At 39.1% G+C, this 61,139-nt stretch overlaps 2 protein-coding genes across 4 annotated transcripts in view; one reads left to right on the top strand and one right to left on the bottom strand.

Annotated features, from left to right (window-relative positions):
- Positions 1 to 4,116: 4,116 nt before the first annotated feature.
- On the bottom strand, positions 4,117 to 48,400 carry LOC115214291 (spartin-like). 3 transcript variants are annotated; one of them, XM_029783444.2, is made up of 7 exons: positions 48,317 to 48,400; positions 19,357 to 20,101; positions 14,119 to 14,319; positions 12,247 to 12,438; positions 10,725 to 10,883; positions 9,014 to 9,104; positions 4,117 to 4,431 (listed from the first exon to the last, which is right to left on the bottom strand). In XM_029783444.2, the coding sequence occupies exons 2-7, from the start codon at positions 20,090 to 20,092 to the stop codon at positions 4,200 to 4,202; spliced, it is 1,611 nt and encodes a 536-aa protein (XP_029639304.1). In that variant the 5' UTR covers positions 20,093 to 20,101; positions 48,317 to 48,400; the 3' UTR covers positions 4,117 to 4,199. The 3 variants fall into 3 exon arrangements, with proteins under 3 accessions (XP_029639304.1, XP_029639303.1, XP_036360576.1); XM_029783443.2 differs by lacking the exon at positions 48,317 to 48,400 and adding an exon at positions 44,575 to 44,839; XM_036504683.1 differs by lacking the exon at positions 48,317 to 48,400 and adding an exon at positions 44,301 to 44,563.
- Positions 48,401 to 58,820: 10,420 nt separating this feature from the next.
- LOC115214375 (putative zinc finger protein 56) overlaps positions 58,821 to 61,139 on the top strand; it is a 4,512-nt gene continuing 2,193 nt past the window's right edge. The window contains exon 1 of the mRNA XM_029783571.2: positions 58,821 to 59,082. The gene's annotated coding sequence lies outside the window, so the exon portion shown is untranslated. The remainder of the gene's footprint in view (positions 59,083 to 61,139) is intronic.

The raw sequence follows: 61,139 nt of genomic DNA, 5'->3' as shown, positions 1-61,139 counted from the left end.
TTCACAATCATTGAGATCTCAGGCTTGATCCCACTGTCCAGCAAGTCCTGTTGGTGACAGTGAAGTAGAGCTCATCAGATGGACTGTATCAGTAATTCAAAGGTCCGGCCTAGTCACATTTTCTCACACTGATTCTGCGTGAGGATTATGTTAAGAGTACAACTGTCTGTGGAATACTCAGTCACTTAACAGTGTAATTCAATGAACAGGTAGTTATGTTGATTGAACAACTAAAATACTAATCATAAAAACCATGAAATCTATCATGTATGCATGCACACACACACACACACACACACACACATTTATATGTATGGAAATATATAATCACATATTTCCTTTTATTCACTGTCATTTTACCAAAAAGTGTCACAGTATACCAGTGGTTATCACTAGTTTTTAAACTGTCAACAAGTTGAGATAAATTCTGCCTTTCTTTTTTTCCCTATGTATTGGAACACCAGGCTCTCACATATTTTGCAACATGAAGATGAGCTGAACTTAGTACTGAAAATTAACAAAAGGCTCATAGCTTTTATAATGGTCTTGCTTATTTTCTGACAGCCATAAACTACACCTCACAATGCCATCTATTTACAATAAAGTAGAACAGTCCTATTTATTGTTGAATGTCTTTACCAAGGACACAAAACAACAGAATTGAAGTGATAGAATACAAACATTCAACAATTCTTTTGAATAGTAGGTTGGCACTCTATCAAACATTTTCCACTACAAACTGACTCTAGGAAATTTTAAAAGCAACATGAGACTAATTCCTTATGTGAAAATCATCACATCAGGTTAGGTCACATCACAAGATCAAGTTATCAGGTCAAACAATCAGTTCTGATCATTGGATCAAATCGTCAATATTATTTCACTCACCTTTCAATTATAGATTATATATAAAAGTCACAGTTTAGGATGACACTGATAACACCACTAGCAATAATGATAGTAATAATATTAATGAAAAAGTAACCAGCCCACTCTTTCCATTTCCAACCCACAAAAATTATTTTCAACAAATGCAAATAAATTTGATTTTCAGGAAATTTCAAAATTCATTTGTAACAAAAATCAATAATATTAATATATAACAAACTACAATTGAAACAGTATGTGTGTACACGCACACACACACACATATACATACATATATACAAATATATACACATACACACCTATTTGTGTATTACCAAAACTTCTCAAATCATCTGGTCACTTAAAGTTTCATAATATCCAGTCTTAAAAACTGAACATCAATCATCAGACTTCTGGATGACATTAATTAATTTGATATAGAGCACTAGGAGGAACACCACTTCTGCATAGAGCATGCAAAGCACTCTGTGAAAAATCTAGTTTCTCAAATTATAGTGGGTGTGTGCGTGAGTGTGTGTATCGCAAATTATACTGTGCCTGTGTATCTGCATGTGTGTGTGTGTGTGTGTGTGTGTGTGTAGTCATCTGGGAAAATATATTGAACTCCAGAAGAGGATAATAATAAACTACTTCCATAATGTATCAGGAAAGCCATGTGGACGTGGATATTCCACGGAGGCACCAGAAGTCAGATTCAACTACACAGGACCGTAGTACACACACACACATATAAATGCATCCATATCATGTGGTATATAGAATAACAAATAACAGCTCCCTGACAAACAAGATCAAGCTAGATCAGACAAAATAAAGAATGGTTGATATGGTTTCATAAGAGTTTCTTGACTGTAAAATGGGTCCTTTTCCTCCACTCCTTAATCAAAAAAAGCTCCTTAATAAGAAATCTAGAAATAATAAAAGTAGTGTAATGAAATAGAAGTTCTTTTCCTTTCTAACTGAGAATTCTTGTAATACTCAAATGTTGATTAGTCAATTCCTTCAAAAATATATTCTACAGGAAAAGATCTTACCAACTGATGATTTTTTTAAGGTTATATTCCTAACCATTTTCCAAAAATTGGGGCTATTTTCACACTAAATATACCCAAATAGTTATTTATTTATATTTTTTTTACTTCTTTTGAATTTCTACAGTTTTTTCTTTGGTTATGAATTTTGCAATTTTTTTTGTTTTAGATCTTAGTTTGACATTTCAAATTGATAAAAGTGAAAAGTCTTCAGAGAAAAATAAATAAATAAATGCAAGTAAAATAATAATAAACACCAAGCAAAGAAATGAAAAAGATTAAATCATAAAGATTTTAGTGGGTTTTTTTTCTGTTGTTTCTTTTTAAACATTGAAAAATTTGAAATATTTGCATATCATTGATTAACTTATTTTAAGAAACTATAGCAAAGAAATCAAACTCACATTCTTTTCAGGCACCTTCCCTGACTGGTGAGATTGAGGTGGCTGATAACTAGACTGATTATTTTATGCAAGGAGAGATAGTGGTGGGTAGGGAAGAAAAACCAATGGAAGAGTTTGAATGTTGACAATAGCAGAATGAACTCCAGTAAAGGCACCCAGGGTCCACCAAGAGGTGGTTTTTAAACCAAGCAGCATTTTCAAATAATATCAACCCAATACATATACATACATACATATGAAATTAGCCAGGGAAGTTGAGCAGAGCCTAGACCTTTGAAAGTTCTTCTGGTGTGGTCAATAACCAGCCACTTTATCTGCATGATTAACATAGGGTTTTATCTAAATGCTTGGTAGGGAATAAACTCTGCTAAAAGTACCCAAGGGCTAAATGGTGATAGTGATAGTGTTAAAATAGGTGGCGTGTTGGTCCTACCATAAATTTGTTTGGTAAAGAAGGTACAGAATGATGATTCCTAGTGCTAACCACTTAAATGTAATACTGTAGTGAAACTAACGATATACAAGGGGGTGCTGAAAAGTTCCTAGCTTTGGGTAAAAGAAAATACAGGAGGATTAGTTAATTATGATTTTATTCAACATATTCCTTTCTCAGATTCAATGGTCCTTCAGATTTTCTAAGCTCTGTGAAAGAACTCGGAAGGTTGGGCCAGCAATCAAGCCTTTTGTGATACCCTTAAAGCCAGGAACTTTGCAGCACCCCCTTGTATATTAGTTAGGCAGAATGCAACAGGATACAACCAGCCAACAAACTGGCTTACACATCTTCTTTTAAGGTGCAATCCCATAGTCTAAATTCCAACAAAGAGAATTGCTTCCAAGACTGAGGCTGGCTAATTCTTTATTGTGGAAATTTAAAGAATAAAATAGAGATAGGTACTTTATACATACCCAGATATACATTCATAAATACATACATGCACATACACACCCAAATATACACATAGAAAACACCTTTTTTTTGTTGTTCTCTAGTTAGTTTCCACCATCACAACGAGTGCAATGTTGGAGCATAAATATACATATACAGTCAAATCATCCAACCCATGCTAGCATGGAAAGTGGACGTTAAACGATGATGATGATGATCATCATCATGGTTTAACATCCGTTTTCCATGCTAGCAAGGGTACACATATATACACATATATACACACACACACATACATACATACATATACATACATGCATACATGCATACATACATACATACATACATACATACATACATACATACATACATACATACATACATATGCATGTCCAATATATAAACAGGTGTGTGATTATAATGACAACATGATCCTTTAAAAACACCAGAAGAACCATTGAAACCAGTTGATGTTTTAGCCCTGGGTAAGCCCCGATCAAGCATAATTATGATTCTAGGCATTCTAACCATGATGTCATCTTGATGTGTTTAGGACTACATTATCTAATGTGTCCTTTTCTTTTATTATATTTTTAAAGACAATAGGGTCTAATTTGTGGGAGATTTGGCTGCTATTTTCAACAAGTCAAACAGCTATATAGAAGCTCCAGTAATTGGTACAATTTAAGAACCAAAAGCATACAGAAATCTCAGTAATTGAATGTGTGTGTATGTATGTGTCCATGTGTTTGCATTAAAGGGTGGCTGCTTTGTATATGGAAGCACATTTGTGTGTTAGTGTCAGTCAATAGACGAGGCCTGTAAAATAAATAGAAAGATAGATAAACAGAAAGAAAAAAGGAATCAAATAGAGGGAGAGTGTTAGTGTGTCCGGGTGTGCTTAGTTATATACAGTTCTCACTCTCTCTCTCTCTTTCAAAACTTATTAAAACAATTGAATATTCTAAACAAGCGCTACTGAAGTGGTTACTTTTTGGTTATCTCATGGGATGGTGACTTAGCATCACTATCAGTGTCTGACCCTGGATTGCTCATAGATTTTTCACTGTGTTCTATGATGACAGCTTTACCAGCATCCTTCACCACTCTTTTGGCAAGGGCTTTCGCACCAAAGTTAGTTACATTATTAGTTGTCATAGCAACGTTGCCAACTGAATATAACGTGTCCTCTGTTGTTTTTGCCATATCAGTTCCATACCTGGTCAAAGAATAAAGAGAAACATAAAATTAAGGAGCAATTAGTTTTGATAAAACTCTTAATATTTAACAAAGCAATCAGGTGACATTTTTATTCTGTAATTTTTTGAGAACAATAGTGTCATTGGTTAGGACAAGAGCTTTTGAGCAACTCAGGTGGAACAAATATCACAAAGTAATTTCATTCAAATGCATTGTTTTTGTTTTTGGAGGTAGAGGATCCACAACAACAATTTATATACTTCTTAACTACACTGTCATACCTGCGAGTTAATAACTTTATAACAAACATATTCTGAGACTTTTTTTTTCAAATTTCCCAAAGCAAATGATCTTAAAATTGTAAAGTTTGAAAAACTTAAGCATGTAAAAGTATACACCAAAATAATAGTTACCGTAAATCCTCAAGTATAGTTCGCCCTTGAGTATAATACGCAGGGGATTTTTAGGGGGCTGTACCTCTGAAAAACCTAAACCTTGTGTATAATACGCACCCCATCTCTAACTTGAGTCAAGGAGGTCTATATAACGTCCTTGGTTTGTAAAAAAGTATATGGTAACATCCTTTATTATTATTGTACATATAACATAATGCAAATATGTAGCTTTTTTGTGCATTTTGTTTGCAGAAAATAAAGAAATAACAGTAATAATGTTTAATAAATGTTGCTTACTGCAAGTTATGGATTATTCTTTTATGACTTCATTGCAGGCTTAGCTTAAGGTATTTTCGCGCCTGACATCACAAAATGTGTCTGAATAATCATTGCCGGACAGCAAATAGAGACTCAGACATTGCTTAGAAAATATTTTCCATTTTTAACCTCGTATATAGTTCGCACTAGGGATTTTGACCTTTAAATTTTAGGAAAAAAATGCGGATTATACTCGAGGATTTACGGTATACCAAAAGTGCATTGTCATCATCCTCATCATTTTACACCTGCATTCCATGGGACAGTTGTAATAGTGTGAGGATTGGTGAGCCATGACTTGCACAACATATTATTTAATATGGTTTCTGCATCTGAATGCCTTATCTACCACCAACTACTTTACAAAGTGTTTCAGGGGCAGTTTATCAAGAAATCAATACAAGAGAATTCATCATGCACTTGGCAAAACAGGACTAAATGGTCCTCTCAACCCTATATATGGGCTCTGCTTGTTCACCAATTATATTACAAAGCATATTAGGTACATTTTATTATAGCAGCAGCATTAGTGAAGTTGCTGGGTAGCCTGGAAAACAAAAGGGATCCTCCCCACTGTATGTGGTGCATTCAGTACAATTTCATGATCAATTCAGCAGGTAGAGTAGAGGGTGAGTGCAGAAGGTGAATCAAAGTGGGAGGGGAGGAATTTGAAGGGAGGAGACAGAGTGATCATGTGACAGACAGGGTGAGTGAGAAACAGGATATACAGTGTTAGAAGTGATGAGAAGGAATAGTAACGGCAGGGTGATGGTAATAGCAGGGTGTAATGATTGGCAATAACTACAGTGGGTGCTTCGAGAGCAAATGAAGGACAGTCATAGACAAAGTAAGAATAAATGATTAAAAGAATATGATAGATGTCCATAATAAGTGAGCTGGAGGAGAGTAAATGGTGAAAAGCAATAGAGAAGAGAATGAGAGATATCAATAAAGAGATGCCTTAAGGCAAATCATAGCATACAGTACATGTATGTTGGTAGGAGAAAGAGAGTGAGATGAATCAGTTTCCATCAGATCTCATGCAATCTGCATAATTCAGGCCAATAGAGAGGAAAGAAGGTGGAGGCTAGCTGATGAGAGAGCAGATGATGTTAGTAAAAGTATGATCTGAGAAGGAGTACTGAAAAGCAGTAGATAAGGGTAGGGGAAAGGGTGTAATGGGTACCAAAAGATCTGCTTCAACCCTTAGTTATCCGAGCACTGGGATTCAGGAAGAGGAGGAGTAACAAGATACAGATGGTAGTAGAAGGAAGGGATTGAATATGGACAAATTTAATGCTTTCTTGCATTTCACAAGTCATACAGAACAGTGAATGGGGGTGGGTAGAGAGATGAGAGAGTACTGAATAAGCAAGAGAAGCAGCAGATGAAGAATTAGCAAATACAAATGGACAAAGATCCACTACAATCATCTGTAGTGAGAGACAGGTTGTGGTAGAGGGAGGAGATTGAGTATAGACAGATGAAATATTTTCCTTCATTTCACAGGTCAGGTGGAATGGTATAATGTATGTCCCAAATCACTGTGCTGGCATGCACAGCACCAATAACATGAGTAACAACTATCTCTTTTGAGCCCAGCTGACCTTGCCAACCTCCTCATGGCTACCACCCAAATCTACATACATTCAGATAGTGCAGTGGAGAGAGTACAATACACCCAAATTGTAATGCTATTTCATATACACATAACCACTACATGTTAATATAAGCAACACATCTTCAGTTAAGAGATGTGATAACTCTAGAACTACCAATCATACCTGGTCATTTGACCAACTAGCTACATATCATAAGTATGCACAATTGAACTTATATCAGCAATATCAGTAACTTTCAGGCACTTAACACTAACTCTATACAGTTTTATATCACTGACGTAACCCTATTAAACTATTAGCAAAAGCCACAGCTAAATTTCCCCTTCTTTAATTAATTAGGATCATCACTGAGAACTCCAACAGCAATCAGACAATCAGGTAATAGATAATATACCAATGCATGTAATTTTTAGATAGAAAAATAGCACACAATCCCTCCCTTTGTTTTACAGGAACAACTTTCAAACTGAAGGACTCTCTACACAACATGTGCCATGCTTCCTTATTTCTAATAATCTTATCAAGATGTGCAATACTCTTCATATCTACAAAATCATGTAAAATTGACTTGATTTTTCTATTTATATTCAGGAGATATTGTTGCCAAGCTGCTGTCCAGGCCCAATTACGATATATAAAAATGTACTGCTTTCACTGTTTTCATTGTGATCTAACAAAGTAGCCTCACTCCAAATGAATGGAAGACTGTATGATGTCTGAGTACAAAATGTGTTATTTTGCAGGATAGCAAGACATGGACATTGAATGCAGAGAAAGAGGAAAGGCTGGAAAGAAACAGACAAGCATGCACCTCTGGATGTGCAACGTTAATGTGTATGGATGACTGAGTACAAATAAGCTGAAAGAAAAGCAGAGCATAAAGAGAATCAGTAATAGAATGCAAAAGAAGAGTGTGCTGTTTTGGACATGTGACATGTATGAAGGGAGACTTTTGGGTAAAGAAATGCCAAAGAAACCAAGTGGAAGGAATCTGCAGAAGAGGAAAATTGAGGAAGACATGGAAGAAGTGATGAAACTTATTCCTGAGATGCCTAACCTCAAGAAGGACATGACAAAGGACTATAATAAGCAGAAAGAGGGGAGAAATCCCATTCAACTCAGAGAAGTATGGAAAAACAAATGAATGATGATGGTGGTAGTGGTGATGCAGTGTGTGTGTGTGTTTGGGTTTATGTATACTGGTGAAAACCAGTAAGTTGAGCTGCATCCCTTCAAGTCAGATTTGTAATTTTGCAGCTCAATACATAGAAATTATTAATATAGGCACAGGAGTGGCTGTGTGGTAAGTAGCTTGCTTACCAGCCACATGGTTCCAGGTTCAGTCCCACTGTGTGACACCTTGGGCAAGTGTCTTCTACTATAGCCTCGGGCTGACCAAAGCCTTGTGAGTGGATTTGGTAGATGGAAATTGAAAGAAGCCTGTCGTGTATATGTATATATGTGTGTGTTTGCGTGTCTGTGTTTGTCCCCCTAACATCGCTTGACAACCGATGTGGGTGTGTTTACGCCCCCGTAACTTGGTGGTTCGGCAAAAGAGAGACCGATAGAATAAGTACTAGGCTTACAAAAAGAATAAGTCCTGGGGTCGATTTGCTCGACTAAAGGCGGTGCTCCAGCAAGGCCACAGTCAAATGACTGAAACAAGTAAAAGAATAAAAGAAAAAAAAAGAATATGTAGCAGATGGGAAATAAATACTGGGGTCAATAGAACCATTGAAGGTAATAACCCCATCATGGCCACAGTCCAATGACTGAAGCTAGCAAAAATGAATACTGATAGGCACAGACATTGGTGTGTAGTTAAGAGGTTTGTTTTGTAACCACACGATATTGGATTCAATCCAACTGCACAGAACCTTGGGCAAGTGTCTTCTACCATAGTAGGTTGACCAATGCCTTGCGAGTGAACTTGTTAGACGGAAACTGTGTGGAAGCCCATTGTATATGAGTGTATGTGTGTGTATCTGTAAACACATCCCCATTCTCCATTGCTTAACAACCAGTATTGGTTTGTCTAGGTTCTCATAACTTAGCAGTTCAGTAAAAGATTGACAGAAATATACTGGAGTCAGTATATTTCACTAAACCCTTGAAGATGGTGCCCCAGACATTATAAGATTACACCATTATAAAAATAATATTTACCCTCTTGCCTAAAAGTGACAGGTATTGTGATATTTATACATTGTCAAATAATAAGAATACAAAATTGTGACATATATTGTAAAATCAGTATTGAACTTACTTGTGATTTACAATGTGGACAGTCTCATTAGCAAGGCCTCTGGCAAGGAATTTAGCTGCAGCCTCTAAGCCTACGTAGACAGTGCTAAAACCTGAAATAATGAAGAGAAGGGAGTCAAGAACAGTAAACTGGTTGAGAGAAAGAAAGATGGAGAAAAGAAGAACAAAGGTACAGAGAAAGAGACAGAGAAACTCTTGGAAGTTGTACCATTCACATTTTTCAGATCAAAATAAAGATAGGTTGACTTATACACGAAGGTGACTTTAGAGGACCGAAAATTTCATGTGAAATGCAGTAGGATTTGGAAAGATAGTGATGATATTTGAATGTTTACACTATATATTATGTTAATGTGTATGCTAGAAAAATGCAATGAAAAGAAAATTCTAGTGAAGAGTGAAATTCCAGAACAAATAAAAGGATTATCATTGATTGTGATGACCATATTATGTGATGAACTGTTGCAAACCTGACAATGTAGCAGCAAATAATGACACCCAGAGCCCAGGTTCAACAACAAAACTCTGAACTCCTGAGTCATGAAGTGGTTTGTCATCACTATATATATATATGCCTATAAGAGTACTTGACAAGCATACTATGGCTGAATGGGTTAAGAAGTTCACTTTGTAAACACAAAGTCTCAGGTTCAATCCCACTGCTTAACACTTGAGCAAATGCTATTTTCTACAGCCTCAAGTTGACCTGGGTAGTGAGAAATCATATAGAAACCTGCCAAATGAACTGTACCTGTAATTAAAATGGTACATGCTGATTGCACCTGAGAATTACATAAAAGGTATGCATTTATAAAATACTCAACCAATTATATGCTAATTGAAAAGGCCAAGAAGTTCAGTTAGGCAAACAACTGAAACCTCAAAAGTGACCAAGATCCCTTATAGAAGAACTAGTGAAAATTTCAATGATTATAGATTGCTTGCAGTGCTGAGTTAAAGTATAGAAAATTTAAATTATTAGGATGTATTTTTGCTAAAATAATTGATTAATGACTCAACTGAGTAACTGATTAACAACTCAAATGAGACAGAAAAGAATAGAACTTGTTTCCAATTAAGAAAAACGAAGATAAACCTTGATAAAAACTAAGGTTTCAACTCATACCATGTAATCAGTAATCTAATTTATTTATTAATCAAATATACATTTTGTTTCATATTAAATATTAAAAACAAAATTTGTTGAAGACACAGGCATGGCTGTTTGGTAAGAAGCTTGCTTCCCAACTACATAGATCCAGGTTCAGTCCCACTGTGTGGCACCTTGTGCAAGTGTCTCCTACTATAGCTCTGAGTGGACCAAAGTCTTGTGAGTGGATTTGATAGATGGAAACTGAAAGAAGCCTGTCATGTATATATATATATATATATATATATATATATATACACATACATACACACATCTGTGTGTGTGTGTGTTTTTATGTCTGTGCCCTCCCCCACTCCACCACTTGACGACCAGTGCTGGTATGTTTACATTCCCGTAACTTAGCAGATCAGCAAAAAGAGACCGATAGAATGAGTACCAAGCTTAAAAAGAAAAATAAGTCCTGAGGTTGATTTGTTCAGTTAAAACCCTTCAAGGTGGTGTCCCAGCATGGCCACAGTCAAATGACTGAAACAAGTAAAAGATAAAACCATAAATGTGTTACGTTTATGAAAGAGAAACATGTCAAAATTTGAACACATACCTTTTATACCACTTGAAGCAATTTCAATAGCAGCATCAAAATTAGAAGCTGCCTCTGAGCTGTTTTTAATAGATTTCGGTAAAATCTTTTTCCCTTGTTCTTTCAAGTGTGGTGCAAGAATACGACCAAAAGCCATTGTGGCATCACCAAGTTTGCTCACTAAATGAAATATTTAACAACATTTTAATTAACTGAGAAAATAATCAGCTGAATTACATCATTGGGGTATAGTTGGGCAGGTGTGAATCTAAGGTTAAGGTATTTGAAAAACTGAGGAAGCTGTTAACCCTTTTGCTACCATATTTCTATTGAAATGCATGAGTTATCTTCTCCCCCTCTCCCCACCAGCACCACTCTGTATCCAATCCAGTGAGGTAGGGGCTGGACAAGTTCATAACTTGATAAACTTCCTTTTGATAAACTTTCATTTGAAGTTTCAAGAAAGCGAAAGAAAAATTCAGCAATAGCTCTAAGTACTACAATTTTGCTATAAGATACATTAACAAAAGTAGAAAAGGAAAAAGAAGAAAAATAAGGATAGCTATTGTGGAAATGTCATGATCAGAGAAAAATCCTAAATAAAATTTTAAACCTGCTATTTTCCCTGCTAAATGCTAGATTCAAAGATTTTCTGCTAAATGCTGAAAAAAAAAAAATGCTAGATCTAGCATAAAATATGCTAAATTGGCAACCCTTATACTGTGACAAGATTAAGGGATTTTGGAAAATGTTAAAAACTTCTATGTTGGAAACAAAGATCATTTTTTTCATAAACCAATAAATTGCTTCTATTTAGTGCCCAGATCAACCCTAATAAAACTAACTAACTAAAAAATATGCCGACTACATTTTTCAGTATATCTCTATTTTTAAGTCAACTAAATGTAATTTTTGGAGATTTAGCTGCTATTTCTAATAGGTCAAACAACTACACAGAGACTCCTTCATTAACTTGTCTATAATGTTGTTTGACCAGTTGAAGACAACAGCAAAATCTCCCTCATCAAGCAACTTTGTTGGTTAAATTGGAGACCAAACTGCTTATATAGCAACAATAAATACAGGATTACTAAGTTTACAATAGAGTGGTTGTATACTGTCAACTTAACATGACAGTCCCATATGGGAATTACACCACCGCTGTTTAGTCCTAGGAAGCATCGACCGCTTCCTTAAGTTGACAGTATACAACCACTCTATCGCTCCACCACCACTCATGTCTCTTTGAGACATTTAGAAATTTATATTTCTGATAAGTTTACAATGATTTCCACTTAAACAAGAGCAACCAGCATACCAGATGTTTTCGTTATTCACAACAGAACAGGCAAAAGTATGTCATATCTGGAGTGACCTCTCCCCAAAATATGATCCCATACTTCAATATAACAGTTCTGTTTAACTTACACAATAAACATAAAAACTTGTTATGGTAAAATGTGAAGTATGAAATATAGGGTAAACAAGAGTAGGATGAGAAAATTGAAAAAGGAGGAAGACCAAAAAACAAACAATTACTTACAGGCATAGCCACTCACTCTCACAGCAGAATGCGTTGCATATCTTAAATATTCAGCACTTTTTTGAGCAGTTGGATCAACAGCTTTGCGCTGAGCTGGACTTATGTGAGAAATAATTTGTTCAGACCCTTTCTTAAGAAGCGCTGTACCATGTTCTGCTCCTTTACCAAGACCCCAGGCAATGAGTTCAGCAACTGAAATAATACAGTAAAGAAAACACTGTTGATGATAACTGTTGTGATGAGAGTCACGACACCCTCTAGCGAGAAATAGACTGGACCAAGCAATTATAAATAATAGCAGTCGGAGTAAAATTTGTGTTAGCTCGAGTTGAGTTCACAGTGAAGTTGGAAGGTGTCAGTTGGTTAGTTTGTTTGAAATACTGATTGTTGGTTTGTGACGAGATTGTTGGATCATTATGTTGTTATTATGGCTGCATCATTACCTTGTTTACTATTGCTACACTGGTACAGTGTCTCTAAACTATCCGTCACAATATCGTAGCAGTACCACGACATCTGTAGACGGAGGACACAACATCTGGCGATTAGAGTTTCAAAGCTCACGTAGCTTATTTAACAATTTGTTTGTGATACAACTTGTTAAATCATGGAAAACCCATTAGCTTCTATAATACAGTTGCAAAAGCAACAAGAACAGCAACAGAAGTTGCAGAAGCAACTACAACAACAACAATTATTGGAGCTATGTGTAAAAAAGTCCAAAAATGTGCTATCAGTGTATACTTAATGCATTAATTCATTCTAATGACAACAGTATTGTTCATGATAGCATACCTTTCATGCACATCAAAGGAACCATATCCAAGATACTGTTACAGTTTTAGTGATTTCAGCTATTAGTTTTAATTACCACTTTAATGAGGGTTATACTTTACTTTCAAAAATGTTGCCCTTTTCAAGCCTAACCAGGCTCATGGGCCCGGTTTCCTGGTTTCTGTAGCGTATGTGTTCCCCCCAGCTGGATGGGATGCCAGTCCATTGCAGCATTACTCAAGAAATGGGAAGAGAGAGTAAGAGAAAGTTGTGGTGAAAGAGTACAACAGGGGTCACCCCCACCCCTGCTGGAGCCTCGTGGAGCTTTTAGGTGTTTTCACTCAATAAACACACACAACGCCCGGTCTGGGAATTGAAACTGCAATCCTCCAACTGCGAGTCTGCTGCCCTAACCACTGGGCCATTGAGCCTCCACAAATTTTTTAAAATTTTTGTTGAGGCATGTGGCTTAGTGGTTAGGGTGTCAGCATTATGATCGTAAGATTGTGGTTTTGATTCCTGGACTGGGCGATGCATTGTGTTCTTAAGCAAAACACTTCGTTTCACGTTGCTCCAAAATGAGTAACACTGCGATGGACTGGCATCCCATCCAGCTGGGGAACACGTACACCATGGAAACCGGGAAACCAGGCCCATTTTACTTTCAAGCCCTTCAGTAAAAATTTTTGTCATTAATTTCAAAGATTCTTTATAAATTCCTTGATCAATTTCAACATCAAGAGCTATGTAATCAGCATACAGCAGCTTTCACAAATACTTCTACCAGCACAGCCTTATAATGTCTCATAAGAACTAAGATAATCAAACAAGAACTGGGAATGAAATCCTGATGGACCTTCACTAATAATACTAACAATCCCTGAGTCTACGTTTAGCCATTTACTATTTACAGTTCAGACAGCTCACATGAAACATTTAGTTAAACTTTTAATAAGGTTCTATCAACGATCACAGTGAGAGGTTAAGAGTGAGTTACAAAGGAAGTTTCTAATAATTGCCTAACAAATATAACATGTATGGTAAGAACACTGCAGTGAAAAGAAGAGAAAAGACAACAAATAAATAAACATCCCAAACCTTTTTCTATACCCTTGGCGACTTTAGTACTGGTCTTTTCTTCCTCTTCCTGACTAATACTCTTTTCCCCAAGGTCCAAAACTCGAGGTCTTTCAGCACGGGGCTGTCGTTCAAGGTGTGTGAGGGTTGAAAGTAAGTCTTCAAATTCCTTTTTTTCCTCCGGAGACAATGATTTTGGTAATATAAGACCAACTGAACAGCCTAGAAAACAGAGAGGGAGGTCAAAAGCAGAGTACAAAGCCAAATATATTCTGTGATAATACTGCAATAATCTTATTCCAAGGCAACACAGCAGTGGTGATATAATGCACCACATGACATGCCACAATCTTGTCTTCTACATCACCAGCTACCAAAAAAGTCCACTGAAGATCACCAAATCTAAATTCATGGATATGAAATTGAAACCATGTTACAGAAGTAACACCTGGCATTAAACACACACACACACAGAAACACACATATGCATATATAAATTAGTTTCAAGTTTTGGCACAAGGCCAGCAAGTTCAAGGGAGGGAGTAAGTCAATTACATTGACCCCAGTACTCAACTGGTACTTGTTTTATTGATCCCAAAAGGATGAAAGTCACAGTCAACCCTGGTAGATTTCGAACTCAAAACATAAAGACTAACAAAATGCCTCTAAGCATTTTGCTTGGTGCAGTAGCAATTCTGCCAGCTTGCAACTTTATATGCACATATATATATTATAAACAATATGATTAGATGCTGTTTATTTTCTTGAAAATCATGAATATGCTCAATACACACTCACAGCAGCGTCGTCGTCGTCGTCGTTTAGCGTTCGCTTTCCATGCTAGCATGGGTTGGACGGTTCAACTGGGGTCTGGGAAGCCAGAAGGCTGCACCAGGCCCAGTCTGATCTGGCAATGTTTCGATGGCTGGATGCCCTTCCTAACGCCAACCACTCCGTGAGTGTAGTGGGTGCTTTTACGTGCCATATATGGGGGGGGGGAATTCCAACCACGTTTCAGGTTTGCTACCTCAACAGCTCCTTTATAGGATCCAGTGGCTAAAGACATCATCAGGAGGAACCATATCCGGTTTTAGCCCCTTCTCCTCTACTGCTTTTGATGTTGCGGGCTCCCCTTTCAGAGGTGTCTTCAGCTCTGGTGTTGAGGGCATTTCTTCTTTCTCCTTTTTTTCTTTTGTTCTTTGGTTTCTTCAATGCAGCGTCAACAAATGTCAGAAGGCAAATGACCATCCTGCCAAATTCCCTTGTAGATACTTGCCAGTAGGCTCCAGCAGCCAGCACCAGCTAGCAGTCACGTGACACTGTTTAAGCTTCAACTGACCGATGGAGGGGAAGGACACGTAGTTTTGACCTGTGCCCTCTCTAAACCTGCCTTCCAACAGTATTGTGCTAGTTTCAGCATATATATATATATATGTATATATATGGCTTGTACTAGCATTGTGTATATTACTTAACATTAAGGTTTTTATGATAAATTGCTTAATGGGTATGAGACTTTATTTGGATGTTTATTAAATAAATAAATTAATTAATTGATAATTTGATTTAATGTATATAGTTTAAATTGTAGTATTAAGTTTTCACTTAATGTATATTTTGTATCTTATATATATATATATATATATATATATATTTGTTTTTAATTGTATCTTATTTTTAAACAAGTATATATTTGTTAAGATATTTCGTGTTTTACAAGATTATTTACATATATTTGTTAATTTATCTAATTAATTATTTTATTATTGTTGTTATCTTTAACCTGAAGAGTGGCTATATTTATATTGAAGTGATTTTACTACTACTACTATTATTTTTACTATTAGCATTTCTTAAATATAGCCATGAAACACGTATCATTATTCTACCAAATATATACGTTTTATTTATTTTGCACATTACTTAATCATCATTATATGTTTTATCTTATATTTAATCTTTCTATAATATGTAATCTTTCTAAATGGTATAATTCAATTTTTCATTATTGAATTGATAAAAGGTGGGATTTTTTTCTAATTCATATATATATATGGAAAGAAGAGTTGTATTCCGACACAGGAAAAAATATAAGAGAATGTTTGGGGTCTTGAAAATGTACCTCAATTTGAAAAACGTGTAGTTGTTTGTAAATAGATTTATTCACATACATACCAAACTTGTTTCAACAATTTTTTGTCTATCAATGGTATAAATATATATAAAACAAGAGGATTTTAACAGGATTTAAAATTATTAAGTAGGAATTAGATAGATATGTTTAAACAATCAAATGATCAAATGTTCACATAGAATTTAATGAGTTTCACAGGGATAGGTAATATTAAAGTAAATGTTCAGCGAAGGATATAACAAAAGTACATTATTGAAAGTTCAGTCATATTGAGTTTTTATGGATACATGGACAAGAGGGAGAAAAAAAAGGGAAGAGAGTAAGAAAAGTTTTTTTACAATTTCTGTTGTCGTGCATGTAATTCTTTATTTCTTCTTTTCCTTCACATACTGGCCCCTTCGCTTATTAGATGTGAATAGATTTGTTAGACAGAAACTGAAAGAAATTAGCAGTGTGTGTATACATGTGTGTGTGTATGCCTGCGTACATGTATGTATGTGAGTTCCTATTTCCCACATCCACAGGTATATACACACACTGACTGTAAACAATGGCTTTGCTAACAGTACCATTTGTTTGCATCCACCACAAAAGCATATCTTCTTGACATGCCTTGGCATGTTGTGCAATCTTCGTAAACTAAAAGTTTAACCATCTCTTGTCATTTGTTTCCAGTTCTCTATATAAATATGCAAAGGTCATCTGTTGTTTGACAGACTTGAACATTATTACCCCACTTGGAAACAAGTTGGTGACAAGAAGGGTATCTGGCTATAGACACTTCTGCACCCCCTGACATACCCTTGTCTGACCCAGGCATGGAAAAGTAGAGGTAAAATGATGATGATATATAAAGGTATGCATGCACACACACCTACACATAAAATATTCATTCTCTCACACATACATACACACAATATATAGGCAATCATACACATATACACTCTCTCACATATATAAACACATACAATACACACATCCACATCATATTCACTCCATCATGCATACACACACACATACACATACACACAGGCATTTTTACACAATACATTGACACATATTCAATCTCACACATACATAAAATGCAGCCACACACACACATCTTATTTTCCCATGTAACAACCAAAACATTGGAGGTAGATCTAAAAACAGATTATAAGATCAATGGCCAATGTTTACTCTGCTAATAATAACTTAATCAAGAAATATAAATATGGAAAAACAGCTGATCTCATCACTTAACATAACAGAGAAAAATATTAAGACACCATTAGCATGTTTGCCTAATAAAAATGAGATGTGTAGTTCAATATGTTGGTAGATTTTTATTTATATTTAACACTGCATATATGCATGTATGAAAGGACTACTATAGTTCAAGGCCAACTAAAGCCTTGTGAAGGATTTGGTAGGGAGAAACTGAAAGAAGCCCAACATACATGTGCATGTGTGTGCATGTGTTTCCTTGTCTTGACATTATGTGATGGCTGTGAATGAGCAGCACTGTCATACAAATGAAGTTTGTTTATTTTCAGTCTTCCATGAAAAACAATTTCAGGCCGTGGGGAAATATTACCTTAACCTAACTTGGAAATGAGTGAGTGCTCACAACAGGAAGGGCATCCAGCCTTAGAAAATCTGCTTCAATGAACTCTGTCTGATCCATGCAAGCATAGAAAATCATCATCATCATTTAATGTCTGTTTTCCATGCTAGCATGGGTTGGATGGTTTCACTGGAGCTGGTAAGGCCAGGGGCTGCACCAGGCCCCATTATCTGTTCTGGCAGGGATCCTATGGTTGAGTCATGCAAATGTAGAAAAACAGAGGTTATGTTGATGATAGTGGTGTTGGTGGCAGTAACAATAAAAGGGTATAGCAAGCAATGATGGTGATGATGGTAGAGGTAATGATAAAGACAATGAAGAATGTGGGGTTGTATGTGATAGAGATGGTAACAAATGATAATGATGAGGATGTGAGGACATGGTGTGTGGTGGTCATGTCAGTGAAAATAAAGGATGAAGAAAAGTCGATAGTGCTGGAGAAGTTGATAAAGATAATGGGAAATGATGATAATAATGTGGAATCTGTACTGCCCACCACAACAGAACTGAGATCCTAAAACCAACGTACCACATAAAAAGCATTGGTGTGGGTGCTGGTGCCATGTAAAAAGCACTGGTGCTGGTGCCGCATAAAAAGCACTAGTGATGGTGTCATGTAAAATGCACCTAGTACACACTGTGGAGTGGTTGGCATTAGGAAGGGCATCCAGCCATAGAAGCCAAGCCAAAACAGACCATGGAACCTAGTGTAGCCCCAGGCCTTGCCAGTTCCTGCTATGCTGTCCAACCCTTGCCAGCATAGAAAACAGACATTAAATGTTGATGATGATGTAGGTAGGCTGATGCTCTTTGTAATGTTTTTGGTCTTGGTTAGTAGAATAGCCAGAGTGTTGTTAGAGAGAGCAGAGAGTAATATCATTAACAGAACTACTACAACAGCAGAAATGATATTTTGACAGGAAACTAGAAACTGAAAGGTTAAAAATGGATAATAGTGATGAGATTAATGTTAATATTGAGGACAGTAACATGGCTGTGTGTGGCTACAGGTTTGCTTTACAGCATTGTTTTGACTTTTTCCTACTGCATGGTACTGTGGACAGGTGTCTTCTACTATGACTTTGGGCTGATCAATGCCTTGTAAGTGGAACTGACAGGTGGAAACTGTAGGAAGCCCTTTGTGTGTGCGTATGTGTGTGTGTGTGTGCATTGTGGTGTCTTCGGTTACAATTGCTGTGAAAAAATGTTTGGTCATTGAGCTGTTTATTGTTTAAAGGATTAGGTGGGAAATAGACAGTTAAGAACATCCAGTTTCATCTGATCCATGGAAAAGTGGATATTAAAATGATGATGAATAAATGCTATTTGTGACAACCACCATTATCATTATTTAATGTCCACGTTCCATGCTAGCATACATTGGACAATAGTAACAGCAATACTAATGATGTTAGAAATGAACAAGATATCAAAGAATGGTGGTAGGAATAAGTTTGCTGAGCAAAATGATGAGTGAAAAGAAAAATGAATTAAAATAAAAATAACTACTGATACTCACCATCTCTTGGTGCAAGCATGTCTGGGAATATATACGCTCCATATGAAGCATGTAAGACCGGGGAAATTCCAGGTAAGAGTGGGTAGAGCCATTCTCCGACCTGTAAGAAAGCGGGTGGTGTGGTATTGGCAGTTTCACTGGTGTCTTCTTCATCCATGCGAAATATGTTGAGGGCAGTAGGATAGGAAGGAGCTGTGACATAACCTTCCGGAGTTATATAGAGCAGCTGTACTCCTTCTGCTATGAAAAATATCCGCGTGGCATTCTGTGAGACACGGCGGTTGGCACAGTGAGTGTTTCTAGAAGCAGTTGCTCCATCTTGAGCACCAACAAAAGATCCGGACATGACCTCTTCATAGGAAGGTGGACTCATTACATTTGAATTACTGTCGGTTGTAGTATTATTCACAACGTTCAGCATATCAAGGCGTGATTCAACTTGCATCTTTGTCTTGGTCAATTTGTGAAGCATGTCTCGGTAAGATGTTTGTTCATCCGTTGATAGGTATTGATCGTCAAGTTCAACGTCGAGACTGAACTTGATGTGCTCAAGGCACATTGTGTACATATTAATAGCATCATTAGCTTTTCCAATCTCATCAAATACAATTCCTTCATTGGCAAGTTGCAGTGATGTTTTAAAGAGCTTCTGAAACCTCTTATATAGTAGTTTAGCTGGCGGGGTAGGTCTTGGTGGGGGTACTCGGGAAGACTGGCTAGATTCTCCACTTGCCATAATGAGTTTCTATAAAAGAAAAATGAATAAATAAAGTTATATATTTTTAATAATCAAATACACCATAAAGTCAACTATTTGATTCAACAATCAGACAAGGAAACCAATTTCATCTTGAATCTCTAACACAAAATTAGCGTGTGTGTATGTGTGTGTATTATTATCCTTTTTACTATCCACTTCTCCATGCTTTCATGGATCAGACAGAATTTGTTGAGGCAGATTTTTTACAGAGAGATGCCCCTCCTATCACCATATATATATATATATTCGAGCATGATCGTTTACTCCGTCGCCTTACTGGCACTTGTGCTGGTGGCACATGAAAAAAAATTCAAGCAAGGTCGTTGCCAGTGCCGCTGGACTGGCTCCTGTGCAGGTGGCACATAAGAAGCACCATTTGAGCATGGCCGTTGCCAGTACCACCTGACTGGCCCTTGTGCCGGTGGCACGTAAAAGCACCCACTACACTCTCAGAGTGGTTGGCATTAGGAAGGGCATCCAGCTGTAGAAACTCTGCCAGATTATGATTGGAGCCTAGCACAGCCATCTGGTTTGCCAGACCTCAGTCAAATCGTCCAACCCATGCCAGCATGGAAAGTGGACGTTAAACGATGATGATGATGATGATATATCATCATCATCATCATCATCAGTGTTTAACATCCGCTTATACACACACACATGCAAGATCAAGTGTGTATGTATTCAATTATTCATTTAACACCATGTCCATGTTAGCATGAATTACACACAGATGTATTTGACTCTACAGATTTATGTTGTTCCTACCACCAACCCTTACCTCTGTCTTCAAGTGAGAGATTTATTATTTTACAAATCTTTTAATGCACAGCATGACCAGTCATACTGTCACACAAGGAATGCAAATATAATTTACTGCTTCCAGCAACCAGAGCTAAAGGTTGTCAACATTCAAACATGTTCATACAAACACATGCACGGATACACACGTGTGTGTGTGTGTGTGTGTGTATGTGTGTGAGTGTGTACATTATACAGCAGGCTTCCTACTGTTCCTATCTCTTAGATTCATTCACAAGGCACTGGCTGATCTTACCCAAGATGCTGCACAATGGGACTGAACTTGAAACCATGTGATTGTGAAGCAAACTTATTATTCATACAGCCATATCTCTCTCTCTCTCTCTCTCTCTCTCTCTCTCAGATGCACTTTCAGAAACAAATCTAAATGTCCTCTAGGACAGGAGTGCGATATATCTTCCACATTGTTTATGAAGCACAGGTTTCAGCAAACTCTCGGAGCATCAGAAGAAAAATTTTAATCTAGATATAACAACCATCTTTTGAACTTTAAGTACCATGATAAGAGGTATTCAACCCTTTCAGCTTTAGTCTGGAAACTTAAAAGGACCAATTTCATATCAAATGGAGAATCCTTGCTAAATTCAGACCCTGTATTAGCAGGTCTAGAAAATATTAAAAAAAACAAAAAAAACGTATCTGTTAAAATGCTGAAAAACTGTATTTGTCAAAACACTTGAGAGCCTTCAACAAATACAGAAATTCGAGGAATGTCATTTTATTCTTTATGACCACATTTCAAAAAATATATCCAATCAGAATTTAAAAGTACACTGGATACTGAGTAAACCATTAACATCTGGTTTATATCTGCTTGACATCAAATTTTTGTAATGTAGGTTATCTCTCTTGTGTTTTTGTTTTTTTCTTTTGATTTCTCTTGTTTAAATATTATCTACTCAAATGATCAACTGACAAACGGGTTGCTTTCAGTTTGATAAATGGTAGAATATATTATAATTTCAACCAGAAAACCCTATTTGCAAGATTTGTGGCTGTTAATTTAAGGTAGATAGACTGATTGATTGATTGATTGATTGATTGATTGATTGATTGTTTGTATGTATGTATGTATGTATGTATGTATGTTTGTTTGTGTGTATGTATGTATGTTTGTTTGTTTGTTTGTTTGTATGTATGTATGTATGTATGTATGTATGTATGTATGTATGTATGTTTGTGTGTGTGTGTGTTGTGTGTGTGTGTGTTTGTATGTATGTATGTATGTATGTATGTATGTATGTATGTATGTATGTATGTATGTATGTTATGTATGTATGTATGTATGTTTGTTTGTTTGTATGCATGTATGTATGTATGTATGTATTTTGTGTCTTTGACATCTGATCTCTGCCTCTTGAAGTCTGTTATTTTCCATCTGGTCCATTCCCTTCACAATGAGATGCTGCCACTCTAGGTGGCCTTTGGTGATTGTCTGCCAGATATTTGGGTCACTAGAGCAGCAGAAGAGAGTGGCCTTGAGGTGGAAATGGAAACGACCAGCTTCTTTCAGTTTCAGCCAACCAAATCTACTTGCAAGGCTTTGGTTGGCCTAGGACTATGGTATAAGAGGCTTTCAGAAATGCCATGCAGTGAGATTGAACCCAGAACCAAGTGGTTAGGAAGGAAACTTCTTATCACACAGCCACACCTACACTTATCATACATATTACAATTGTGATGCACTTCATATTCTATTATTTATTATCCCTCTCTCATCCTTTATTTGAGTGACATTATTTTATAACTCAGTCTGAATAACTGAATAACTGTGTGGTTTCATATAATTACAGAGAAACACAATGCATTTTTACAATGAAATGCTTGACATAAGCTTTTATCACACTACAATAACTGTGTGTGTGTGTGTGTGTGTGTGTGTGTGTGAGAGAGAGAGAGAGGGGGGGAGGGAGAGAGAGAGAGAGAATTTTCAATAAAACCAGGCATTATGAATAAGTCTGTTGCTGCCATTGTAGAAATCAATGTCTGCAATACTTTAAAGCTAAACAAAAGAATCCAAGGAAACCAGAGACAGTCCATATCGGCAAATAATAAATACAAGAATTTCAAAAAAAGAAATGAATAATTCTACCATAAGGAAGAAAGTTAAGTCTAAAGTTTCAGGTGGAGACATTCATCAGAAAGGACTCATATGTTTACTTGCAGTGGAAGTAGTGTAGTGAGAAAAAAATGAATAGTAAGAATAAAGGAGGCTGTGGGAGAGACAGCAGATGTTAAATGATGGTGATGATGAAAGGCCCACCTACCACAACAGAATTGAGATCCTAAAACCAAAGTGTCACATGCGGCATTGGTGTGAGCGCTTGTGACACATGAAATACACTGGTACTAGTGCCACTTAAAAGGCACTGGTGATGGTTAGGAAGGGTATCCAGCTGTAGAAATCTAGCCAAAACCAATTATGGAAACTGGTGCAGCCTTGACCTTGATAGTTCCTGTTGTTCCATGCAACCCAAACCAGTATGGAAAATAGATGTTAAATGATGATGATGATGATGATGGTGTGTGTGTGTACTCTTTTTACTTGTTTCAGTCATTTGACTGTGGCCATGCTGGAGCACCGCCTTTAGTCGAGCAAATCGACCCCAGGACTTATTCTTTATAAGCCTAGTACTTATTTTATCAGTCTCTTTTGCCGAACTGCTAAGTTACGGGGGCATAAACACACCAGCATCGGTTGTCAAGTGATGTTAGGGGGTCAAACACAGACACACAAACATATATATATACACACACACACACATATACAACAGGATTCTTTCAGTTTCCGTCTACCAAATCCACTCACAAGTCTTTGGTCGGTCCGAGGGTATTGCAGGAGACACTTGCCCAAGGTGCCACGCAGTGGGACTGAACCCGGAACCATGTGGTTGGTAAGCAAGCTACTTACCACACAGCCACTCCTGTGCCTATGTGTGTATATGTATCTTTTACCTTTTACTTGTTTCAGTCATTTAACTGTGGCCATACTGGGGCATTGCCTGAAGGATTTTTAGTCAAACAAATCAACCCCTGGACTTATTTTTTAAAGCCTAGTACTTATTATATCAGTCTCTTTTGCCAAACACTAAGTTACAGAGATGTAAACATACCAACAGCAGTTGTCAAGTGGTGGTGAGGGACAAATATAGGCATACAGATATATATACACATGCACACACACACACAGAGGCTTCTTTCGGTTTCTGCCTACCAAATCAACTCACAAGCCTTTGGTCAGCTTGAGGCTATAGTAGAAAACTCTTGTCCAAGGTTCCATGCAGTGGGACTGAATCCGGAACCATGTGGTTGGGAAGCAGATTTCTTACCACATAGACATGCTTATATATATATATATATATATATATATATATATAAAATAGACACAGACTTGGCTGTGTGGTAAGAAATTTGCAGCCCAGCCACATGGTTCCAGGTTCACTCAATCCCACTGCTTGGCACCTTGGCCAAGTCTCTTCTAATATAGCCTTAGGCCAACCAAAGCTTTGTGAGTGAATTTAGTAGATGGAAACTGAAACAAGCTCATGGTATATTTATGTATGTGTGTTTGTTTGCTACCACTGCTTGGCAACCAGTGTCGGTGTGTTTACATCACTGTAATTTAGCAGTTCAGCAAAAGAGACCAATTGAATAAGTACTGGAGTTGATTAGTTCTACTAAAATTACTCAAGGCAGTGCCCCAGCATGGTCAGTCTATAAAAATGGAAGGCATTATTCGAAATCACTATGATTGTTTCCACACTTTTTTACTCATAGTACATTGGTGAGATATAGTGTAATCATTATCATATGTCCAACTTGTAAAATGCACCACCTTGGGTGACTGTCTAAATATGCCATTTGTTAGACCCTACCATCATTTTACTCAGTGTGAGAATGCATACTCAAAGTGAGGTGCCATTTTCAGCAGTTTACAGAAAATCTAAACCCAGAGATATAGTGACAGACAAAATACAATTTTCATGGTCATATTATAAGGAAGAAAAGTGCAAAACAGAATGCAGAATAAAATGATAAAATTTAGCATTTAGAGATAATAAAGTGATATAGTGATGAAGATTGACCTTTTATATCCAGGAACATTTCTACTGTATGATATCAAGTAACCGATAACTGTGGACAAGCTTTGCATAGAATTCTACAAGGTTTTTACCTAAATCTTATTTAACTACACACACACATACACACACATATATATTTAAATATACATAAATACATCTCTTTACTCTCTTTTACTTCTTTTAGTCATGTGACTGTGGCCATGCTGGAGTACCGCCTTTAGCCGAGCAAATCAACCACAGGACTTATTCTTTGTAAGCCTAGTACTTATTCTATCGGTCTCTTTTGCCGAACCGCTAAGTTACAGGGACATAAACACACCAGCGTCGGTTGTCAAGCAATGTTGGGTGGACAAACACAGACACACAAACATATACACACACACACATATATATATGTGTGTGTATATATATATATATACATATATGACGGGCTTCTTTAAGTTTCCGTCTACCAAATCCGCTCACAAGGCTTTGGTTGGCCTGAGGCTATAGCAGAAGACACTTGCCCAAGGTGCCAGGCAAGATGACAACTACAGACATGTTTCAGCTTTATTGGAACTCATCAGCAAAACAGTCTTGTCAAATTTATCGATGAACAATGATTTTTACATGTGTGTGTGTGTGTATCTATATATATAAAAGAGAATGTGTGTGTGTGCCCTTATGTTTGAGAGCTGCTGCATGTAGGGATAATGAGTCACAAGAGGCAACAAATTACATCAACAAAATGCAATCTGCAGGAGTCAAGAGTCAAAAAAAAGAAAAGAGAAAAGGGTTTAAAGGATGCAAGACAAAGACAAGCTGTCAAAGTTGCCAATGAGACAGTAGGTCAGCGAGAGATGAGACAAAGAAAAAACCTGGAGCAAACAGTTGCTGCAAGACTTCTCCAATCCACAGAGGAAAGACATAACCATCTTCATCAAGATGGGAGGAATACATTTGACAAAAGAGTTGCACCTTTTAAAGGGACTTGGAAAAGATCAGCTTCCATCTATGATCCAAAACATGATTATTCAACAGAGAAATTTATTGATATTGGAGCAATGTCAAAAGAGTGCAGTTTTTGTAAAGGAAAGAAATGGGAAAGAGAAACCACTACTATGTGTTGTGGTGGAGGAACGGTTGCTTTACGGACGTTTGGTACACCAACCCCCAGATACTTTGAAGGCATTGCTTTTGAGAAAAGAACCAAGGATCATGAAATTCTTGAAAAACATTAGGAATTATAATTCTGCTTTTCAAATGACCCCCTTTGGTAGCAATATTATAAGAGAAGGGAACATGAAGCCAACTTTTAAAGTTTAAGGTCAAGTATTGGATTTTTGTTGCCAACTGAAAGCAAAAATCCTCAGCTTTTACAGCTATATTTTGTGGCAAATTACAAGGAGCAGGCTTTGCAATAGTCATTTAACCTTCCAAATTTGAAAGAAGAGTTAATCTTTGAACTGCAAGATATGTTGCATGCAAATAATAGCTACATCAGAAGCTTCAAGCATGCACTGGAATCTGCACCACCCATTGAATACAAGATAGATATTGATACAGACAAAAAGCCTATTGCTGAGCACAGAGGCTACTACAATGCCCCTGCTGCAAATGAAGTAGCAGCAGTTATTACAGGCAACGAGTATGGGAAGAGAGATATTATTATTCAAGGAAGAGAAAATAAGATTCACCAATCATATGATGCACTCCAGTATCCATTAATCTGTGTATTTGACCTAAGAAGATAGATATCACTTTGGTATGAAAAAAAAAACCCAGGTAATTTCCTTCATAAAAGTGGTAAATTTTGTATTTTCCTTTTTTATTATCGTTATTTTTTTGTATTATGAATTCAGAATTGATTTCCCAACTGAAGAATAAATTGAACATATTCAACATATTTTGCTTTTTTCTTCCAATATATAAGGAACAATTTCATTCCTGGGAAATACTGGATGCCTCTGCTAGTATATATATATATATGTGTGTGTGTGTGCGTGTATATATATATATATATATACACACACACACACACACACACACATACATACACATAGATACATACACATAGATACATACACATACATACATATGTCTTACAGTTTTGCTTTTCCACTTGTAACCAAGCTGTTGTACCTCTCCTTTATGTCTTATGTTCAGTGTAAAGTTCTATTGATTCACAAATATAGAGCAACAGAACCTGATATGTTGGAGGGGCTTTGGTAAAAGACACATTTCCAATGTTGATGAGGACCAACCCAGATTTAAACTTGGATTTAGCAAAGCTGCTGATCTCACCAATTTTGATCCAGTGGGGGAAAATGGATTAGCCAATCATGAGTGCACAACATCACATACATCATAGGCTAGTCATTAAGGAAATGGAAGAGGATGTCAAAGACAAAGATTCTAGTGTTATTTACTTCAATGATTTTCGAAAGTGCATGCATGGCTGTGTGGTTAAGAAGCTCACTCTGCAACCACATGGGTTCATTTCCACAGCATGGCACCTTGGGCAAATGTATTCTATTATGATACCTGGCCAACCAGTATCTTGTGGGTGAATTTGGTAGGCGGAGACTGTGTGAAAGCCCACTGTAAATATGTGTATATGTGTGTGGGGGATATCTTTGTGTCTGCATTTGTTTATGTCCCTATGACTTAGTGGTTAGTAAAAGAGTGATAGAATAAGTACCAGACTGAAAAATAAGTACTGCAGCCAATTTGTTTGGCACCACGCTTCAAAGTGGTGCCCCAGCATGACTGCAGTCCAATGACTAAAACAAAATTGAAAGGTTATAGTTTTCAAGTTTAGGCACAAAGCCAGCAATTTTGATTGGAGGGAGAAAGTGGAATAGAATATTTGGGATGGACATGGCTGATTTAAATACTAAAGGGCTAAAACAGCTAACAGCGGTCATTGCTGGAATGCCTATGAGCAGAGGTCTACTCAGCCATAGTTGTTTTCGAGCTAAAGAACAACATACATACACACATGGAAACAGGCTGAATAGCAGAGAGAGCCCAACATACCAGTGCTTAACTAGTTCTTTATTTTATCTACCACAAAAAAGACAAAAGGCAAAGTTGACTACAGCAAGATTTGAACTTAGAATGTCAATGTGACATGTCAACAATTCTTCCTTATTATTTAGTGTAACTGTGTGCACCTAAGATGTACAATGCATCTTTCATACACAACAGTGTTAGGTGCTTGATGAACCACACTGGTGTCTGGTGAGGCTGCCATATGAAATAACAAGGGTGCTATTATGAGGTCGTTCAACCTGCTAGAAATAGCAACCAAACATCCCTCAACCACACCCTACTGAATTAAATAAGAGGAGACATTAGATAATGTGAGGCTTTTTGAAAATTTCTCTTCATAACTTAGAGGTGAAAGGGCAATGCCTTTGACATTTTTCAGGGCCTCAAAGACTGGTAGAAGGAAGTCATACTAGACTAGACCTGATCCACATGTTGACTCCAAGGGTCAAAAAGGAGCAGTAACCCTATAGCATTCTGTCAAATATAATGCTTATATCATAGATTTGAGATTTCAATGTTTTGGCTGTTTATTTTTAGAATGACATTGTAGGGTAGGTAAGAGAGACAAGATCCGTCCAGTTTGAACATAAAACAGATAGAATATTTGGGATGGACATGGCTGATTTAGAAGCTAAAGGGCTAAAACAGGTAACAGTGGTCATTGCTGGAATGCCAATGAGCATAGGTCTACTCAACCATAGTTTTCTTTGAGCTAAAGAACACCAACAAACATACATACTCACATGGAAACGGGCTGAATAGCAGAGAGAGCCCAACATACCCAGAATGTAACAAACACTGCACCACATATTTTATTGCATATATCAGAACAGAACAGTATAGTTTTCAACTGAATGACAATATCCTGTATATGGCATGATGAGTTGCTTCAGGTCATTCATCTGGTTACTAAATCAAGTCTGCTCAATTGTGGCTGACCTAACCGATTACAAAACAATAGCAGCAGTACAACAACAATAACTGCCAAGTAGGAGGAGAAATTTATACAGTCTATTGTTTGTATGGTGTGTTAAGAGGACAATTGATGCTAATGTAATGTATTGTGTATTAGTAATTGTATTAATTAATAATGTATTTCAGCTGACAGCTATGGGTTCCCTGTCGACAATATTTTGTTCAGTGTTTGTATAGTTATATCTTTACTATATAATAAAGTGGTTGTATAGTTATATCATTACTATACAATAAAGTGGTTGTATAGTTATATCATTACTATTAAGTAGGATATTGTGAGTTGCTCTTGCTGATACTTTCTGAGACGATTTTGTTTCATGTAGCTCTAAAGTATAATGACACACATACATTAAATATGTTTTATATATATGTAACAAAACAGGAAATTGGAAAATTTTATGGTATTATTTATTCAATAAATAATACCAAAAAATTTTACAACTTGCTGCTGGATTTTACCATACTTATATATATGTATATAAATAAATATATATATATACGTATATAAATAAATATATATATATGTATATAAATAAATATATATATATGTATATAAATAAATATATATATGTATATAAATCATCATCATCATCATCATTTAACGTCCGCTTTCCATGCTAGCATGGGTTGGACGGTTCAACTGGGGTCTGGGGAGCCCGAAAGCTGCACCAGTCCAGTCAGATCTGGCAGTGTTTCTACAGCTGGATGCCCTTCCTAACGCCAACCACTCCAAGAGTGTAGTGGGTGATTTTATGTGCCACCGACACAGGTGCCAGACGAGGCTGGCAAACGGCCACGCTCGGATGGTGTTTTTTATGTGCCACCGACACAGGTGCCAGACGAGGCTGGCAGACGGCCACGCTCGGATGGTGTTTTTATGTGCCACCGACACAGGTGCCAGATGAGGCTGGCAAACGGCCACGATCGGATGGTGCTTGTTACGTGCCCACAGCACGGAGGCCAGTCGATGCGGTACTGGCTACGGCCACGTTCGGATGGTTTTATTGTGTGCCACGTGCCACCGGCACTGGTACCACAAAGATACAAATTCCATTGATGTTCATCTATTTTGATTTGTTTTGATTTGATTTTCACTTGCCTCAACAGGTCTTCACAAGTGTCACAAGAAGGAAGGTATGCACAGGTGGACTGACTACGTCCCAGGTAGGGGCCATGGGTTATGGCCTGACTAGTCTTGCCGGGTCTTCGGATGGTGTTTTTATGTGCCACCGACACAGGTGCTAGATGAGGCTGGCGAACGGCCACGATCGGATGGTGTTTGTCATGTGCCCACCGCACTGACTACAGCACTGATGGATTTCTTGTGTGCCACAGGCACTGGTACCACAAGATACAAATTCCATTGATGTTCATCTATTTTGTCTATTTTGATTTTGATTTTGATTTTGATTTTGATTTTGATTTTGATTTTCACTTGCCTCAACCGGTCTTCACAAGTGTCACAAGAAGGAAGGTATGCACAGGTGGACTGACTAGTCTTGCCGGGTCTTCGGAAGGTGTTTTTATGTGCCACCGACACAGGTGCCAGATGAGGCTGGCGAACGGCCATGATCGGATGGTGTTTGTTACGTGCCCACAGCACGGAGGCCGGTCGATGCGGAACTGGCTACGGCCACATTCGGATGGTTCTCATGTGTGCCACCAGCACTGGTACCACAAAGTGTGTGCCACCGGCACTGGTACCACAAAGATACAGATTCCATTGATGTTCATCTATTTTGATTTGTTTTGATTTTGATTTTGATTTTCACTTGCCTCAACAGGTCTTCACAAGTGTCACAAGAAGGAAGGTATGCCCAGGTGGACTGACTACGTCCCAGGTAGGGGCCATGGGTTATGGCCTGACTAGTCTTGCCGGGTCTTCGGATGGTGTTTTTATGTGCCACCGACACAGGTGCTAGATGAGGCTGGCGAACGGCCACGATCGGATGGTGTTTGTCATGTGCCCACAGCACGGAGGCCAGTCGATGCGGTACTGGCTACGGCCACTTTCGGATGTGCCCACAGCACGGAGGCCAGTCGATGCGGTACTGGCTACGGCCACTTTCGGATGGTTTTCTCTTGTGTGCCACCGGCACTGGTACCACAAAGATACAAATTCCATTGATGTTCATCTATTTTGATTTGTTTTGATTTGATTTTGATTTCGATTTTCACTTGCCTCAACAGGCCTTCACAAGTATCACAAGGAGGAAGGTATGCACAGGTGGACTGACTACGTCCCAGGTAGGGGCCATGGTTTATGGCCTGACTAGTCTTGCCGGGTCTTCGGATGGTGTTTTTATGTTCCACCGACACAGGTGCTAGATGAGGCTGGTGAACGGCCACGACCGGATGGTGTTTGTTATGTGCCCACAGCACGATGGCCAGTGATGCGGTACTGACTACGGCCATGTTCGGATGGATTCTTGTGTGCCACCGGCACTGGTACCACAAGCGGTACTGACTACTTTTTATGTGCCACCGACACAGGTGCTAGATGAGGCTGGCGAACGGCCACGACCGGATGGTGTTTGTTATGTGCCCACAGCACGATGGCCAGTGATGCGGTACTGACTACGGCCACGTTCGGATGGATTCTTGTGTGCCACCGGCACTGGTACCACAAGCGGTACTGACTACGGCCACGTTCGGATGGATTCTTGTGTGCCACCGGCACTGGTACCACAAAGATACAAATTCCATTGATGTTCATCTATTTTGATTTGTTTTGATTTTCACTTGCCTCAACAGGTCTTCACAAGTGTCACAAGAAGGAAGGTATGTACAGGTGGACTGACTACGTCCCAGGTAGGGCCCACGGTTATGACCTGACTAGTCTTGCCGGGTCTTCGGATGGTGTTTTTATGTGCCACTATGTTCCCACAGCACGGAGGCCAGTCGATGCGGTACTGGCTACGGCCACGTTCGGATGGTTTTCTTGTGTGCCACAGGCACTGGTACCACAAAGATACAAATTCCATTGATGTTCATCTATTTTGATTGATTTTCACTTGCCTCAGCAGGTCTTCACAAGTGTCACAAGAAGGAAGGTATGCACAGGTGGATCGACTACGTCCCAGGTAGGGGCCACGGGATATGGCCTGACTAGTCCTGCCGGGTCCTCTCATGCACAGCACACTTCCATAGGACTCGGTCTTCAGTCATTTCCTTGGTGAGACCTAAAGTTCGAAGGTCGTGCTTCACCACCTCGTCCCAGGTTTTCCTGGGTCTACCTCTTCCACAGGTTCCCTCAACTGCTAGGGTGTAGCACTTTTGCACACAACTATCTTCAGCCATTCTCGTCACATGACCATACCAGCGCAGCCGTCTCTCTTGCACACCACAACTGACACTTCTTAGGTTCAACTTTTCTCTCAAAGTACTTACACTCTGACGATTATGAACACTGACATTACACATCCATCGGAGCATACTGGCTTCATTTCTTGCAAGCTTACGCATATCCTCAGCTGTCACGGCCCATGTTTCACTACCATGTAGCATGGCTGTACGTACACACGCATCATATAGTCTGCCTTTTACTCTTAGCGAGAGGCCTTTTGTCACCAGCAGGGGTAAGAGCTCTCTAAACTTTGCCCAGGCTATTCTTACTCTAGCAGTTACACTTTCAGCACACCCACCCCCGCTACTGACTTGGTCTCCTAGGTAACGGAAGCTATCAACTACTTCTAGTTTGTCTCCCTGGAACGTGGTAGAAGTTGGTCTCTGCACATTTCCAGTGTTTATTTCTCTTGAGCATCTGCCACAGACAAAAACTATTTTCTTAGTTAGCCTTCCTTTGACATTGCTGCACCTCTTATGTGTCCATAGCTTACACTTGGTGCACCTTATAGAGTTTCTACCTACACCTTTTTTACAGATCGAGCAGGGCCATCTACCTGAAGTCGTTTGTGGTTGGTCCACCTTCCTACTTATTAGGACTTTGGTTTTGGCTAGGTTGATTCTAAGGCCCTTCGATTCTAATCCTTGTTTCCACACCTGAAACTTCTCCTCCAGTTCTGATAGTGACTCAGCAATTAGAGCAAGGTCATCAGCATATAGGAGCTCCCAGGGGCATCCTGTCTTAAATTCTTCCGTTATTGCCTGGAGGACTATGATAAATAGGAGGGGGCTGAGGACTGAACCTTGGTGGACCCCAACCTCTACCCGGAATTCTTCACTGTACTCGTTGCCAACCCTCACCTTACTAGCTGCGTCTCTGTATATGGCTCGCACAGCTCTCACTAACCATTCATCTATCCCTAGTTTCCTCATTGACCACCAGATAAGGGATCGGGGGACCCTGTCAAAGGCTTTCTCTAAGTCAACAAAAGCCAGGTACAAGGGCTTACCTTTGGCTAGGTATTTCTCCTGCAGCTGTCTTACCAGGAATATAGCATCAGTAGTACTTTTCCCTGGCACGAACCCAAACTGCATATCATCTAAGCTAACTCTCTCTCTAATTAACTGGGCTATAACCCTCTCCGTAACCTTCATTACCTGATCCAGCAGCTTGATGCCCCTGTAGTTATTTGTATCTAGGGCATCGCCTTTACCTTTGTAGCAGTTGACTATTATGCTGCTACACCAGTCATTGGGTATGACTCCTTCGTGTATCACCTGGTTAACTATACGGGTGACTATGCTATAGCCGACACTACCAGATATTTTGAGCATCTCTGCAGTAATTCCTGATGGGCCTGGGGCTTTCCCTGTCTTCATGCTTCTAATTGCCTTAGCTACCACGGAACTATCAACTCGGATAGCTGGTCCCTCTGTTGGGTCAACATTCGGCAGACTCTCTTTATCCCATTCATTTTCCTCATTCAGCAACCTTTCATAGTGGCGTCTCCAAGCTTCTCTCTTTGCATCCTCATTTAGCGCAAGTAAGCCATCCTCCATGCGAACACATTTCTCTCCTACCACATCTCGATTCTCTCTCACACACTGTCTTGCAACACGAAATACCTCAAGTCTTTCATCCTCACGGCGCAGGACATTGGCAAATTTTCTTTTATCTGCTTCCCCTCTGGCTAGATAGACCTGTCTCCTAGCTTCCCTTCTGGCAGTCTGATACACTTCCCTGCTACCACCGTTCTTCCAGGCCTTCCAAGCCTGTTTCTTTTGTCTAATAGCCCTATCAACAATATTGTTCCACCACCATGTTATTTTGGGTCTTAAGGGGACTTTGCACCAGCCACAGATCTGGTCAGCGGCTTTCAGCAGGTTGTCCCTCAGAAACGTCCAGTTGTCTTCTACCCCATGTGTAGCTATACCCCCTTCCACTTCGTCAAAGGCTTCAAGTAACATATCTCTAAATCTCTGTCCATTCGCAGGGTCTTTAAGCTTCCAGACCCTTCTCCAAGTTGGTCGTCTTCTAGTCGCCCTCTTAGTCCTGATCCTAAAGTCACTAACTACCAGTCTATGTTGTGGGGTGCATTCTTCGCCTGGGAAGGTTTTGGCATTTATAAGCAGCCATCTTTCCCTTTTTCTGGCGAGGATGTAGTCGATTTGGCTAGTATGCCGGCCCGATCGGTAGGTGACCAGGTGGCTTGTTGGTTTCCTGAAGTTAGTGTTGCAGATCATAAGACTATTCGCATCACAGAACTCCAGCAGCCTGGTTCCCTCCTCGTTGCGGGAACCATAACCGTAGCCTCCATGCACGCCATGGAAGCCCCCAGCATGTCGTCCAACATGCCCATTGAAATCACCAGCCACAAAGAGAAGGTCCCTGTCGTTCGTCAATGAGGTGGTCTGCAGTAGGGTGTCATAGAAACTGTCTTTCTGTCCATCGGGTAGCCCTGGCTGAGGGGCATAGGCCGATATAATGGTTGCTAATCTATTATGAAGCACTATTCTAATCTTAAGTATTCTGTCACTTACTCTGATTACCTCAATTACTCTATCTATCCATTTCTCAGCGATAAGTATACCCACGCCACCAACCCCGTCAGTGTTCCCTGCCCAGAAAATCTTAATATATACATATGTATATAAATAACTATATATGTATATGTATATATATATATATATATATATATATATATATATATATTTATGTTTGTGTGTGTATATATATATATATGTGTGTGTATATATATATGTGTGTGTGTATATATATATGTGTGTGTGTATATATATATATATATATGGGTCACTACATCCTTGTTACTTGCGTGAATTTTGCTACCCTGGTAACTGTTTATTGAATTTTCCATGTTAACTGTAAATAAAAGATAATTCATTCATCCATTTATATATATATATAGGCACAAGCATGGCTGTGTGGTAAGAAGCTTGCTTCCCAACTACATGGTTACGGGTTAAGTCCTACTGTGTGGCACCTTGGGTAAGCGTTTTCTACTCTAGCCTCAGATCAACCAAAGCCTTGTGAGTGGATTTGGTAAATGAAAACTGAAAGAAGACCATCATATATCATCATCATCATCATCATCATCATCGTTTAACGTCCGTTTTCCGCGCTAGCACAGGTTGGACGGTTCGACCGGGGTCTGGGGAGCCAGGGGCTGCCCCAGGCTCCAGTCTGGTCTGGCAGTGTTTCTACAGCTGGATGCCCTTCCTAACGCCAACCACTCCGCGAGTGTAGTGGGTGCTTTTTACGTGCCACCTGCACAGGTGCCAGAGGGGTCTGGCATCGGCCACGATCGGTTGGTGCTTTTTTTTATGTGCTACCGGCACAGAAGCCAGTCAAGGCGGTGCTGGCATCGGCCACGTTCGGATGGTGCTTTTTATGTGCCACCGGCACAGAAGCCATTCGAGGCAGGGTTGGCATCGGTCACGTTCGGATAGTGCTTTTTATGTGCCACCGGCACAGAAGCCAGTGGAGGCTGCACTGGCAACGGCCACGTTCGGATGGTGCTTGGCCACGTTCGGATGGTGCTTTTTATGTGTCACCGGCACAGGTATCACAACTACTGTTTCCATTGATATTTGGTTCGATGTTCATGTACATGCACTTGACTCAACAGGTCTCCTCAAGCACAGCGAGATGTTCCGGTACATGTATGTATATATCTATGTGTGTCTTTATATCTGTGTTTGTCCCCCCATCACCACTTGATAACTGGTGTTAGTGTGTTTATGTCCTCGTAACTTAGCAGTTGGCAAAAGAGACTGATAGAGTAAGTACTAGGCTTACAAAAAAAGTCCTGAGGTCAATTTGTTCAACTAAGAACACTTCAAGGTAGTGCTGCAGCATGGTCACAGTCAAATGACTGAAACAAGTAAAAGAGAATATATATCTGTATATATTTATAAACATACATGCATATCTATTATATAAAATCCGTTCTGTCTGTCTGTGTGTGTGTCTTCTAGGATCTCGGGCATCCTACATGTGATTGCGCTCAAATTTCATATGTAGATACCGACAGTATCAGGGCATGTATAAGTCTTGAAAGAATTACAAAAACCGATTCCAGGTGAGAATGCGATCGATAAAGCCGTGGGAACGTGCATTTGTACATGAAAGTACGTCAGCTGTTGCAATCAATACTACGCGTATGTGAGAAAAATGCACATGCATTTTGCGCAAAAAAAGCCGGTTGGCTTGAAATAATGCCACAAAATGCAGTATATTTAAGAGACCCAAAAAGTAAGATGCAAAAGAGATATTTTCTTCAAACTTGGGATGAAGGAAGGAGAAGTTTTTTTTTTTTTTGCCTTAACTTCGTTTAACAAAACCAAAAATTTTATTGAAATAAAGGCATGCTTAATTATTTTTTAATGAAAAGAAAACACTGATTGGTTTTTATTCATCAGATATGATTCAGCACCGTCCATTGGACAGGGGGCGTTTTGCTTGTATATATATATATAAATGTATATATGTGTGTGAATATTATTATTTAATTGCCATGCTGGCAGGGGTTGGACAATTTGACAAGAGTTGGCAAGCCAGAGAACTGCACCAAGCACCACCGTCTGCTTTGGCATGGTTTCTACAGCTAGATGTTTTTACTAATGCCAACTACTTTACAGAATGTACTGGGTGCTTTTTGTGTGGTACCAGCACCTGTGGGGTCACCAAGTAACTTGCAAGATAAAATACTCGTGACTGAAACAGGGGAGTGATATTGAGAGAGTTGGCTTTGTGCTGGGTGGTGAGAGGTTAAACTATGATAAAGGGACAGAAACAGGTGTCTTTCTGTAGAGGAGATACATTGTTACTCGAGTCAGAAAAAAAGGGAGAGAGAAAGAAAGATGGTGGTGACATGCCAGTGCATACCCTCAAGGTACAAGGTGGTAAATGTGAATAGAGTGGATTGGGATTGAACATGGCTAGTGGGCAAGGAGTACATGAATGTGCAAAGGTGAGAAGAGGAGAAAAAAGGGAATGCTATGAAAGGTGAAACATGGTTTTATAGGGGATCAATAGTATAGCAAAGATACAGTTGGTAGGGGGAAGACGAGAGAGATTATGTGTATGTATGCATGTATATATATATATATATATATATATATATATATATGTATATGTGTGTGTATGTATATATATATATATATATATATATATATATATATATGTATATGTGTGTGTATGTATATATATATATATATATATATATATATATATATATATATATATATATGGTGAAGGCGCATGGCTCAATGGTTAGAGTATCAGGCTCACAATCATGAGCTAGTGAGTTTGATTCCCAGACTGGGCTGTGTGTTGTGTTATTGAGCAAGACACTTTATTTCACATTGCTCCAATTAGCTGCACAAATGAGTTGTGACATCATTTGTGCCAAGCTGTATCAGCCTTTGCCTTTCTCTTGGATACTTTCACTGGTGACGTGGAGAGGGGAGGCTGGAATGCAAGTGTGACTGCTGGTCTTCCATAAACAACCTTGCCCGGACTTGTGCCTCAGAGGGTAACTTTCTAGGTGCAATCCCATGGTCATTCATGACTAAAGTGGGGATTTACCCTTTATATATATATATATATACACACACACATAATCCAAATAAGAGAAAGAAAGTGTTTAGCACATCTTTAATAGCCAGTTACAATTGTCAATACCACTCTGTTTTTAACACCATTGTACGTAAAAATTCCATGTGAAAAGTGACATAATATTTGTTGTTTTACACATTAGAGTGCCATTTCATTACACTTACTTCAAAAGGTGTACACTTACATTGAGTAACAGTTAAGCATTGTATGTTGTTTATGTAGGGAAATAAATAAAAATAAAAGTGGTGAAATAGCAGGTTGGACCTACACAACAGAAATAGCAAATCAGATATAGAGAAAATGAGAAGTAGAAAAAGCAGCCTGGTTGGTTGGTTGGTTGGTGTATGTGTGTGTATCTCCTTGTTTTGACATCATATGATAGTTATAAATGAACACCACTGTTATAAAAGCAGTATCATTTACTTCCGGCATTCTGCAAGAACATGTCTTGACATGGGAAAATATTACTTTACTTAGAAACAGGTGTGGGCTGGCAACAGGAAGGGCATCCAGTTATATAAAATCTGCCTCAAATAAAGTCTAAGACCCAGACACTAGATGATGATATTTTCATGATCATGGATGTAATATTTGTGGCATATATGAATATCTGCATGCAAAAAAGTTGATGTAAAGCTTATAGTTCTTGATCATACATTATTTCCTAATACAAGTTACTGAATGAATATAAACATAGACTTGGATCAAGCCTGCAGACACAACACAATGGATGTAGCACAGATTGAAATTATGACCTTCTAATCAGCATATCAAAGATGTAAGTTAACAGAGACTCAGTAACTTCTTAGACTTCTGTGGAAAGGAAGGGATTGACCCTTTAGCATTTCAGCTGGACATATCCGTCCCAAATATTCTTCATGATCAATGCTCAAAATGTCAAAACCTGGCCTCTAACACCAACCCTACAGTGTCATTCTAAACATAAACAGCCATACCATCAAAATCTCAAAACTACAAGATAATGCCTGGTTAATTCAAAAGAATGTTAAATAAATAAATATTAAATTTGACAGGGTTAAAAGAAATTGGTTAAGACGAAACAAACAAAACAAAAAAAAAAACAGGAGGGTTTACGTGTTGTCATTTAACCACTGGTCAGCTCTAACAGAGTAGACCAATGGTCAAAGATATTCTGAGGTCATCCTGTGCATCTACACTATTCAATATGTCCTTTTTATTCTTTTTCTAATGATAGGGTGAAAATTTAAGATTTTCACTGATTTCTTTTTTGCTTGCAGCAAAAGAGATCACAGAGAGACCTTCCTCATTGCCAAATGATTTCAAGTATAGCTTGAAAAGGTGCCAAAGTATAATTCCTTTTGAAATAATTACACAGTTATGTTGAAAAATGACAATACAGACAAAATGAGTTTCCAGCAAGTTGTGTACGCAACACCAGTCAGCTGACCCACATTTTGCTACAGCCTTTTTTATTACAATTAATATTATTAATAAGGCAGTGAAAGGCAGAATCATTAGCCTTCTGGATAAAATACCTCACGACATTTCATCCATCTTTAAGTTCTGAATTCAAATTCTGCTGACGTTGACTTTGCCTTTCATCATTTTGGGCATGATAAAATAAGTATAAGTTGAGCACTGGTATCAATGTAATCAACTAGCGCCCCTCCCCCAAATTTCAGGCCTTGTGCCTATAATAGAAAGGAAGTCAGGCCTTGGGCCTATAACAGAAAGCATTATTATTAAAGGTTGCAAACTGGCAGAATTGTTAGCATGCTGGACAAAATGTTTAGCAGTGTTTCATTTATCATAACATTCTCAGTTCAAATCCCACTGAGGTTGAGTTTGCCTTTCATCTTTCCATGGTCAATGAAATAAGTATTAGCTGTGTAATGTGGCTGATATAATCAACTAGTCCCCTCCCCACAAATTTCAGGCCTTGAATCTACAACAGAAAGAATTATTATTATTATTAACAGCATATCATCCATCTTTACATTCTGAGTTCAAATCCCACCAAAGTCAACTTTGCCTTTCATCTTTTCAAGGTCAATCAAATAAGTAGCAGTCGATTACTGGGGTCAATGTAAACAACTTACCCCCTCCCCTGAACTTACTGGCCTTGTGCCAAAATCTGAAATCATTATTATTATTATGCTATCAAATAAAAGTAGAATGGTCAACTGACATAGTATAGGGAAGGAAGAATGAAATATTAAGTGAATTACAGCATGTTTTGAATGCAGGATATGTATTACATGATATTCAAACAAGATACTGGACTTTGTACTTTACTGGATAATATATGTAGATAATATATATTCAGTTTTACTTTCTACTGTTTCAACTTTAAAAGGTAACCAATAATAATTTTTTTTTTATGAGACAACAAAGTCGAACTATTTTTGTAAAGGAGAGGCATAATCCATCAAACTAGCTACTGTATATTACTGATATATATTTTCATAACTCTTCAAGTTACAAGCCAATGAGGGAGCATCTCCACCAGTCATGGATAACCTGTGGTCTGTGGAACTTTCCCAAAGGCTTACCTAATAAAATAATTACCTTGAATTATTTTAGAAGTGTGGCCTGCCTAATGATGATCCAAGTTTCATGCAGTCCATTTCTCAATAAATATTGCCCTGCCTGATCTACACAGCTGCTCAATGTGTGAGCAAAATCTCTCAAATGACACCCTACCACCTGTGAAAAACAAGGAACACAATGAATAGTGTTGTCCGAGATACACAATGAGTAGTGAAGTCCTAGATACTCTAAAAAATTGGGGACAACCATGGATGGAATGCCTTTTATCATGGGTCTGTTTGCTCAAGGTTAATCTGGGACTTAGCAACAACTTTACAAACTAACAAAGGAGCCTCTATTTGGTTATTTAAGCTGCAAAATATAGCAGCTAAATTTCCTCAAAATTTTACTCTACCATTTTATACAAAGAACACACTGTTCAATGCAATTCTACTCAGCTGGATGCCCTTCCTAACACCAACCACTCCAAGAGTGTATGGGTGCTTTTACGTGCCACCAGCACGAGGGCCAGTTAGGCGGTTCTGGCGACAGGCATGCTCAAATGGTGTTTTTTATGTGCCACCTGCACAGGAGCCAGTCCGGCGGCACTTGGCAACAACCTCGCTCAAAAGTTGTTTTTCACGTGCCAGTAAGGTAATGCAGGTAACGATCACACTGGAATAATGGTTTTTATGTGCCACACGCACGGGAGCTAGATATATCTGTATGTATGTATATACATACATACAGATATATATATATATCTGTATGTATGTATATGCACACATGCATACATATACACACAAAAATAGTATATATGTAGCAATTTTGTGAGTCATCAACCAATTTCTTATTAATAACTGATGAAAGAATAGCAAAATACACTGATAATTTCAACATATATACATACATGTGTGTGTGTAACTGTAAAGAGCCACTATATTTGCTCAACAACCTTGTTTGTGCTTCTGGCTCACCCTACACCCATAATGATCCTCTTTCTCATTGTATTCTTCTTAGATGAGAAGGTCTATGGTCTCACTCTTGTTGTACTTTGAACTGCAAACAAAAATATTCTAGACCACACCTAGAGAAAAGCCACTTGACTGATTGGTATAAAATCATTTACAGACAAGCTCTAGTTTCTTTCCCACCAGTATGCTATCCCCTCTCTTTGCCTTTTTTAGTGCTACTCACTGGTCTTATGCCACCTCCAATCATACACACCCAATTCTACTCTTTTCATCACCCATACTGTGTCCAGACTCCCAGAACTAACTCCTACACACAGTCCTTTCTTCCCAGAATGTCAGCTCTCAGAATCTCTTGCATGCTCATATCTTTCCTCCAATTGTCAACTTGAAACAGCTTAAGTGGATCATTAACAGCAGCAATATCATTATTCTTAGAGGGGCTGTAAAAGTCAAGGGCACAGTCCCTACCTCTAGACTCAGCAAGTAATATGAACATATATTGTTGATGGGCAGCCTTTGACTTTCTCTCTTAAGGGCTTATACATGCTATTATTTATAGCATCAGCTGCTTTGAGATCCAACATTCCAGAAAAGACATATATATCATGAACTTTCATGTCATTAGATGACGGATGAAAGTTCTGTAATTTCTTGTCAAATAACCACCACAAAGATGATTTTTTTTTTTTATTTATATATAATGATCAAAATTCGTATTGCACATTATCTCACTCTCTCCATCAAACTGACATTGCCTCTACAGGTGAAGTGCTTTTTTCAAGAACACAATGCACCACCTGGTCTGAAAATCAAAATCATGATTTCGTAATCGTGAGGGCAATACCCTACCCACAAGGCCATGTACTTAAACCACACAGCTACACACACACATGCATATATATATATATATATAGATATATACGGCTATGTCATTAAGAAGTTTGTTTCCCAACCATGTGGTTTCAGGTTCACAGCACCTTAGTGACTACCACTATAGCCTAGGCTAACCAAAGCCTTATAAGTGGATTTGGTAGATGGAGACTGAAAGAAGCCTATCGTGTGTGTGTGTGTGTGTGTGTGTCTTGATTTCATGCAATAATTGTAAATGAGTGTCATGTCATTATCATGCAAGTAGTATTGATCATATCCAACTTTCCATGTAAACATGTTTGGTCATGGGGAAACACTATCTTGCCTGGAAACGAGTGAGAGTTGGCAACAGGAAGGACATCCAGTCATAGTGAGTCCGCCTCAACGACATTTGTCTGACCTATTCAAACGTGGAAAAGTGGACGTTAAAACAACGCTGACGATTATGATGATGCGGGTGTGCGTGAAGGATACATTGGATGGCATGAACTGTTCACTGATGATTGACGTGATGACTGAGCTGTCTTGAGATCTATTTGATCGTAAGACAGCTCACTCAGAAATGATCTGCGAATATGAACAATAACTCAAATAAATCCGAGGCAGCAATGGAGCGTTTGCGCAGTCGCCCAAATTGCAAGAAATAGCAGCCAAAATCTCTTCGTATCACATACCCTACAATCTTAGACAAAGGACACTTTCAACAACAATGTAGTACCTGATATACAAAAGGACACGATGGTCATGACTGGGATGCTTTTTATTATAGGTTTTCTCGATCAGAGTTAGCCTACGGCTTAACAACAACAAAAACAGCCTATACGCAGTAGGTTGAACTGCTTGGAATAACGGTAAAATTATGAAATCCCACACATCCTACTGTCATAACAAAAAAACAAAAAAAAAAGACAGGATAGTTGCGGCTGATATGCCTTACATGACAGTATGTATTAATGTGTGTTTATATTGTATATACAACAGAAACCGTTTCTTTTAATCCAGTTTAAGGCCTTTTCGAGAGCAAAGACCGGTTGATAACATTAAGCAATTAAAGAATTTGGGAACCACTAATTCTGATAACGTTATCCATGATTACAATGAGCGACTTGCGCCAAAACTTTTATTTTTAAGAAAGCGTGTCAGAGATTAGATAGAAAGATAGATAGATAAATAGATAGATAGATAGATAGATAGATAGATAGATAGATAGATAGATAGATAGATAGATAGATAGATAGATAGATTAATTGATGGATAGATAGATAGATAGATAGATAGATAGATAGATAGATAGATAGATAGATAGATAGATAGATAGATAGATACGATAGATAGATAGTTAGATTGATTGATTGATGGATAGATAGATAGTTAGATCGATTGATTAATGGATAGATAGATAGTTAGATTGATAGATAGATAGATAGATAGATAGATAGATAGTTAGATTGATTGATTAATGGATAGATAGATAGTTAGATTGATAGATAGATAGATAGATAGATAGATAGATAGATAGATAGATAGATAGTTAGATTGATAGATAGATAGATAGATAGATAGATAGATAGATAGATAGATAGATAGATAGAGATTGATTGATTGATTGATTGATTGATTGATTGATAGGTAGGTAGGTAGGTAGGTAGATAGGTAGGTAGGTAGATGGATGGATGGATATGCGTACATAAGTATTTATTATATATGTTTGTATAATATACATCCAGTTACTACGTTTTCTTTAACATTGTATTTTAGTGTTTGTTTTGTGTTGCTATTCAGATCAATTAAGTAATAATAATCACAACAGCGAATTATTTATCGGCTACAAGGACAACACCCAACAAAACATTACAAGTCAAATAAAAGTACACAAGACATTTCACCTGACGAAACCAAACAAATGAAGATATTAAAAAAAAATTATAACATACATCGTAGAAGAAAAATTCAAAAAGCAATAATAACTCGAAGTGATTCTGTCCGATGCGAAGTTTCTTTGTCTTTTGTCTGTTATGGTGTTTTTTTCTGTGTTTATTTTCTATTTTCACGTCCACTTGTGTCGGGGGTTTGTCATTACGTGGGGGGGTTGACCAATTTACTTAGAAAAAGAAACCGGACATACATACGTATATACTGCCTGTGACTTTCATTTTGTTCAAGAATAAATACTGTGTGTACACTAAGTAATTAGAGATAGTTACTTACATGATTTGTTATTGTACAAACATACAAACAGTTGGGTTAGTCTCGGTGTTGTTTATTTGTATGGAGACGCGTTCCGACATTAAACATGGTTAAAGCTAAGCCGAGGTCGCTTATGTCATAAATGTTATTTTGTTTTTGTTTAATACAATAATATATTATTATTGCATCTTATTTAAGTCAATTTCTGATGTTGAACAAAATATTGATCGTCAATAAATAAATTAGTAAATAAAGGTGAAATACATCAAATATATTCCATTAACATATATTTTTTGGCTTACACGTTTTAAATACGGATATATGAATAAATGTATAAATATATTCTAATTAATAGAAAGAATTAGCTTAATATAAAGGGAGACAACCCTAAAGCAACATACTGCATACTGCAACATATTCTATGATTCGTTCGTCTGTTTGTTTAATCATTCTTTCATTTTATGAACCATCCCGGAAACCTTTGCACCCTAACTTTAATTCCCATACTTAAACTTAAACAAAAATAGTACTTTTCTTTGCTCTACTTGAGGTGGTTTTAACAATTCGTCATTTAATTGTTGAAACAAGGAAGTGCTTTAAAATAATGGAACTTTTTTTTTTTTTTGTCTTTCATGTTAAATACCAAAGCGATTCTTGTTGCCATGACATTATAATCATCCTCCTTTGTGAAAATAATACAATCGATAAAAGGAGACGTAAACACAGTGAGAACTGTGTCAATAACTGAGCACCTCAACAACTGCGATGACATTCACTATCTATGACTTGAAATATCAATATGAACATAAAAGTCAACGTTCCATAAATAATATACTTCATTGAAACCGGCAGAGTAGTAAACAAAAATATAGCATCGTAATATTTGAGTTGCAGCTAGAGCTACCTTTGGGTACTCATAGGCCCCGGTTGTTGTAGTGAAAATGTTAAGTACCTATCCGATCGAAATAATCCGTCGTGTTTTCGATCCGTAAGGAATTCACAGGCATGTTTACCTCTTGGATACTGCAACTCCATAGCACATACATTAAGTTGGTATTTGAATGCTCTGAGTTCACATCCTACCTGGAACAAGTTTGTTTTACTCTTGTAGAAAATATGAATGCAAGTAACATCAGCGTGTGTGTGTTTGGCTGTCTGTGAATGTTGTGTCATCCTATAACTAATGCGGGTTTTTTTTTTTTTTCAATTGCATGAACAAAAAGTCGGAGGGGGATGGGATAAACTACCTGCATCAACATGCTGTAAAAGCAGGTAGTAATTTTAGCTTGTGTTTATTCTTAGTGCAAATTTTGAAGAGTCCTGTTCGATTTTAACAATTGTTTTTTCAAAGCTATAATGGAAGTGACAAAGGAACATATTCAGCATATTTTGCTTTATGAGTTTAATAAAGGCAACAACGCAACGCAAAATGCGAGGAATATTAATGCAGTATATGGGGATTGGACAATAAGCGTAAGCCAGAGTCAACGGTGGTTCCAGAAATTTCAAGTTGGAAACTACAGCCTAAAAGTCGAGCTTCATCCTGGAAGATCTATATAGCTCAACGACAATGTCCTGCAAACTCTGCTGGAGTAAAATCCCATCGTAACAGAAGCCTGGATTTGGTCATTCAACCATTCATTGACACTTGCGTACCATCGGAAAAGTCAGCAAATCGAGTCAATTGGTTCCTCACAAACTTTAAGAGTCTAATCGCGCGCAGAGAGTGAATATGTGCTCTCTTCTTTGCTGTCACGTCTCATGAATGAACCTTTTTTGGACCGAATAGTGACTGGTGATGAGAAATAGGTTCCCTATAAAAATGTCAAACGCTGAAGACAGTGGGCAGAGAAAGGAGAAACACCGGCACTCCAAGTTAAAGAAGGTCTTCAACACGTAAGGTAATGTTATTTGTTTGGTGGGATATGAAAAGTTTAGTCCACCTTGAACTTTTAAACCCAAGCCAAATGATTACAAAGGAGATCTACTCGAGCGCTAGAAGAAAAACGACCATCTTTGGTTTCAAGACGAAAGGTGTTCTTCCAAATGGATAATATGCTCGGTCACATACGGCGAGGATGCTATTCCAAAGGCTGGAATAGTTTGAATGGGAAACGATGCTCCACTCACCATATTCACCGAACATTGCCCCATCTGATTACCATTTATTCCGCAGTCTTCAAAATCATTTAGACGGAAAAAATACGAATTCTATAGACGAGGTCAGGACTACTGGAGGAGTATTTTTCGTACCTTGTGGAGCTGATATTAAGGTATTTAAGCCTAGACGAGTCAAAATGAAAACATCTCAAACAATGATAGTGTAAATCACTTCTGCTACATTTTTATATATTGTAAATCTAGTCTGATAAAAGTCAATCGATGTTACCGAACGGTTTCATGTTGAAAAGCCTTTCAAATGTGGGAAAGTAAACGAACTTTCACCTAATATGTCTGAATGGAACTGTGGCGTAGGGTGGGAACGCATGCATGTGTTTAAGTTCTTTCTTTTTTTTTACAACCAGAGCCGAATTTACAGTTGGCGGGGCCCATACGAACTTACTACTTCAAAACATAACATAATAAAGAGGTTCCCATTCAATCTTGGGGATCCACACAATTTGAAGAGGTCCAAAAACTTAAAAGGACCTCAATTAGCTTCAGTGGGATTCAGTGAAATTTAATGGGTTTTTAAATCTAAAAGAGCCCATTAAATCTAATGTAGTATGATAAACACAAAGAGAAGTAACGATATTCAAATACAAATGTGTATATTGTATTGAGTATAATATGGATATGTATATTTTTACAACACATTTGTCTTCCAAATGTGTTGCAAAAATAACAATATATATGTTACATAAGTGTGTGCGTGCGCGCATTCGTGCGTTGTGGATGTCAGGTGTAATGTGAGTTGGAAATTGTTCCTGGGATATCAGAAATCGATATATGTAGTCGATTGGAATCGAGATACGGCGAATTCATATCTCATTCTAATAAAACGTGTCTTAGACTACATTAACAAAAGAATAAGCAACGACCATTTCTGTCTCTAGCTGATGTCTGCCAAGGAGAGAGAGAGAGTCTAGAGTTGAGTTCTACTTCTGTTTATATAGTAAGTGCATCGCTAACAGATATAGTTCTCTTTCGTTAGTCCTTTAAACCAGTGAAAAGTAGTGAATGTCTAAAACTTCATTTGTTTGTATAAAGGACGCAGCACAATACAGCATTGATTAATTATGTATTAAAGTCGGTTAAATCGAGTATACTTTCCTTAATGTGTAATTTGTAAGAAATTTAATTGAAATTAATAATCATATCTACTATAGAGCACAAGGTTTTAAGTTTTGAAGGAGCTGGTCGATTACATCGACCCCAGTGCTCAACTGGTACTTATTTCAACGACTCCGAAAGGCAAAGTTGATTTCCGGGACATTTTGCCCGGCATGCTTACAGTTCTGCCAGCTCGCCGCCCTGAAATTGTTATTAATAATAAATCAATATTTTTACTCTAGTATTCCTTGTGACATCCATATTTCTGATTGAAGACCACCATACTATATCCACACACACACACACACACACATACATATGCAGTGATGTCCATATAAAAGCGCACCACTGTCTGATAAACACTGATAAATACAAAACTTTCGTTCTGTTATAAACTTGTAGTGAACCCTGGCGGTCACATTCTGGAAGTTTCCGGTTTAAGTGGAAGTCGAGTGTGGTGTGTGCGCGATTCGAATATAAAGGCACCTACCTTCTCTTCCTCGTGATGGAGACCCTTCAGTGGTAACTAATCCTTCGACACAGCCCCGACATGAACACTAAAGATAGCAGCTGCTCACCCAAACCTTAGCGACGTCCTCAGACGTCTTGACACCTGGACGACCCACGTTGGAAAGGCCGAATTCCCCGCTGCCTGCGCACGCCTGACGGCTGCCCCTTCCGGTTGCCCCAGCCTCCGGTCAACGCACCCAGCTGCTGACGTCATCCCACACGCCACCCTGATCTTAAAGATCACAATCTCTCCTCTCCATGTCGTAGTCCACCATCCAACCGGGAGAGCGCCTTGCTCGTCGAGATCTCAAGCTGGGCACCTCGTTCTCCACTTCTCCAGAATCGTCGTCCGTCGAAGCGACAATCCTGCGAAGGTCCAAGACGTGTCGTGGCATTCCATCTACGGATACGTTGTTTCTGGAATTGACCGCCGTCACCGTTCCTCTGCTCCATTGAGACGTACAGCGCGCCTTTGGTGGCTTGACCCAGACTTCCTCCCCTATTTTCACGCGAACGGGTCCCTTCTCTTCCTCGTGACCCTCCAGCGCTTTGCTCGGGTTCCTCCATTCATATTTGAACACAGCTCTCTGCGGCACAGATTCCTCAGCTTGTCCGGATCGGGGAGACAAGTTGTACCAAAAAACTGCTTCAAGCGGAGAAATGTGCCCTCTTTCCGCTATGGCCTTGACTGTCCGATGGTGCCTCTCCACGATCCCGTTACCGCTCAGCCTATACGTTGCTCTGAACAAGCGTCGCACATTCCACCGATCAAGCATAACCCTCAATGCTTCCGAACGAAACGTCGCCCCGTTGTCCATCAGTAGTTCTTCCACGGGCCTTCTCTCTAAAAATATCCCGTTCAGGATCTGCGCGATCTCGTCAGCAATGCCCGATCTCAACTCCCTCCAAATGGCCAGCCGGCCCGGCCCGCAGTCGACCATGGAGAGGTACATTCGCTGACGGTAGTGTGTCACATCCACAGCTAGCCTTTTCCAGTTCTGCTCCACGGAAAGGCTTCCCTGTTCATGCTCACACGGAGCAGGGTCGATAGATTGACACCTGTCGCAGCTCCCGACCACCTTCCGGATGCTTCTCCTAGTGACGTCAGCATCAATTTTCTTCGCCAGATACAGGGTCCTGTCCACACCCAGGTGATGCATAGCATGTAGTTTCTTCAGTTCAGAGTCATCCAACCGACACGCCGCAGCTATCCCTTTCCGAGCCTCCTCCGGTTCTTCCAACCACGCTCTTTTCACCCTGGTCAATACGTCCGCCCTGTTTTTCTCCGAAGGCACGAAAACCACGTTCAGCTTCAGTCCGAACTCGGCGATCAATTCACCTAGAACTCCTCGACGGCGCTTCACTAACATCTCCGCAGCACCTTTCGTCCGCACTCTCCTTTCACCGGTGATCACCGATCCTACCCAGCTAAGCACAGTGGCCGAATCCGTCCGGATTTCAATCGTGCGCAGCCCCCATTTCAAGGCCAAGTTCACCCCTTTCAGCACCGCGTCTAATTCGGCGACATTGATGTGGTTGAAATCATCTGCTTTCCGAAGCCAGGCCGCGTCCTCCACCGCAGCGCCTTCGATTGCCAACACCACCCCTATCGCTATACTGCTAGCATCACACCAGACGGTCCCGCATTCCGTCTTGGGCACGTACTAGTTCCCCCTGACCGGGTCTTCCGCTCTCGTCCTCTCTAGGATTTCCTGCATCATCGCCACCGTCCCTTCTCCCACCTTGTCGCCCCAACTCTCCCCTTCTGCTTGTTTCTTGGTGTAACTACACGCCGTGCGCAGCCATCCAGCGATCGGGTAGTGACCGACCAACTTCCCACACACCGAGAACAGCTCTCTCCTGCTGACGCTGGAACTCAGTTCTGGGATTTCATTTCCTCTCCGGAACACCAATTCACCCGATCCATCTCTTCGCAGCTTCAGCCCCAGCGCGGCTCCCCCTTCAATCGATTCCGGTGGCTTAGCAATCAGTCCGAACTTCTCCAGATGTCTAACTACCTCGTCGGCTGGCACTACAGTTTCGTCCACCAAAATGTCGTCAATGTAGGAGCTGGTGGCCTTTCTAATCTTGCCGTCTTTCCCTAGGACGGACCTAAGCACTGCCGCCACGATCTTCGGAGCGGAATTCAGCCCGAAACCCAACCTGGTTAAACAGTACGTCCGGCCCTTGTAGCGCACCAGCTGATATCGCCACAGTTTGTCGCTCACATGGAGCTGCAAGTATGCCGATTTCAAGTCGACAATCGTCGCTGCCTCGGTCGACTGTCTCCACTTACGTAACGCCTCGCCACAAACGTCTGTCGCCTCACCTCCCGTGTGACACGATATGTGCTGGTTTAGCTCCCTGAAGTCCAGCACCGGTCTGACTTTTCCCTTCGTAGGCTGCACCACCGCCATCAGAGGCAGCACTCCGCCCGCTACCTCCTCATTCCAAGGGACAAGGACCCCTTCCTCGATCCACCTCTCCACCTCGTCTTCAAACTCGACCCTGGCGTGGCCTTTCAGGGTATGCTGGTAACAGCTCAGCCTGTTTTCCAGCGTCGGGGGCTCGTCCTTCCATCGCCACTCTATCGTCCACCGCTGACCATCGAACGCCGCCTGAAAGTCTTTGTCCTCGATGGTGTAAGCGGCGCAGTCCCTCGCGGGGCTCTGCTCTCTCTGGCGATTCTGACTCGCAGTGCACGACGCCCCCACGCTTCCGAACGTGACCTCATTTCCCACAACACTGACGCCACCGAGGCAGTTGATGGCGTCCATCCCCATCACCACATCAACTCCATCTATCACGCGTTCGGCCACAATTGCCTGCAGCCTTAGCGTCGCGCCGCGCACCACTATCTCTACCTTGCTGCTGCCTCTGCAACGGATTTCGCTGCGGTCGACCACCCGGACACTACTCACCCCGTTCCATTCCTTCGTCACCCTCGAAGTCACAATGGTGGTTGTACAGCCCGTATCCACGAGGGCCTTGAACGTCTTCCCCTCGGCCTCCGCGTCAATCAATGGCAGCGTCTCCAATAGCGCCTCTACTCGTTTGCAGGGAAAGTTCGAGAGGCAGCAACTTCCCCGCGGTCGTTTCCCTGGTCGCAATCACGGGCAATGTGCCCTGTCTGCCTGCATCGATAGCAAACGGGCCCCGGCTGCATACAGTCCCCCGCCATGTGCGGTCCCTGGCATCTAAAACACCGTCCTGAGAACGGCCGCTCTCGTTGCATGGTAAGCTTCTGTACGTCTTTCTCGGGACGTCGTCCGTCTTTACGCGCCTCCGTCACCGCCATCGCTATCGCCTTCCGCCCAGAGTGTCTCGTCAACACGCGGACCTGAGCTACAAGTTCGCTCAGCGCCATCTTTTTAATCCCGGGCAGTCATTGTAGGTGAATCCCTACATTGTCGGGGAACCCATTCACAAACGCCAGCCGGGCTGCTCTCTCCAGCCCTTCTCCCGCAAACCCAGCCAGAGTCGCTAACCTTCTAACTTCTGCTGCATAGTCATCTACTTGTCCTCCCGTCCACCTGATCGCACCTAGCTTAGCAAAAGCTGTGTATTCGCATTCCGTGTAGGCATCCCGCAAGCGTTGCTCTATGTTCTCCTCGCTGAGCCGTTCCTCTTCGTCCATCTCAAGGTATAGCGTTAAGGCGCTCCCTTCTAAATACAGCGCCATAAGACTTCCACATCGCTTATACCTTGCAGTCTTTCCACCAGCCTGATTTTGCGAATCCAGACCACTACATCGCCTTCACCATTAAAAGGTCTGACGACGTCGCTGGCGATCCTTATTTTTGCAGACATCGTGGCGATGAATCGTGTTGAAATGTAAATGTTTAAGAATTGCCGAAATAGCTTGTGGTGTGTGCGCGAATCGAATATAAAGGCACCTACCTTCTCTTCCTCGTGATGGAGACCCTTCAGTGGTAACTAATCCTTCGACACAGCCCCGACCCGATCACTAAAGATAGCAGCTGCTCACCCAAACCTTAGCGACGTCCTCACACGTCTTGACACCTGGACGACCCACGTTGGAAAGGCCGAATTCCCCGCTGCCTGCGCACGCCTGACGGCTGCCCCTTCCAGTTGCCCCAGCTTCCGGTCAACGCACCCAGCTGCTGACGTCATCCCACATTGGGGACTTCCGGTTCATCCCTTATATAAAGGAAGGAATTTCTAAATTTACGCCATTCAGTGCCTGTTGATTCCTCGACATGCATTGGGTCAAGCCGCCACATACACACCGGCTCGTGAGCACGAGCAGGTGTGTATGTGACGGCTTGACCCAAAGCATGTTGAGGAATCAACAGGCACTGAATGGCGCGAATTTAGAAATTCCTTTCCTTTATATAAGGGATGAACCGGAAGCTTCCAGAATGTGACCGCCAGGTTTCACTATAATCTAATGGGTCATTCCGTTTTACAAGCAAGTTCAGGACAGGATTTTAATTACATCACAGCAATTTTTTTGAGCATTACATATGTAACAAGTCAGTAAAATTACTTAAGCTTCTTTTATGGCGAGTGATTGTCGATAAACAAAATTCGTCAATTTAGAGGATTAATGTGCCCAGCCACACCAATGAAGACCGTTAAATATATCCGATTGTCTTTAATTGTACTCGTTATTAAACATAGCGCTTATAAACACTTCTTAATCTTAATCTATTTTATTATTCTTCTTATTATTATTTTATTATTTACGAATAGCCAATCGCTTGACTGTTTTATCGACCTCAGGTGGATGAAAGATAAAGTTAACCTCGGTGGAATTAGAACCCAGACAGTAGTGAGCTGTAAGTAAATATTGTAGGGAATTTTTCTGACGCTCAAACAATTTTTGTAAGTCTATAAGACATTCATAAGATTTCACTGAAAAGCATTTTTGTCAAGGGAATGCAGTTGTACGAATTACTCTAGCGAATATCGGTAAAATTAGATTAACACCCGCACGATTTTCACTAAGAACTCGGATTTTTTGCGTGGAATCAAGTACCCTGACCTCCTAATATGCTGCAAATCCCATATTTTGGTCCGGAATTGTTCCGGAAAGGGGGGAGGGGTAACCCCCCCCCCCGGAATTTTCACGAAGAAAAAAAAAAACTCAGATTTTTTGCGTGGAATCAAGTACCCTGACCTCGTAACATGCTGTAAATCCCATATTTTGGTTCGGAAGGGAGGGCAGCCCCCCTCCCCCGGAATTTTCACTAAGGAAATTTTTTTTTTTTTTTTTAATTCGGATTTTTTGCGTGGAATCAAGTACTCTGACCTCCTTACCCTAATATGCTGCAAATCCCTTATTTTGGTTCGGAAAAGGGGGTGGCGAATTGGATTTTTTTTTTTCGTTGAATGAATTCCTGTAGTGGTGGTCATTTTGGATTAGAGGAACCAGTGTCGCTTTGTCACGCTTCTTATTAATAAGAGGCACAACAAAACGACGCTTACTGGTTCGCTCTATTCCACCAAACAACCAAACTTGGCGCAAAATTCGACCCCTCCCGTATTTACGACGAACAATCAAAGTCTCATCAATTTCGACTTCGATTGATTCGCCGCCGATCGCTTCCTGAGATTGAAGCCACTTTTCCGTGACTTTGGAACAAAATGATCTCCAGTCTACACTAGTTGCTGGACTCAATTCCAGGTTTTCTACGACTCTTTTATGCTGCCATGCACCAAGCAGAAACTCATTCACAAAGATAAGCTTCCATGGACTAATGCGTGCATTATCAAGAAAGGTCCCATGAAAGTCTGATATCGAATAGCCACATTGACGCCGTTTCTTCGATTTTGCGACAGTAAAACTTTTCCTACATCTCCAAATATGCTGGTCTTCTCTGTATATACATTTGCTTCCACATCGAGGACATGTTACAGAAGTTGGTAGGACACCATGATTCCGAAGGAATTCTATAGCTTTTCCGTCTTCCTGAATAAAGGTACGCATGCAAATATAATATTTGAATTCGCAAGAAGCACAAGACATCTTTACTTTGATACGACCGATCAGCAAATGTCGCATTCTTATTTTTGTTTCTGATCTCTCTCTCTCTCTCTCTCTCTCTCTCTCTCTCTCTCTCTCTCTCTCTCTCTTTCTCTCTCTCTCTCTCTCTCTCTCAAAGTCCCTGGATAGATAGATAGATAGATAGATAGTGTAGCGAAGGTGAAAAAAAACGAGAAAATGCTATGACCCACTTCCGCTGGCTGGGAAAAGAATTAATGGGTCTTATCTTGTCACCGGTAAGAGAAATTAATGAGGGTAGGAAGAACCTCTGACCCTTACACGGTCAAGGAAAGTTGAGAAAAAAATAAATCTGCCACCCCTTTAAAATGCCGCGAGCTGGTGTTAGTAGATCAGGGACAGCAATGTTGAAGTGTAAAAGAAGGGGGAACTGTAAGATGTGTTTCTAAAAGGAAAAGAAAGAAAAGAGAAAAGAACATTGTCAGAAAAAAAGGGACCTCCTTACCCTAATATGCTGCAAATCCCTTATTTTTGTTCGGAAAAGGGGGTGGCAAATTGGATTTTTTTTTTCCTTGAATGAATTCCTGTGACATGCTAACATAACCCATCCCAACAAGGTAGAAAACCCTTTTTACGGTTCGAAAAATGGAGTGGGGTGAGGTGGAAGCCTCGGAAGTTTCACCCACTCCCAACATTTTACAGAAATAAAATTTCCTGGGTGTGAATTACATGGTTCGTTATTAAATATATATAGAAATTGTGTATAATTGGTGTATTCGTGTCTGTGTGCGCGTGCACAACAATTTCAATGATTTATACGAATAAGCAGAAAGTACAGAAATATATGTTCTACATACCTGTTATATATGTTCTTCATTTTCGCATCCGTGAAGTTTTTGAGGATGACGGAAAAGCTATTTCATGCACCCACTAAAAGATTTGGGAATGGGGCTAATGCAAATTCACACCTCCCATTCAGAAATGTATTTTTCTGAAAAAGTTTATTCTGACATATAAGACCTAGGACTCTAAATAAACTTTTTCAGAAAAATGCATTTTTTCTAGGAGAGGTGCAGATCTACATTAGCACCCCTGGAATTTCAATTAAGCAATTACGACAGGTCAGCAAATGTCGCGTTCTAATTTTTGTTTCTGATCTCTCTCAGCACTCTCTCTTTCTCAAAGTTTTACAGCTTCATGCCAGCATTTTAAGAAAAAATAAAAATAAAAGTTTTCCGCGCCCAAACTAATTTTTGTGTAGGTGGAGGCGTGGTGGGGAGACAGATGAACGATGCCTCATTCTCTACTATATATATATATATATATATATATATATATATATATATATATATATATATATATATATATATATATATATATCTATCTCTTATGATAATCTTATGATAAAAGGCAGATTTTCTCTGCCTGTTCCCATGTTTCTTTTTAATACAATTCTACAATATAGAATTTCTTCAATTGGAATTTACCTATGATTTTTCCAAGTAGATTCGATTGGGTCATGGCATAAAAAGTTTTTTTTCAATTTCACCCCCAATTAAGCAAAAATTCGAGAAAACTCAATATTTTACGATTTCCCTCTCTCATTTCAAATGCTTCACTCCTTCCATTACCACTACACTTTCTCCTCCTTTCTCTTTGCAAGTGTGTAACAATTAAAGTGAAAGTATTTTTAAAACAGGGATGAACCATTAATACTGGTCATCCTTTTTGCTAGAGGAAGATCCGCTATGGTCTTATATGCTACACCACTGGTTTTCAATTCATATTAATCAAATTAATATTCAATTTTTCACCCTTATTATGAGTGTGTGTGTGTGTGTGTGTGTGTGTATTAGCAATTCGTATAAAATTGCATCAATGACTTGAACTTGAATAAGTGGTTTCACATAAATGGGGATAAATTGAAAGGTTTGTTGTTATTATTATTACTGTTTGACTATTGTAATCACGTTTGATGGTTCCTCGTCAGGGAAACGTTGTTGTGTTGCATTTGTTAAATAATTGTAAACCGTAACCCTCCCCCTTTCGGAGAAGGGGCTTTGGTTGTTTCAAAATTGAATTGTGTCCCTGTTTGGGGAAATTGACAATATTTTCACCGTCTTTACGGAAGCATTTTTGTTAAAATGCCTTCGATAGAAGAAAGTCCAAAAATGAATTTCGCTGCAGCCGTACACTTCTATACAAGAGGGAGGACAAGATCCAATTGATCGAAATTGCAAGAGACGGGCCTACAATTCCAGTCTGTTATATATTTTGAGTATTGTTATCACTAGCGATATCAAGATATAACTTTCTATTTTGTATTTTATGTGTAGATGTATATATATATAGATGTACATGTAATATGTACACATATATATATACACATATATACATGCATAATATATCTACCCATACACACACACGCACACACATACATAGGGGCAGGTGTGGCTGTGTGGTAACAAACTACGTTCGAAGATACTGTACTTGATATGGGCGGTAGTGCCTTGCCGGTCTATGGCCTACCTTCAACAAACCGGGAAGGCACAAACACTATGTCTTCACATTTGCTGCGTGAGACATGTTTTAATGTTGACGAGCTTGCCGAGTACATAGCCGACAATGAGCCAAAGCTCCTTCCAGAACAGAAGTTCGCTTACAACTCCGTTGTTAATTCAGATTGGGCCAAAGCTGGGGGGATTTTTTCCTGGGGGCACTGGGAAAACTTTCGTCAACAAATTAATATTGGCTGAAATTAGGCGAACACAAGGCATTGCCCTAGCTGTGCCATCATCTGGAATTGCGGCTACTTTGTTGCCAGGCGGCAGGACAGCTCACTCCACTTTCAAGCTTCCGCTTGACTTAACGAAGACTGAGACACCAACTTGCAACATCAGTAACAGCTCCGATCAGGGAGAAGTCTTCAGACGATGCAAGCTTATCGTTTGGGATGAATGCACGATGGCCCACAGAGGTGCTCTTGAGGCACTAGATAGATCTCTCAGAGACATCAAACACTCTTCATCTCCCATGTCAGGCATAACACTTCTTCTTTCAGGGAACTTCCGACAAACACTTCCCGTTATTCCCAAAGGGACTAGAACTGATGCAGTAAGTGCGTGTCTTAAGTCATCCACATTGTGGCCACTGGTGAAGACTCTCAAACTTCACACCAATATGCGTGCTCATATGCGACGTAATATCACATCAGCAGCATTTTCTCACACCCTCCTTGCACTTGGCGAAGGCAAAATACCAGGAGATGAAAATGGTAATATTGCCATCGATTCCATTTGTACCATTGTTAAAACGCCTTCTGATCCCAGAGATGCAGTGTTCCCAGATCTACAAGCTAATTATCAGAATATGGATTGGATTGGCCAAATGGCTATTCTGGCCCCGAGGAATAAAACTGTTCACCATATTAATGATGAAATGCTAAAACTCATTCCTGGGGATGTCTATGTATATAAGTCTATCGATACAACTCCTGACCAATAGAGGTACTCAATTCCTTTCAGCCCCCCGGACTACCACCACACATTCTCAAACTTAAAGTTGGTGCCCCTATAATGCTCATTAGAAATTTGGTTCCCCCAAAACAATGCAATGGCACACGTTTGATCGTTAAGTCCTTATCTCCCACCGTAAACTTATATCAATATTTGCCCGAATAATCATCATAATTCAGTGCAATCATTAACAGTACTTTCAAGCAAATCAGCCCCGAGCATCGCCGGGCAATTCTGCTAGTATATAATAACAATATAATAAATAAATAAAACATGCATATATACATATATATACATACTTACATCTATATGTATATATACATGCATATATATATATATATATATATATAATATATATATATATATATATATATATATATATATATATATATATATATATATATATATACATATATATATATATGTGTGTGTGTGTGGTGTGTGTGTGTGTGAGTACAGGACACCACAAATAAACGGACACAACGAGAAACGAAAACATAAAATCAAACCAGGAAACGGACTTTTTTTAACGAAAAAACAGAGTACAGGACAAACAATACAAGGACAATTCCCCTTCATCGGCTGCCCCTGGTTCGACTCAATGCGTGTTTCGAAGGTATATATATATATATATATATATATATATATATATATACACACACATATACAAAACAGAAAACGGAGATAAAATTGATGATTGATAAACATCAATTATCATTTATTGATTATAAAAAGACAAAACCCTATCTGACAGCTGGCATACGGTTGTTATAACCTCTAACTTAACTCACCTATATGTATGTATGGATCGTCTGTAAAATCATAAATCCGAAAAAAGAAGCACATTCTAAGTTACAGAGCAGTATATATTTAAGTTAGATAAAGCCTTAGGTTTCACGTCCATAAAGGGCTTAGCTTTATTGCATATCATAAGAACTCAAAACCTGTTTGCTCAGGGAGTGGTCTCTCTAGAATATGGAGGAGAAAAGGACCCTGCTACTCAATGTCAACAAAGAGGATTGTCTCCCTTTGGCTACCGTTCACCGGTGAACCTGTCATTCTTAATGTTCTAACAGGCCAGAAGGAATTTCCTGAAATATAAGCATGATCCGAAGATCTCCGTTCTGGAGTTAAGGATGTTCCCTGAGTTGAGGGAGTCCTTTAGGATCCTCACCCTTTCCGCTATGCTTAATTTACAGCGCATGGTCCCGTTTAAGCAGGTATCGCCATAAAGCTATGTCCTTTATGAACGTGAACCCTAAGGTAATCCCATAAACAGGTTTTATCTAACTTTAATATATATACTCTCGGATCTTAAGTCACTTTGTTACTTCTGAAAAATATTAATAAAAATATACGTATAATCATATTCTAAGTTCTATTTGGATCAATATACCTGCGTGTGTGTTTGTGAGCAATACAATGCCAGCTCTACTGCGTAATTTTCACAACATACGAATCTATCGCTAAAACCGGAAGAAGTAACATGAATGCTAACGTAGTGGAGATTCGCCAAAATAAATTGAAATCTTCTTCACCTAGCAGCAATTTTACAACCAAAGCACCACTTTAGTTTCTTGGTTACATACTGGCGCAACACACTGATTCACTGTTTATATCCAACAGCGGTAAGTTTATGAAGATTTGCCTTAAGGCTGGCTATAAACAATAGAATTACGTGTTACTTCTAGCATACAATAATAATATAGAAGTGAAAGTACATAGCAACATTGGAAAAAAGATATGGAATATTTCCGCGTTCTGACTTTGATGTACGAGACCGCACTTCTAATTAAACTCAATTGGTGATCTGTTATGTTTGAAAACCCAGTATTGGGTGTTACATTCGATATAAAGTTGCAATCTTTGATGACCGATTATTTATATATATGTGTTTGTGTAATATACAGTTGTAGATTGACAGACGAAATTTTACGAGTATTGACACAATTTGTTTAATCTTTAGTTGAGAGTAAACACAGACTATTAGTGTCTAGTATGAAATATGTAACCTACACTTCCACAAGAAGTGATGAATGAAGCGCGATGTAAGTAAATATTGATACAATTATGCATTTATTAGTGGGAAAATATAATTTTTTTCTAGTAGTATATGAAAATAATTCAAACTCCTTCTACGTGACAAACAACACATTTTAATGTCAATTAGTTGGGCCTTTTTAAAGATAAGAAATGGAGCTTCTTCAGAAACGCACTTCTCCAATTTCGTTAGGGATAGTTTTAATGTTGCCTAAGAAATTATATGTAGTATGGAAATAAAATAAAATAAAAAACGATATTAATTTCTTTTTTCCGGCATGTATGGGAGAGGACGTCGGACATGCAGCATAACTACAGAGCCCCCCCCCCCCGGACTTTGGAAGATCATAACTTTCAGAAAAATGGATATTTTTTTTAATAAAATTTTCTACGAATATGTGTTATATCATGTAGATTCCGAATATACAAATTTTTTTTTGGGGGGGGGAGTTCAGTCCACTTCAATTCGTCTTAACTTTCAAGAAAATGGATATTTTTTAGTGAAATCCTCTACAAACTCTACAAATATATATGAGAGAGAGAGAGAGCAAAGTTTTATAAGTAGGAAAATATACTGGGATTTACTTTCATTGGGAAAATGGCCTTGCTCAGTATATAGGAAAGGAGTAAGTAGAAATTCCATACATTGTACCTAATGCAAATTGTGGACATGCAAGAGTTGGAGTGATGTTACAAGTAGGTTAACAGAGAAAGTAGACTTTGGCTGGAGCAAATGCACTGGAGCAATAATCATTAAGAGTATATGACAAATAGATTTTATCAAATGCTCGTGAGGATTTCTAGAGGTAGTAGATAGCTTCTATTGTCACTTGGTTATAGTTAAGAAGCTGCATGGGTAACTCAAAACCCTAGTAGTTCGCACCCAAGGTTAGTTTGATTAAATGCCTCAGCATGAAACTCCCAGCCTTTGAATCATTGATGTAGCTTCTCTTATAATAAAAAAAAAGCCTTCTATTATATGTATTGAATTCTATTTCTGCCATTTGCATAAACAGTCCTACACACACACACACATTTACTTATATTCTAGAAATGTCAGCCAAATATCTCTCAAATTAAGCCAGTCTTGAAAAAAGAGGTATACACTAGATAATGTAAAGCTAGATTTTGAATGCTTATGACTAAGATTGGATGGAATATTTTCTATCACAGGTCTAGTCAACCAGCACCAAACTTGCTCGACTATCACTGAACAACAGCAGATATCTCTGGAGAGAGAAAAATGTTAGTCCATTTACCTAATGTATATAATATTACAC

This window comes from Octopus sinensis, linkage group LG7 (assembly GCF_006345805.1).
Source record: "Octopus sinensis linkage group LG7, ASM634580v1, whole genome shotgun sequence".
NCBI lineage: Eukaryota > Metazoa > Mollusca > Cephalopoda > Octopoda > Octopodidae > Octopus > Octopus sinensis.
Note: the sequence above shows the minus strand (reverse complement) of the source record. Positions and strands in the feature narration are given on the sequence as shown.

Bases quoted from the DNA above. Each gene is read 5' to 3' on its own strand.
- LOC115214291 (XM_029783444.2), bottom strand. From the start codon at position 20,092: ATGGCAAGTGGAGAATCTAGCCAGTCTTCCCGAGTACCCCCACCAAGA. The intron at 12,439-14,118 runs GTTTGGGATGTT...GTATTATTTCAG, and splicing joins CGCCAAGGGTATAGAAAAAG to TTGCTGAACTCATTGCCTGG. The intron at 9,105-10,724 runs GTATGTGTTCAA...TCATTATTTCAG, and splicing joins TGCTTCAAGTGGTATAAAAG to GTTTTAGCACTGTCTACGTA.